Below are 72089 nucleotides of genomic sequence, written 5' to 3' on the forward strand. Positions count from 1 at the left end.
CCCACCCCATCAGTGGCAGCACTTGGGCCCTAGTTGCAAACAGGATGTTTTGATTTGCATCAATCACATTCAAAAATACCCCATAATTAACCGTCCCCAGGATGACACCGGGGTAGGTAGCAAAGTCTTTGCTGACCCATGACTTGTTCATCTTGGCTTCTTTTAAAAACAATGTAAGCAAGGGTTACTCCAAGCGGAGTCTCCCTTTTTTCCAAAAATTGGGCCACACAGACACCCACCCCATCAGTGGCAGCACTTGGGCCCTAGTTGCAAACAGGATGTTTTGATTTGCATCAAGCACATTCAAAAATACGCCATTCTTATCCGTCCCCAGGATGACACCGGGGTAGGTAGCAAAGTCTTTCCTGATCCCAGCTCTGTTCATCTTGGCTTCTTTTAAAAACACATCAAGCAAGGGTTACTCCAAGCGGAGTCTCCCTTTTTTTCCAAAAATTGGGCCACACAGACACCCACCCCATCAGTGGCAGCACTTGGGCCCTAGTTGCAAACAGGATGTTTTGATTTGCATCAAGCACATTCAAAAATACGCCATTCTTATCCGTCCCCAGGATGACACCGGGGTAGGTAGCAAAGTCTTTCCTGATCCCAGCTCTGTTCATCTTGGCTTCTTTTAAAAACACATCAAGCAAGGGTTACTCCAAGCGGAGTCTCCCTTTTTTTCCAAAAATTGGGCCACACAGACACCCACCCCATCAGTGGCAGCACTTGGGCCCTAGTTGCAAACAGGATGTTTTGATTTGCATCAAGCACATTCAAAAATACGCCATTCTTATCCGTCCCCAGGATGACACCGGGGTAGGTAGCAAAGTCTTTCCTGATCCCAGCTCTGTTCATCTTGGCTTCTTTTAAAAACACATCAAGCAAGGGTTACTCCAAGCGGAGTCTCCCTTTTTTTCCAAAAATTGGGCCACACAGACACCCACCCCATCAGTGGCAGCACTTGGGCCCTAGTTGCAAACAGGATGTTTTGATTTGCATCAAGCACATTCAAAAATACGCCATTCTTATCCGTCCCCAGGATGACACCGGGGTAGGTAGCAAAGTCTTTCCTGATCCCAGCTCTGTTCATCTTGGCTTCTTTTAAAAACACATCAAGCAAGGGTTACTCCAAGCGGAGTCTCCCTTTTTTTCCAAAAATTGGGCCACACAGACACCCACCCCATCAGTGGCAGCACTTGGGCCCTAGTTGCAAACAGGATGTTTTGATTTGCATCAATCACATTCAAAAATACCCCATAATTAACCGTCCCCAGGATGACACCGGGGTAGGTAGCAAAGTCTTTGCTGACCCATGACTTGTTCATCTTGGCTTCTTTTAAAAACAATGTAAGCAAGGGTTACTCCAAGCGGAGTCTCCCTTTTTTCCAAAAATTGGGCCACACAGACACCCACCCCATCAGTGGCAGCACTTGGGCCCTAGTTGTAAACAGGATGTTTTGATTTGCATCAAGCACATTCAAAAATACGCCATTCTTATCCGTCCCCAGGATGACACCGGGGTAGGTAGCAAAGTCTTTCCTGATCCCAGCTCTGTTCATCTTGGCTTCTTTTAAAAACACATCAAGCAAGGGTTACTCCAAGCGGAGTCTCCCTTTTTTTCCAAAAATTGGGCCACACAGACACCCACCCCATCAGTGGCAGCACTTGGGCCCTAGTTGCAAACAGGATGTTTTGATTTGCATCAAGCACATTCAAAAATACGCCATTCTTATCCGTCCCCAGGATGACACCGGGGTAGGTAGCAAAGTCTTTCCTGATCCCAGCTCTGTTCATCTTGGCTTCTTTTAAAAACACATCAAGCAAGGGTTACTCCAAGCGGAGTCTCCCTTTTTTTCCAAAAATTGGGCCACACAGACACCCACCCCATCAGTGGCAGCACTTGGGCCCTAGTTGCAAACAGGATGTTTTGATTTGCATCAAGCACATTCAAAAATACGCCATTCTTATCCGTCCCCAGGATGACACCGGGGTAGGTAGCAAAGTCTTTCCTGATCCCAGCTCTGTTCATCTTGGCTTCTTTTAAAAACACATCAAGCAAGGGTTACTCCAAGCGGAGTCTCCCTTTTTTTCCAAAAATTGGGCCACACAGACACCCACCCCATCAGTGGCAGCACTTGGGCCCTAGTTGCAAACAGGATGTTTTGATTTGCATCAAGCACATTCAAAAATACGCCATTCTTATCCGTCCCCAGGATGACACCGGGGTAGGTAGCAAAGTCTTTGCTGATCCCAGCTCTGTTCATCTTGGCTTCTTTTAAAAACACATCAAGCAAGGGTTACTCCAAGCGGAGTCTCCCTTTTTTTCCAAAAATTGGGCCACACAGACACCCACCCCATCAGTGGCAGCACTTGGGCCCTAGTTGCAAACAGGATGTTTTGATTTGCATCAAGCACATTCAAAAATACGCCATTCTTATCCGTCCCCAGGATGACACCGGGGTAGGTAGCAAAGTCTTTCCTGATCCCAGCTCTGTTCATCTTGGCTTCTTTTAAAAACACATCAAGCAAGGGTTACTCCAAGCGGAGTCTCCCTTTTTTTCCAAAAATTGGGCCACACAGACACCCACCCCATCAGTGGCAGCACTTGGGCCCTAGTTGCAAACAGGATGTTTTGATTTGCATCAAGCACATTCAAAAATACGCCATTCTTATCCGTCCCCAGGATGACACCGGGGTAGGTAGCAAAGTCTTTGCTGATCCCAGCTCTGTTCATCTTGGCTTCTTTTAAAAACACATCAAGCAAGGGTTACTCCAAGCGGAGTCTCCCTTTTTTTCCAAAAATTGGGCCACACAGACACCCACCCCATCAGTGGCAGCACTTGGGCCCTAGTTGCAAACAGGATGTTTTGATTTGCATCAAGCACATTCAAAAATACGCCATTCTTATCCGTCCCCAGGATGACACCGGGGTAGGTAGCAAAGTCTTTCCTGATCCCAGCTCTGTTCATCTTGGCTTCTTTTAAAAACACATCAAGCAAGGGTTACTCCAAGCGGAGTCTCCCTTTTTTTCCAAAAATTGGGCCACACAGACACCCACCCCATCAGTGGCAGCACTTGGGCCCTAGTTGCAAACAGGATGTTTTGATTTGCATCAAGCACATTCAAAAATACGCCATTCTTATCCGTCCCCAGGATGACACCGGGGTAGGTAGCAAAGTCTTTGCTGATCCCAGCTCTGTTCATCTTGGCTTCTTTTAAAAACACATTAAGCAAGGGTTACTCCAAGCGGAGTCTCCCTTTTTTTCCAAAAATTGGGCCACACAGACACCCACCCCATCAGTGGCAGCACTTGGGCCCTAGTTGCAAACAGGATGTTTTGATTTGCATCAAGCACATTCAAAAATACGCCATTCTTATCCGTCCCCAGGATGACACCGGGGTAGGTAGCAAAGTCTTTGCTGATCCCAGCTCTGTTCATCTTGGCTTCTTTTAAAAACACATCAAGCAAGGGTTACTCCAAGCGGAGTCTCCCTTTTTTTCCAAAAATTGGGCCACACAGACACCCACCCCATCAGTGGCAGCACTTGGGCCCTAGTTGCAAACAGGATGTTTTGATTTGCATCAAGCACATTCAAAAATACGCCATTCTTATCCGTCCCCAGGATGACACCGGGGTAGGTAGCAAAGTCTTTCCTGATCCCAGCTCTGTTCATCTTGGCTTCTTTTAAAAACACATCAAGCAAGGGTTACTCCAAGCGGAGTCTCCCTTTTTTTCCAAAAATTGGGCCACACAGACACCCACCCCATCAGTGGCAGCACTTGGGCCCTAGTTGCAAACAGGATGTTTTGATTTGCATCAAGCACATTCAAAAATACGCCATTCTTATCCGTCCCCAGGATGACACCGGGGTAGGTAGCAAAGTCTTTGCTGATCCCAGCTCTGTTCATCTTGGCTTCTTTTAAAAACACATCAAGCAAGGGTTACTCCAAGCGGAGTCTCCCTTTTTTTCCAAAAATTGGGCCACACAGACACCCACCCCATCAGTGGCAGCACTTGGGCCCTAGTTGCAAACAGGATGTTTTGATTTGCATCAAGCACATTCAAAAATACGCCATTCTTATCCGTCCCCAGGATGACACCGGGGTAGGTAGCAAAGTCTTTCCTGATCCCAGCTCTGTTCATCTTGGCTTCTTTTAAAAACACATCAAGCAAGGGTTACTCCAAGCGGAGTCTCCCTTTTTTTCCAAAAATTGGGCCACACAGACACCCACCCCATCAGTGGCAGCACTTGGGCCCTAGTTGCAAACAGGATGTTTTGATTTGCATCAAGCACATTCAAAAATACGCCATTCTTATCCGTCCCCAGGATGACACCGGGGTAGGTAGCAAAGTCTTTGCTGATCCCAGCTCTGTTCATCTTGGCTTCTTTTAAAAACACATCAAGCAAGGGTTACTCCAAGCGGAGTCTCCCTTTTTTTCCAAAAATTGGGCCACACAGACACCCACCCCATCAGTGGCAGCACTTGGGCCCTAGTTGCAAACAGGATGTTTTGATTTGCATCAAGCACATTCAAAAATACGCCATTCTTATCCGTCCCCAGGATGACACCGGGGTAGGTAGCAAAGTCTTTCCTGATCCCAGCTCTGTTCATCTTGGCTTCTTTTAAAAACACATCAAGCAAGGGTTACTCCAAGCGGAGTCTCCCTTTTTTTCCAAAAATTGGGCCACACAGACACCCACCCCATCAGTGGCAGCACTTGGGCCCTAGTTGCAAACAGGATGTTTTGATTTGCATCAAGCACATTCAAAAATACGCCATTCTTATCCGTCCCCAGGATGACACCGGGGTAGGTAGCAAAGTCTTTGCTGATCCCAGCTCTGTTCATCTTGGCTTCTTTTAAAAACACATCAAGCAAGGGTTACTCCAAGCGGAGTCTCCCTTTTTTTCCAAAAATTGGGCCACACAGACACCCACCCCATCAGTGGCAGCACTTGGGCCCTAGTTGCAAACAGGATGTTTTGATTTGCATCAAGCTCATTCAAAAATACGCCATTCTTATCCGTCCCCAGGATGACACCGGGGTAGGTAGCAAAGTCTTTCCTGATCCCAGCTCTGTTCATCTTGGCTTCTTTTAAAAACACATCAAGCAAGGGTTACTCCAAGCGGAGTCTCCCTTTTTTTCCAAAAATTGGGCCACACAGACACCCACCCCATCAGTGGCAGCACTTGGGCCCTAGTTGCAAACAGGATGTTTTGATTTGCATCAATCACATTCAAAAATACCCCATAATTAACCGTCCCCAGGATGACACCGGGGTAGGTAGCAAAGTCTTTGCTGACCCATGACTTGTTCATCTTGGCTTCTTTTAAAAACAATGTAAGCAAGGGTTACTCCAAGCGGAGTCTCCCTTTTTTCCAAAAATTGGGCCACACAGACACCCACCCCATCAGTGGCAGCACTTGGGCCCTAGTTGCAAACAGGATGTTTTGATTTGCATCAAGCACATTCAAAAATACGCCATTCTTATCCGTCCCCAGGATGACACCGGGGTAGGTAGCAAAGTCTTTGCTGATCCCAGCTCTGTTCATCTTGGCTTCTTTTAAAAACACATCAAGCAAGGGTTACTCCAAGCGGAGTCTCCCTTTTTTTCCAAAAATTGGGCCACACAGACACCCACCCCATCAGTGGCAGCACTTGGGCCCTAGTTGCAAACAGGATGTTTTGATTTGCATCAAGCACATTCAAAAATACGCCATTCTTATCCGTCCCCAGGATGACACCGGGGTAGGTAGCAAAGTCTTTGCTGATCCCAGCTCTGTTCATCTTGGCTTCTTTTAAAAACACATCAAGCAAGGGTTACTCCAAGCGGAGTCTCCCTTTTTTTCCAAAAATTGGGCCACACAGACACCCACCCCATCAGTGGCAGCACTTGGGCCCTAGTTGCAAACAGGATGTTTTGATTTGCATCAAGCACATTCAAAAATACGCCATTCTTATCCGTCCCCAGGATGACACCGGGGTAGGTAGCAAAGTCTTTCCTGATCCCAGCTCTGTTCATCTTGGCTTCTTTTAAAAACACATCAAGCAAGGGTTACTCCAAGCGGAGTCTCCCTTTTTTTCCAAAAATTGGGCCACACAGACACCCACCCCATCAGTGGCAGCACTTGGGCCCTAGTTGCAAACAGGATGTTTTGATTTGCATCAATCACATTCAAAAATACCCCATAATTAACCGTCCCCAGGATGACACCGGGGTAGGTAGCAAAGTCTTTGCTGACCCATGACTTGTTCATCTTGGCTTCTTTTAAAAACAATGTAAGCAAGGGTTACTCCAAGCGGAGTCTCCCTTTTTTTCCAAAAATTGGGCCACACAGACACCCACCCCATCAGTGGCAGCACTTGGGCCCTAGTTGCAAACAGGATGTTTTGATTTGCATCAAGCACATTCAAAAATACGCCATTCTTATCCGTCCCCAGGATGACACCGGGGTAGGTAGCAAAGTCTTTCCTGATCCCAGCTCTGTTCATCTTGGCTTCTTTTAAAAACACATCAAGCAAGGGTTACTCCAAGCGGAGTCTCCCTTTTTTTCCAAAAATTGGGCCACACAGACACCCACCCCATCAGTGGCAGCACTTGGGCCCTAGTTGCAAACAGGATGTTTTGATTTGCATCAAGCACATTCAAAAATACGCCATTCTTATCCGTCCCCAGGATGACACCGGGGTAGGTAGCAAAGTCTTTCCTGATCCCAGCTCTGTTCATCTTGGCTTCTTTTAAAAACACATCAAGCAAGGGTTACTCCAAGCGGAGTCTCCCTTTTTTTCCAAAAATTGGGCCACACAGACACCCACCCCATCAGTGGCAGCACTTGGGCCCTAGTTGCAAACAGGATGTTTTGATTTGCATCAAGCACATTCAAAAATACGCCATTCTTATCCGTCCCCAGGATGACACCGGGGTAGGTAGCAAAGTCTTTGCTGATCCCAGCTCTGTTCATCTTGGCTTCTTTTAAAAACACATCAAGCAAGGGTTACTCCAAGCGGAGTCTCCCTTTTTTTCCAAAAATTGGGCCACACAGACACCCACCCCATCAGTGGCAGCACTTGGGCCCTAGTTGCAAACAGGATGTTTTGATTTGCATCAAGCACATTCAAAAATACGCCATTCTTATCCGTCCCCAGGATGACACCGGGGTAGGTAGCAAAGTCTTTCCTGATCCCAGCTCTGTTCATCTTGGCTTCTTTTAAAAACACATCAAGCAAGGGTTACTCCAAGCGGAGTCTCCCTTTTTTTCCAAAAATTGGGCCACACAGACACCCACCCCATCAGTGGCAGCACTTGGGCCCTAGTTGCAAACAGGATGTTTTGATTTGCATCAATCACATTCAAAAATACCCCATAATTAACCGTCCCCAGGATGACACCGGGGTAGGTAGCAAAGTCTTTGCTGACCCATGACTTGTTCATCTTGGCTTCTTTTAAAAACAATGTAAGCAAGGGTTACTCCAAGCGGAGTCTCCCTTTTTTCCAAAAATTGGGCCACACAGACACCCACCCCATCAGTGGCAGCACTTGGGCCCTAGTTGCAAACAGGATGTTTTGATTTGCATCAAGCACATTCAAAAATAAGCCATTCTTATCCGTCCCCAGGATGACACCGGGGTAGGTAGCAAAGTCTTTGCTGATCCCAGCTCTGTTCATCTTGGCTTCTTTTAAAAACACATCAAGCAAGGGTTACTCCAAGCGGAGTCTCCCTTTTTTTCCAAAAATTGGGCCACACAGACACCCACCCCATCAGTGGCAGCACTTGGGCCCTAGTTGCAAACAGGATGTTTTGATTTGCATCAAGCACATTCAAAAATACGCCATTCTTATCCGTCCCCAGGATGACACCGGGGTAGGTAGCAAAGTCTTTGCTGATCCCAGCTCTGTTCATCTTGGCTTCTTTTAAAAACACATCAAGCAAGGGTTACTCCAAGCGGAGTCTCCCTTTTTTTCCAAAAATTGGGCCACACAGACACCCGCCCCATCAGTGGCAGCACTTGGGCCCTAGTTGCAAACAGGATGTTTTGATTTGCATCAAGCACATTCAAAAATACGCCATTCTTATCCGTCCCCAGGATGACACCGGGGTAGGTAGCAAAGTCTTTCCTGATCCCAGCTCTGTTCATCTTGGCTTCTTTTAAAAACACATCAAGCAAGGGTTACTCCAAGCGGAGTCTCCCTTTTTTTCCAAAAATTGGGCCACACAGACACCCACCCCATCAGTGGCAGCACTTGGGCCCTAGTTGCAAACAGGATGTTTTGATTTGCATCAAGCACATTCAAAAATACGCCATTCTTATCCGTCCCCAGGATGACACCGGGGTAGGTAGCAAAGTCTTTCCTGATCCCAGCTCTGTTCATCTTGGCTTCTTTTAAAAACACATCAAGCAAGGGTTACTCCAAGCGGAGTCTCCCTTTTTTTCCAAAAATTGGGCCACACAGACACCCACCCCATCAGTGGCAGCACTTGGGCCCTAGTTGCAAACAGGATGTTTTGATTTGCATCAAGCACATTCAAAAATACGCCATTCTTATCCGTCCCCAGGATGACACCGGGGTAGGTAGCAAAGTCTTTCCTGATCCCAGCTCTGTTCATCTTGGTTTCTTTTAAAAACACATCAAGCAAGGGTTACTCCAAGCGGAGTCTCCCTTTTTTTCCAAAAATTGGGCCACACAGACACCCACCCCATCAGTGGCAGCACTTGGGCCCTAGTTGCAAACAGGATGTTTTGATTTGCATCAAGCACATTCAAAAATACGCCATTCTTATCCGTCCCCAGGATGACTCCGGGGTAGGTAGCAAAGTCTTTGCTGATCCCAGCTCTGTTCATCTTGGCTTCTTTTAAAAACACATCAAGCAAGGGTTACTCCAAGCGGAGTCTCCCTTTTTTTCCAAAAATTGGGCCACGCAGACACCCACCCCATCAGTGGCAGCACTTGGGCCCTAGTTGCAAACAGGATGTTTTGATTTGCATCAAGCACATTCAAAAATACGCCATTCTTATCCGTCCCCAGGATGACACCGGGGTAGGTAGCAAAGTCTTTGCTGATCCCAGCTCTGTTCATCTTGGCTTCTTTTAAAAACACATCAAGCAAGGGTTACTCCAAGCGGAGTCTCCCTTTTTTTCCAAAAATTGGGCCACACAGACACCCACCCCATCAGTGGCAGCACTTGGGCCCTAGTTGCAAACAGGATGTTTTGATTTGCATCAAGCACATTCAAAAATACGCCATTCTTATCCGTCCCCAGGATGACACCGGGGTAGGTAGCAAAGTCTTTCCTGATCCCAGCTCTGTTCATCTTGGCTTCTTTTAAAAACACATCAAGCAAGGGTTACTCCAAGCGGAGTCTCCCTTTTTTTCCAAAAATTGGGCCACACAGACACCCACCCCATCAGTGGCAGCACTTGGGCCCTAGTTGCAAACAGGATGTTTTGATTTGCATCAAGCACATTCAAAAATACGCCATTCTTATCCGTCCCCAGGATGACACCGGGGTAGGTAGCAAAGTCTTTCCTGATCCCAGCTCTGTTCATCTTGGCTTCTTTTAAAAACACATCAAGCAAGGGTTACTCCAAGCGGAGTCTCCCTTTTTTCCAAAAATTGGGCCACACAGACACCCACCCCATCAGTGGCAGCACTTGGGCCCTAGTTGCAAACAGGATGTTTTGATTTGCATCAAGCACATTCCAAATCCACAAGCATTTACTCTCCTCAGGATGACACAGGGGTAGTAAATTCCTTCTGGATCCATGACTTGTTCATTTTGATGAACGTCAGTCTGTCCACATTGTCACTGGACAGACGCGTGCGCTTATCTGTCAGCACACACCCAGCAGCACTGAATACACGTTCAGAGACAACGCTGGCAGCTGGACACGACAAAATCTCCAAGGCGTAACTGGAGAGCTCTGGCCATTTTTCTATGTTTGAAGCCCAAAAGGAGCAAGGCTCCAGTTGCACAGTCATGGCATCGATGTTCATTTGGAGATACTCCTGTATCATCCTCTCCAGCTGTTGAGTATGTGTCAGACTTGTTGTCTCTGGTGGCCTTGCAAAAGAGGGTCTAAAAAAATTATGAAAAGATTCCATAAAATTGCTGTTACCGGCACCAGATACGGTCCTACTGGTACGGGTAGACTGGTGAAGATGACGAGACCGTCCCATGTTTGTCAAGTTACAACTGGGAGATTCCCTCCCTGCACCTGCACGGTTGTTTGGTGGAAAAGTCGAGCTAAGATCGAGTAACAGCTTCTGCTGATACTCCTGAATACATGCGTCCCTTTCTATGGCTGGAATTATGTCACAAAATTTGGACTTGTACCGGGGATCTAATAGTGTGGCAATCCAGTAGTCATCATCACTTCTAATTTTGACAATACGACTGTCATGTTGGAGGTAGTGCAACAAAAAGGCACTCATGTGTCTTGCGCAGCCATGCGGACCAAGTCCACGCTGTGTTTGTGGCATAGAGGTGCTACCCGTTCTTTCTTCCTCTGACATCTCCCCCCAACCTCTTTCAACTGAAATTTGACCAAGGTCTCCCTCATCCGCTGAGTCTTCCATGTCCATGGACAGTTCGTCCTCCATTTCTTCATGTTCTCCTGCACCTTGCTCAACATTTCGCCTGCTACTATGCGCCCTTGTCGATCCCTGTTCCCCATGGTCCCATGCCTGCTGCGTTGGTGATGATGAACGTCTGGACCTTGGTGATGTTGTTGTCCCTTGCACATATGAATCCTCCTGTAGTTCCTCCCCTTCATGTTGTCCCACCCCCTGACTCCGAATAGTGTTTAGCGTGTGCTCCAGCATGTAAATGACTGGAATCGTCATGCTGATAATGGCATTGTCAGAGCTAAACATATTCGTCGCCATGTCGAAACTGTGCAGAAGGGTGCATAGGTCCTTGATCTGAGACCACTCCATCAGGGTGATCTGCCCCACCTCTGCATCTCGTTGGCCCAGGCTATACGTCATGACGTATTGCACCAGGGCTCTGCGGTGCTGCCACAGTCGCTGTAACATGTGGAGAGTTGAATTCCAGCGTGTCGCCACATCGCATTTCAGGCGATGAACCGGCAGGCCGAAAGACTTCTGTAGCGATGCAAGTCGCTCAGCTGTGGCGCTTGAACGCCAGAAGTGAGCAGACAGTTTTCGTGCCCTGTTCAGAAGGCCATCTAGGCCGGGATAGTGTGTTAAAAATTGCTGCACGACAAGGTTCAACACGTGAGCCATACAAGGTACGTGTGTCACCTTGCCCAGGCGAAGGGCCGCACCCAGGTTTGCAGCATTGTCGCACACGGCCTTACCAGGCTGCAGGTTGAGTGGAGACAACCATTTATTAAACTCGGACCGCAGAGCTGACCACAACTCCTCAGCTGTGTGACTCTTATTACCAAGACATGTCAAGCTAAAGACCGCCTGATGCCGTTGCGCTCGGCTGCCAGCATAGTAATGAGGCGTGCGTGATTCCTTCTGCGCAGTGAGAACGCTGGTGGCCTGACCAGGCAGGCTTGGGGCGGAGGTGGAGGACCCAGATGAGGTGGAGGATGCAGAAGCTGTGGCGGAACTTGGACAGACAGAGGATTGACACACAAGTCGTGGGGACGGCAAGACTTGTGCAGCAGACCCTTCACCATCTATCACCATAGTTACCCAGTGCCCAGTCAGCGACATGTAACGTCCCTGTCCATGCTTACTGGTCCAAGTATCGGTGGTGAAATGCACCCGTTCACACACAGAGTTTCTCAAGGAAGCGGTGATGTTGTGTGCGACATGCTGGTGTAGCGCGGGCACACCTTTCTTAGAGAAGTAGTGGCGACTAGGCATCTGGTACTGGGGCACAGCGACAGACATAAGGTCTCTAAAATCCTGTGTGTCCACTAGGCGGAAAGGCAGCATTTCGGTAGCCAACAGCTTACAGAGGGATAGAGTCAACCTCTTAGCTTTGTCATGGGTCGGAGGAAGTGGCCTTTTATTTGACCACATCTGAGGGACAGAGATCTGGCTGCTGTGTGTAGACGGTGTTGAGTAGGGTGTCCCTGGAAAAATGCAGGTTTGTGAGGAAAGTGCAGGCGGAGACATGATGTTGCCTTCATCCAACGTTGGTGCTATCGATGTCTGAGAGAGCTGTACACACTCACTTGTTTCCCCTTCCAAACCAACTGACGACCTTACAAGCAAACTGCCTGTTGCGGTTACAGTGGTGGAAGTTTTGCGTGGAAAAACAGGTGTGACAGCTGTCCCCACAGTCCTAGAAGATGAAGAGCGCGCGGATGCACTGGAAGGGGCGGGCGGTGGATGGTTCGCTCCGCTAGCCGGCATTGCAGCACGGTGAGCTTCCCACCGGGACTTATGATATTTATTCATGTGACGATTCATGGAAGAAGTTGTCAAACTGCTGAGGTTTTGACCTCTACTAACAGAATCATGACAAATGTTACATATCACATGAGTTGGGCGATCTTTTTCGATGTGAAAAAAGGCCCAGGCTAGGCAAGGCTTAGAGGCCATGCGACCTGTTGATCCACCCCGAATAATGATCATAGGCAGAGTGGTGGCTGAGGATGCAGTTGTAGACGTGCTACCAGTGCTCCGACTCTGTCCAGGAAGGCGCAAGGTAACTTCGTCGTCGGTTGCATCCTCCTCCACCGCCTCTGTTGACCTCCTCGAGTGCCTGACTGGGGGTTGACAGTAGGTGGGATCTAGAACGTCATCATCAATTGTTGTGTTCGCACTCCCCTCCCCCTCAGACCGAGCCTCTTCTTGCCCTGACCGAATATTTAAGTTGTCATCCCAATCGGGTATCTGCGTCTCATCTTCATCAGTATGTTCCTCATTGTCTATAACCACAGGTGTTACAGTTTGTGACAAAGGGTCAACATTATGCTCAGAAACTTGGTCCTCACGGCCTGAATCTGAGTCACAAAGGTTCTGGGCATCACTGCAGACCATTTCCTGTTCTGTACTCACTGTAGCTTGGGAGCAGACCTCTGATTCCCAGGCTATAGTGTGACTGAACAGCTCTGCAGACTCAGCCATCTCAGTTCCACCATACTGTGCAGGGCTGATGGAGACTTCAGAGCTGGGAGAAATCAAGTGTGATTGGGATGACAACTCAGAGGAATGGTGTTTTTTGGATGCGGTACTTGAAGTGGCTGAGAGGGCACTTGTTGGACCACTTGAGATCCATTCAAGCATTTTCCTTTTTTGCCCATCATCTACCTTTGTTCCTCTTGTTCGTGTCCGTAAAAAAGGGAGCACATCGGATTGTCCACAATAAGTAGTAGACATCTTACTTTTGCTAGTAGATGGTCTATCTTCAGCAGATGATAATGGAGCTTTGGCACCTTCCCCACTGACAAAACCTTTTTTGCCTTTTCCACCACGCCTCTTCCCCTTTCCACCAGCATCTGTCATTTTGCCACTCATGTTGATTGCGACAAGATTGTGGACTGAAAATGTGGTAGTAAAAATTGAGAGGTGGTGAAGATTGCAGTGGTGGTCTAGCTTTATTAACAGCAGAATAATAAAGAATAAATATCCCTGACAATGTAACTTAGTTATAATTCGTTGGAGTGTGCAACGCAGGCAGACGTGCTGCAAATGTCTTGGCACTAGTGGGACTATAGCAAAGTCCAATAGCCACGTATAGGATGCCACTAGGTACACTGAGTGTGTGCTAGTATAATGGCTTAGTTATAATTAGTTGGAGTGTGCAACGCAGGCAGACGTGCTGCAAATGTCTTGGCACTAGTGGGACTATAGCAAAGTCCAATAGCCACGTATAGGATGCCACTAGGTACACTGAGTGTGTGCTAGTATAATGGCTTAGTTATAATTAGTTGGAGTGTGCAACGCAGGCAGACGTGCTGCAAATGTCTTGGCACTAGTGGGACTATAGCAAAGTCCAATAGCCACGTATAGGATGCCACTAGGTTCACTGAGTGTGTGCTAGTATAATGGCTTAGTTATAATTAGTTGGACTGTGCAACGCAGGCAGATGCGCTCTGCAAATGTCTTGGCACTAGTAGGACTATAGCAAAGTCCAATAGCCACGTATAGGATGCCACTAGGTACACTGAGTGTTTGCTAGTAAAATTGCTTAGTTTAAAAAAGTTGTAGTGTGCAATGCAGGCAGACGTGCTCTGCAAATGTCTTTGCACTAGTGGGACTATAGCAAAGTCCAATAGCCACGTATAGGATGCCACTAGGTACACTGAGTGTGTGCTAGTATAATGGCTTAGTTATAATTAGTTGGAGTGTGCAACGCAGGCAGACGTGCTGCAAATGTCTTGGCACTAGTGGGACTATAGCAAATTCCAATAGCCACGTATAGGATGCCACTAGGTACACTGAGTGTGTGCTAGTATAATGGCTTAGTTATAATTAGTTGGAGTGTGCAACGCAGGCAGACGTGCTGCAAATGTCTTGGCACTAGTGGGACTATAGCAAAGTCCAATAGCCACGTATAGGATGCCACTAGGTACACTGAGTGTGTGCTAGTATAATGGCTTAGTTATAATTAGTTGGAGTGTGCAACGCAGGCAGACGTGCTGCAAATGTCTTGGCACTAGTGGGACTATAGCAAAGTCCAATAGCCACGTATAGGATGCCACTAGGTTCACTGAGTGTGTGCTAGTATAATGGCTTAGTTATAATTAGATGGAGTGTGCAACGCAGGCAGATGCGCTCTGCAAATGTCTTGGCACTAGTAGGACTATAGCAAAGTCCAATAGCCACGTATAGGATGCCACTAGGTACACTGAGTGTTTGCTAGTAAAATTGCTTAGTTTAAAAAAGTTGTAGTGTGCAATGCAGGCAGACGTGCTCTGCAAATGTCTTTGCACTAGTGGGACTATAGCAAAGTCCAATAGCCACGTATAGGATGCCACTAGGTACACTGAGTGTGTGCTAGTATAATGGCTTAGTTATAATTAGTTGGAGTGTGCAACGCAGGCAGACGTGCTGCAAATGTCTTGGCACTAGTGGGACTATAGCAAAGTCCAATAGCCACGTATAGGATGCCACTAGGTACACTGAGTGTGTGCTAGTATAATGGCTTAGTTATAATTAGTTGGAGTGTGCAACGCAGGCAGACGTGCTGCAAATGTCTTGGCACTAGTGGGACTATAGCAAAGTCCAATAGCCACGTATAGGATGCCACTAGGTACACTGAGTGTGTGCTAGTATAATGGCTTAGTTATAATTAGTTGGAGTGTGCAACGCAGGCAGATGCGCTCTGCAAATGTCTTGGCACTAGTGGGACTATAGCAAAGTCCAATAGCCACGTATAGGATGCCACTAGGTACACTGAGTGTTTGCTAGTAAAATTGCTTAGTTTAAAAAAGTTGTAGTGTGCAATGCAGGCAGACGTGCTCTGCAAATGTCTTTGCACTAGTGGGACTATAGCAAAGTCCAATAGCCACGTATAGGATGCCACTAGGTACACTGAGTGTTTGCTAGTAAAATTGCTTAGTTTAAAAAACTTGGAGTGTGCAATGCAGGCAGATGTGCTCTGCTAATGTCTTTGCACTAGTGGGACTATAGCAAAGTCCAATAGCCACGTATAGGATGCCACTAGGTACACTGAGTGTGTGCTAGTATAATGGCTTAGTTATAATTCGTTGGAGTGTGCAACGCAGGCAGACGTGCTGCAAATGTCTTGGCACTAGTGGGACTATAGCAAAGTCCAATAGCCACGTATAGGATGCCACTAGGTACACTGAGTATGTGCTAGTATAATGGCTTAGTTATAATTAGTTGGAGTGTGCAACGCAGGCAGACGTGCTGCAAATGTCTTGGCACTAGTGGGACTATAGCAAAGTCCAATAGCCACGTATAGGATGCCACTAGGTACACTGAGTGTGTGCTAGTATAATGGCTTAGTTATAATTAGTTGGAGTGTGCAACGCAGGCAGATGCGCTCTGCAAATGTCTTGGCACTAGTGGGACTATAGCAAAGTCCAATAGCCACGTATAGGATGCCACTAGGTACACTGAGTGTTTGCTAGTAAAATTGCTTAGTTTAAAAAAGTTGTAGTGTGCAATGCAGGCAGACGTGCTCTGCAAATGTCTTTGCACTAGTGGGACTATAGCAAAGTCCAATAGCCACGTATAGGATGCCACTAGGTACACTGAGTGTTTGCTAGTAAAATTGCTTAGTTTAAAAAACTTGGAGTGTGCAATGCAGGCAGATGTGCTCTGCTAATGTCTTTGCACTAGTGGGACTATAGCAAAGTCCAATAGCCACGTATAGGATGCCACTAGGTACACTGAGTGTGTGCTAGTATAATGGCTTAGTTATAATTCGTTGGAGTGTGCAACGCAGGCAGACGTGCTGCAAATGTCTTGGCACTAGTGGGACTATAGCAAAGTCCAATAGCCACGTATAGGATGCCACTAGGTACACTGAGTGTGTGCTAGTATAATGGCTTAGTTAGAATTAGTTGGAGTGTGCAACGCAGGCAGACGTGCTGCAAATGTCTTGGCACTAGTGGGACTATAGCAAAGTCCAATAGCCACGTATAGGATGCCACTAGGTACACTGAGTGTGTGCTAGTATATTGGCTTAGTTATAATTAGTTGGAGTGTGCAACGCAGGCAGACGTGCTGCAAATGTCTTGGCACTAGTGGGACTATAGCAAAGTCCAATAGCCACGTATAGGATGCCACTAGGTTCACTGAGTGTGTGCTAGTATGATGGCTTAGTTATTATTAGTTGGAATGTGCAACGCAGGCAGATGCGCTCTGCAAATGTCTTGGTACTAGTAGGACTATAGCAAAGTCCAATAGCCACGTATAGGATGCCACTAAAAAACACTTAGTGTGTGCAAGTATAATGGCTTAGTTATAATTAGTTGGAGTGTGCAACGCAGGCAGATGCGCTCTGCAAATGTCTTGGCACTAGTGGGACTATAGCAAAGTCCAATAGCCACGTATAGGATGCCACTAGGTACACTGAGTGTTTGCTAGTAAAATTGCTTAGTTTAAAAAAGTTGTAGTGTGCAATGCAGGCAGACGTGCTCTGCAAATGTCTTTGCACTAGTGGGACTATAGCAAAGTCCAATAGCCACGTATAGGATGCCACTAGGTACACTGAGTGTGTGCTAGTATATTGGCTTAGTTATAATTAGTTGGAGTGTGCAATGCAGGCAGACGTGCTGCAAATGTCTTGGCACTAGTGGGACTATAGCAAAGTCCAATAGCCACGTATAGGATGCCACTAGGTTCACTGAGTGTGTGCTAGTATGATGACTTAGTTATTATTAGTTGGAGTGTGCAACGCAGGCAGATGCGCTCTGCAAATGTCTTGGCACTAGTAGGACTATAGCAAAGTCCAATAGCCACGTATAGGATGCCACTAAAAAACACTTAGTGTGTGCAAGTATAATGGCTTAGTTATAATTAGTTGGAGTGTGCAACGCAGGCAGATGCGCTCTGCAAATGTCTTTGCACTAGTGGGACTATAGCAAAGTCCAATAGCCACGTATAGGATTCCACTAGGTACACTGAGTGTTTGCTAGTAAAATTGCTTAGTTTAAAAAACTTGGAGTGTGCAATGCAGGCAGATGTGCTCTGCTAATGTCTTTGCACTAGTGGGACTATAGCAAAGTCCAATAGCCACGTATAGGATGCCACTAGGTACACTGAGTGTGTGCTAGTATAATGGCTTAGTTATAATTCGTTGGAGTGTGCAACGCAGGCAGATGCGCTCTGCAAATGTCTTGGCACTAGTGGGACTATAGCAAAGTCCAATAGCCACGTATAGGATGCCACTAGGTACACTGAGTGTTTGCTAGTAAAATTGCTTAGTTTAAAAAAGTTGTAGTGTGCAATGCAGGCAGACGTGCTCTGCAAATGTCTTTGCACTAGTGGGACTATAGCAAAGTCCAATAGCCACGTATAGGATGCCACTAGGTACACTGAATGTTTGCTAGTATAATGGCTTACTTAGAATGAGTTGGAGTGTGCAGAGGACAAGAGGGTACAGTGGCAGGATTGTGGTGCTCTGGGTAGAGGAATGGAAGCCTGCCTTTCTATTCCCTCCTAATGGTGAAATGCAGGGAGGAAATCCCTGAACTGGGCTACACAGACGCTGTTGCTGTTTGCAGGACCTGTCACTTATGGCTCTCTGACCCTGCCGGTACGAGCCCTTAAAAGGACTGCTAGAATGTGCTCTCCCTAAGCTGTCTAACGCTGTGTATGCAGCGCATACAGCTGTATCGGCTATAGGACTCAGGAGGACGGAGCTGCGACACTGATGTCTGACACCAAAGACGCAGAAGGCAGATAATGGCGTTCGTGAAGAAAATGTCCGGTTTTATAATGCAGGGACATGTGACATGCAGATCCTATCACACATGCCGTTGCTTCTCTGGCTCAAAGTCCACTTAGGTGTGTGTGTGTCTGTGATTGGCTGACATGCTGGCCCGCCCCACAAGACGCGCGCGCTTAGGGAAGGAAGACACGAAAAAAAAAAAAAAATGGCGATCGCCATTATAGAAACAGCAGTGATCTGAAGGCGCTGTTCACGCACACTATACACTGAAATGTGATAATAGTTTGATTCACAGAGTGACTTACACTATTACAGCAGAAACCAAGCTAGGATTTAGCTGCTTTTTGGCTGCTAGAACCGTTCTCGAACGTTTCTAGAACTATCGAGCTTTTGCAAAAAGCTCGAGTTCTAGTTCGATCTAGAACATGCCCCAAAATCACTCGAGCCGCGAACTGGAGAACCACGAACCACGAACCGCGCTCAACTCTAATTCTGACATTGTTTTTTCGTGACATATTGTCCTTCATGATAGTTATAAATTTAGAACGATATTTTTTGCTTTTATTTGTGAAAAAATCGGAAATTTGATGAAAATTTTGAAAATTTTGCAATTTTCAAACTTTTAATTTTTATGCCCTTAACCCAGAGAGGTATGTCCCACAAAACAGTTAATAAATAACATTTCCCACATGTCTACTTTACATTAGCGCAATTTCTAAAACAAAATGTTTTGGGGTTAGGAAGTTAGAAGGGGTCAAAGTTCATCTGCAATTTCCCATTTTTTCAACAAAATTCACAAAACCATTTTTTTAGGGACCACATCACATTTGAAGTGACTTTGAGAGGCCTGGGTGACAGAAAATACCCAAAAGTGACACCATTCTCAAAACAGCACCCCTCAAAGTACTCAAAACCACATCCAAGAAGTTTATTAACCCTTCAGGTGCTTCACAGGAACTAAAGAAAAGTGGAATGAAAAAAAGCAAAAAATAAAATTTTACCTAAAATGTTGCTCTACCCCAAATTTATTCACTTTTAGAAGAAATAACACAACAAAATGAACCCCAAAACTTGTTACTCACTTTCTTATGAACGCGCCAATACCCCACATGTGGTCAGAAACCTTTGTTTGGACAAATGGGAGGGCTCGGAACAGAAGGAGCAATATTTGAATTTTGGAAAGCAAATTTGGCTGAAATAGATTGCGGGCACCATGTTGCATTTACATGTTCGCTAAGGTACCTAAACAGCAGAAACCCCTAACAAGTGACACCATTTTGGAAACTAGACCCCTTAAGGCTTCTATCTAGGGGTATAGTGAGCATTTTGGATCCACAGGTACTTCACAGATTTTGATAACGTTACGTTGTCACATTGAAAATTTTCATTTTTTTCTCAAAAATGTTGCTTTAGCATCAATTTTTTCACTTTTTCAAGAGGTAATTCCAAAAATTTGACCCCAATGTTTGTTACCCACTTTTTTTATGAGCGCGGTGATACCTCACTTGTGGTCTGAAACCTTTGTTTGGAGAAATGGGAGGGCTTGGAACGGAAGGAGCAATATTTGAATTTTGGAAAAGAAATTTGGCTGAAAAAGATTGCGGGCACCATGTCGCATTTGGAGGACCCCTAAGGTACGTAAACAGCAAAAAAACACCACAAGTGACCCCATATTGGAAACTAGGCCCCTCAAGGAATTTATCTAGATGTTTGGTGAGTACCCTGAACCCCCAGGAGCTTTACAGAAGTTTATAACGTTGAGCCATGAAAATAAAAAAATAAAATTTTACCACAAAATTGTTACTTCAACCAGGTAGCTTTTTTTTTCACAAGGGTAACAGGAAAAAAATCACCATGAAATTTATTGCGCAATTTCTCCTGAGTTTGTTGATATCTTGTATGTGGTGGAAATCAACTGTTTGGGCACACTACAGGGCTCAGAAGAGAAGGAGTGCAATTTGACTGCAAACTTGGCTGGAATCAATAGCGGACGCCATGTTGCATTAGGAGAGCCCCTGAGGTGCCTAAGCAGTGGAGGTCCACCACAAGTGACCCCATTCTGGAAATAAGACCCCTCAAGGCTTTAATCTAGGTGTATATTGAGCATTTTGAATCCACGAATACTTCACAGAATTTGATAAGCTTAGGTTGCCATATTGAAATTTTCATTTTTTTCACAAAAATGTTGATTTAGCGACACATTTTTCACTTTTTCAAGAGGCAACAACAAAACATGTACCCCACAGGTTGTTATCTAATTTCTTGTGATCGCAGGGATACCCCATATGTGGCCAAAATCCTCTGTTTGGATATATGGGAGGGCTTGGAATGGAAGGAGCACCATTTGAATTTTGGAAAAGTTGAAGTAAATTGCGCGCACCATGTCACATTAGCAGGGCCCCTTGGGCACCTATACATCAGAAACCCCCCACAAGTGACCTCATTTTGGAAACTGGACCCCTCAAGGATTTTATTCAGGAGTATAGTAAGCATTTTGAATCCACAGGTACTTCACAAAAATGTTGCTGTAGCAACAAATTTCTCACTGTTAAGGGGGCTTTACACGCTGCGACATCGCTAATGCGGAGTCGTTAGGGTCACGGAATTGGTGACGCACATCCGGCTGCATTAGCAATGCCGTTGCGTGTGACACCGATGAGCGATTTTGCATCGTTGCAAAAACGTGCAAAATCGCTCATCGGTGGCATGGGGGTCCATTCTCGATTATCGTTACTGCAGCAGTAACGATGTACTTCGTCGCTCCTGCGGCAGCACACATCGCTATGTGTGACGCCGCAGGAATGAGGAACCTCTCCTTACCTGCCTCCCGGCCGCTATGAGGAAGGAAGGAGGTGGGCGGGATGTTCCGGCCACTCATCTCCGCCCCTCCGCTTCTATTGGGCGGCCGCTCAGTGACGTCACTGTGACGCCACACGGACCGCCCCCTTAGAAAGGAGGCGGTTCGCCGGTCACAGCGACGTCGCCGGGCAGGTAAGTATGTGTGACGCGTCTGCGCGATGTTGTGCGGCACGGGCAGCGATTTGCCCGTGTCGCACAACAGATGGGGGCGGGTACCCACGCTAGCGATATCGGGACCGATATCGCAGCGTGTAAAGTAGCCTTTAGGCTATGTGGCCATGATCCAGCGACACGGCGTCTAGTACCCAGTGTCAGCCTCCTGCAGAAATGTGAGTGTTGTCCACGGGAGAACGCAGCTGCCCATGCCCACGATTTGGGTTCAGGCTGCTGTGGACTTTAGTTCTATTCTACCTGCAAAGAACACTCATCTCCGCTGCATAAATTGACATGCTGAGGCTCGGGAAGCTGCGCCACAGGTCGATTTATGCTGCGGAGAAAAGAAACACAGTGGGCACGGGATTTCTAAAAATCCTGCCACTGTGCTTCTACTGCACAACGCAGCGTTATGGACGCAGGGAAAACACTCTGCGCCCAAAACGTTGCAAACCCTGATTGTGGGCACACAGCGTAAAATGCTACAATGGATGAATGGATAGATGTCAAACATATATAACGTCCCACGCCCTGCATATTCTAAGCTGGCGCCCTTTAGTGCCTTTCATGTGACACTAAAGGATGCCTAGCCTTGTATTTAGCCCAAAAAAAAAAAAAAGAATTAAAATAAATGACGTGGGGTCCCCCCTATTTTTGATAGCCAGCTAGGGTAAAGCAGACAGCTGTAGCCTGCAAACCACAGCTGACAGCTTCATCTTGTCTGGTGATCAATTTGGAGGGCTCCCCAAGCTGTTTTCTTTTTTAATTATTTATAAATAAATAATTAAAAAAACAAAACAAACGTGGGGTCCCCCCAAATTAGATCACCAGCCAAGGTGAAGCTGACAGCTGGGGTCTGGTATTCTCAGGATGGGAAGAGCCATGGTTATTGGACTCTTCCCAGCCTAAAAATAGCAGGCCGCAGCCGCCCCAGAAGTGGCGCATCCATTAGATGCGCCAATTCTGGCGCTTCGCCCCAGCTCATCCCGCGCCCTGGTGCGTTGGCTAACGGGGTAATGAATGGGGTTGATACCAGGTGTGTAATGTCACCTGGCATCAAGCCCAGCAATTAGTTATGTCACGGCGTCTATCAGATACCCGACATAACTAATTGACAGTAATAAAAAAAAAAATTGACAACAAAAAAAAATTTATTTGAAAAAACACTCCCCAAAACATTCCCTGATTAGCCAATTTATTGAAAAGAAAAAAAAATCCACTATAATCCACTTGGACGTCCCACGTCGACTCTGGACCTTCTAGAATATGGGGGACACGTTCAGGGAACGTATCCCCCATTTTCTAGTAGGGCAGACCCTCCATTTGAGGAGAGTGGGTGCAAAGAATCTGCACCCACTCTCCCCGGGTCACAGCTGCAGTGTGCCGAGCAGCAGCAGCCAGCGTCCTGAACACAGGAAGCTGACAGCCGCGCTCTGCACATGTGACCGGCGTCTGCTGAGAAGGAGCCGGAGGAGGGGGCCGCGGGGGATCAGGGCTCCGACAGGTATGTAGGACACCGGGGAACACCAGGGTGGGGTAGGGGGGGACCCGGCGGGGCCTGGGGAGCAGGTTTCTGTCGCATGTGTTATGGCACATACGACAGAAACCATAGGAACAGTGTAAATGCGGCAGGCGCGCTGCTGTGCTCGGCGGTGCGCGCGGCCATCTTGGATTTTCGGGAGGGGGTTGGGGGTCGGGGGGGGGCACTTTGGGGATACCGAGGGGACCGGAGGGAACCGGGAAAAAGATTTATCTCCCATCTGGCATGTTTGATCATGCCAGATGGGAGATAAATCATTTTTTACCGGCGCGGTCATTTACTATAACTTGATGATCGGTATACGGTGTATACCGGTCATCACGTGACTGGGGACCGAATCATGATCTCCAGGGTCTCAACTACCCCCGGCAGCTGAGACCCCGGAAATTTTCTGACTCTGGGGGGCGCTAGACCCTTTTTTCCGACCGCCGTTAAAAAGCGGCGGATCGGAAAAAGTACCCTAATATGCCGCCGTTAAAAGGCGTATCGGCGGTCGTAAAGGGGTTAATTATGTTTTTATTTTTAACACGTGAGTTAGAAATCTTCTACTTAAATAGTTAACACTCACGTTTGTTGTGTATGTGTGTCGCCCTGGGCAAGCCAGGGGACACAGGTCACACACCACCACACCCTACATCCCAGGTAGGAACAACAAAGCTAACCAAAAATCCTTGTTGCCTTCCTCCAGAGGCTGATGATTCACACCAGGGGGTGGAGCCAGACGGTTGATGTCCGCCCACCTAGGAGATCACAGCTCTGTATGCAGGAAGTACCAGGCAGTCCAGTGAGGGACATGAGAGAGTAAAGAGCAGATTAGCCCAGGCAGGGCTTGAGTGCAGTCGAGTCAGCTCAGGGAGGAGCAGGAGTGAGGAGCTAAGTAGAGGAGTTAAGAAAGTGAAAGTGAAAGTAGAAAAGTGGAAAAGAAGGAAGGAAAGCCTGAAGGGTCCAGCTGTGTGTAGAGCCAGGTCAGCAAGGTCAGCAACGGCGGTGACTGTCTGGAGGGGGACCGTTTGGAAGTTCCTGGAAGGACCCCGTTGGCTGTGTGCCCGGCGGTCTTGAGCAGTGTTCCGAAGGACAGTCAGCACCAGGGCAGGGGCCTCTCGGACCCCGGCAAGGCTAGGAGTCGCTAAATTTGCCGAATCCGTCAGTGAAGGGGACGTAGATCCCCCAACAATCAAGTCCCGATTGAAGGCAACAGCCCAGCCAGTATAGAAGAGACACCGCCACCGCCAAGGCACCCGTTTCTTAGGGCCAGCGCCTGCGGGCAAAGAGTAGAGCTCCCCCGGTCCAGCTTGAAGCCAGGGAGCGGGATACCGGTGGGGACCCATCGCAACCAACCAGTACATCAAGGTGCCAGGAAAAGGGACATCACCGTCACCTACCGGGAGAGCAAGTGCAGCCATCCGTGGGACTGTCTATCCAGCCGTTTGGTTTACCGTAAAAACTGTGTCACGTCTCAGGCTGAGTGAGTACCACAGTGCCGCAAGGCACAGCGCTGCCCCCGCGTCCCTGCGCCCACCAGGCCCTGCACCTCCCTCACCATCACCGGGCCCCGGGATCACCAACCCCTACCCACGGAGGGGCAACACAACACCTGGCTGCTCCGCATCACCATCCCCGGGAGCCCCGTATAGAGCAGCGGTGGTGAAATCACCACAACCGTGGGTGGCGTCACGGACAATAATCATCCCCACACCCAACAAACCCCCTTTCACTCACGGGCGAGGAGTGTCGCTCGAGAAACCCCGGGATCCGGCCCACAGCTCGAGCCACCACTGAGCAGCTGCCGGACCCGAGCAGAAGGGGTGAGCGTAGTGTGCTGACACCCTCCTCCCCGCCCGCGACAACTTGGCGTCACGAACAGGATCTTACCGCTCTGCCGTCTGGTAGAGGTGCGCCTTGTTACCGCCGGAGGGATCCGGCAGAAAAATTTCAGAAGCCGCCATCTTTGGCGCGAAAAGTTCCCGCTCAAGCGTCTTCTCGAGCAGTAGAGGCGCGAAGGCCAAAACCCCGCCCCGAAAGAGGAGGGGCCGGAAAGAGCTAAGGGGGACGAAAACAAGATGTCTGCGCCCGACGGAGCCGCTGGAGGAGCGGTGGTCGCGGCCGCAGCGGCACCCGCGGATGGGAATGGGCCTGCCCAAGTCCCGGCTGTACCGGCGGGAGGTGCCGCGGCCCCCGCGCTCGCTCAGGTCATGCCGGTCTCCTTGCCCTATGCGCCAGGAGCTGCCTGGCTACCGCAGTATGATGGGAAAGATGGAATTGCAGCTGTATATTGCTCAGGCCAAAAGACTACTACTACTCCAGCAGGATACAGCTAAACCCCCACTAGGTGGAGGCAACACAGGTGCAGGTGGAGCCATTCACACTCACTTCCAAATATGGAGGAGGTGATGGCTGGATGGTAAAACTGCACACTGGTGGCTTGCATAGAGCACTGTTCACACTAGCAGACGCACAGTCACAAACCCGCAGCCTATTAGGTGACGCCCATACTATTAGATCAGGCGGGCTGCCAAGCCGTACCCCCACTGCGCGCTACGTAGGGACAGAAACTCTGATAGCAAGGCCTAACAAAAAGGGGCCTGGCTGTATTCTGTACAAAAATGTTTTTGAGGTTTTTTGTTAGCGTTATGGCCATAAGCCATATTTTCTTTTTTGCTTTTTTATATTATATATAGTGTAGGGACCTACAAGAATGAGGTTCCCGTGACGAGGGTTGTAGGCTTACGTCTTATGGCCATAACGCTAACAAAAAACCTCAAAAACTTTTTTGTACAGGATACAGCCAGGCCCCTTTTTGTTAGGCCTTGCTATCAGAGTTTCTGTCCCTACGTAGCGCGCAGTGGGGGTACAGCTTGGCAGCCCGCCTGATCTAATAGTATGGGCGTCACCTAATAGGCTGCGGGTTTGTGACTGTGCGTCTGCTAGTGTGAACAGTTCTCTATGCAAGCCACCAGTGTGCAGTTTTACCATCCAGCCATCACCTCCTCCATATTTGGAAGTGAGTGTGAATGGCTCCACCTGCACCTGTGTTGCCTCCACCTAGTGGGGGTTTAGCTGTAACCTGCTGGAGTAGTAGTAGTCTTTTGGCCTGAGCAATATACAGCTGCAATTCCATCTTGCTGTAAGTAATGATATTTTCTTTTTGCTTTTTTATATTATATATAGTGTAGGGACCTACAAGAATGAGGTTCCCGTGACGAGGGTTGTAGGCTTACGTCTTATGGCCATAACGCTAACAAAAAACCTCAAAAACTTTTTTGTACAGGATACAGCCAGGCCCCTTTTTGTTAGGCCTTGCTATCAGAGTTTCTGTCCCTACGTAGCGCGCAGTGGGGGTACGGCTTGGCAGCCCGCCTGATCTAATAGTATGGGCGTCACCTAATAGGCTGCGGGTTTGTGACTGTGCGTCTGCTAGTGTGAACAGTGCTCTATGCAAGCCACCAGTGTGCAGTTTTACCATCCAGCCATCACCTCCTCCATATTTGGAAGTGAGTGTGAATGGCTCCACCTGCACCTGTGTTGCCTCCACCTAGTGGGGGTTTAGCTGTATCCTGCTGGAGTAGTAGTAGTCTTTTGGCCTGAGCAATATACAGCTGCAATTCCATCTTGCTGTAAGTAATGATATTTTCTTTTTTGCTTTTTTATAGTATGATGGGAAACCGGATGCCCTACAGGCCTTCCGGAAAAAGCTTAACACGTTGCTAGAGCTGTACCCCCTGACTGATAAGCAACGTGCAGCGATAGTGCTAGGCCAGCTAACCGGTGCGGCGGAGCAGGAAGCGGAGACCTGGGCCGAGGGGGACTGGCTCTCTGTAGCCACCATCTTTGAGAAGCTACAGACTGCCTTCGAGACCCGGACTGAAGCTGAGCTGAGGATGCAGTTTTACCAGTGCCGGCAACGAGCTGGGGATAGCATTCGGAACTATGCTCTATGTTTGCAGACCGCCCTCCGCACGCTGAAGCGGGTGAACTCTATTAATGAGGCGGATAGCAACAAGATGTTAGTGGAGCAATTTGCGCAGGGGATGAGGTCCCCTGAGGATCGTAAACAACTCCGGCTGTGGGCCCTGGAACACCCTGATGTGGACTTTGCTGTGTTAAAGGAGCGGGCTATCAAAGCACTACAGCCCCCAGCTGCCGAAGTTCTGGAGCCCGTCCCGTGGCCCGTCGAGACAGCTACCGTTGTGGCGGCCTCAGCCAAACCAACCTCCCTAATACCTGCAGCCTCGAGCAGCACAGTAGAAGAGCTGGCAGCCCAGATCCGTCGCATGGACGGAGACCTTGCCAAAATCCTTGCTGCACTGCAACCTCTGACCAGATCTCAGCCTCCAGCACAGATACAGCTTGCTGACAGTCCCGAGGATGTTCCCTGGATGCAGCGGAGAAGTGCTAACAACCCGCGGAGCAGACCTCCAATCTGCTACAAGTGCCGTAAGCCGGGCCATTACTTCCGACAGTGCCCGTTAAACGAGCAACCCCTGGGGCCCCGGGCCAATCCTCAGGAGTAGAACATCGTGGCCCCCCGGACTGGCGAGACCGATATATCGGGGCCCGCCCCATCATCCCCGTGGCTGTGGACGGTATACCAGTGATGGCTCTCTTGGACACTGGATCACAGGTAACTACCATACCGTACACGTTGTACCAGCGGTATTGGGCCATAGACGAGCTGGCGCCCCCAGACAATAGTATAACGTTGATTGCCGCTAATGGACTCCCATTGACCCAGGTGGGGTATAAACAAGTGGCTATGACAGTGGGGCAAGCTGAACTGCAACACCAGGGCATGATTGTGATCATGAATGAACCCAGTGATAATAACCCGAAAATAGTGCTGGGAACCAATGTGATGGAGCACTGCATGGCTGATGTGTTGACCCTATTGCAACAGCTAGCCGCCACAGCGGCAGGGAGCCGGCAGAGGGCTGTGCAGCGTGAAATCCGAGCCCTGATGTACCGCCAGCATGTAAGCTCAACAGGAGGGGAGATTGGTGGAGTGAGAGTGATGGATGTTGCTCCATTGACTGTGCCGTGCCCCCTAGGAGTGAGATGATGATCTGGTGTAGGGCAGCAGTAGGGCCTCAGGGGCGTGACTACCCTGCAATGATGGAGCCCATGCCTTCCGAGCACTGGCCCACTGTAATGGCCGCCCGAGGGGTGGTGGATGTGAAGAAAGGGAGAGTGCCTGTGAGAGTGTTGAACTGTGGGGAGGAAGAAGTCAGGCTCCCCCGGTATGCCACCATTGCCAAGCTGCTCACCCTGGACCCTCACACTATCCATGAAGCCAGTCCATCCACACTCCCACCTACCACCAGCACTCCCCCACCCCAGGGGGACACAAAGGAGTGGCACCAACAGCTACATGTAGGCACTGATGATACCCCTACACATCACAGGGCAGGGGTACACAGGGTGGTGCAGGAGTACGAACAGGTTTTCAGTAAGCACCCCCTAGACTTTGGGCAGATCAAGGGGGTCCAACACCACATCCCCACAGGTGAACATCCCCCTATCAAAGAGAGGTATAGACCTATTCCCCCTGCACATTACCAGTGTGCCAAAGATATGTTGAGGAATATGAAGGAGGCAGGGGTTATTCGGGACAGCTGTAGTCCCTGGGCCGCTCCGTTGGTACTGGTTAAGAAGAAGGATGGTACCATGCGGATGTGTGTGGACTACCGGAAGATCAACCAGATAACCCATAAAGATGCCTACCCATTACCTCGTATTGAAGAGTCTTTGGCTGCACTGAGAACTGCAAACTACTTCTCGACCCTTGACCTCACCAGCGGATACTGGCAAGTGGCCGTGGCCCCAGAGGACCGGGAGAAGACCGCCTTCACCACCCCGATGGGGCTCTGCGAATTCAATAGCATGCCGTTTGGGCTGTGCAATGCCCCCGGGACCTTCCAACGGTTGATGGAGTGCTGTCTGGGACATTTAAACTTCGAGACCGTCCTGCTGTATTTGGATGATGTAATTGTTTATTCCCAGACGTATGAAGCCCATCTGGAGCACCTGGCCGAGGTGTTCGCATCCCTTGCCAAGTACGGGATGAAGTTGAAGCCCTCAAAATGCCACCTGCTGAAACCCAGGGTGCAGTATCTAGGGCATGTGGTGAGTGCGGATGGTGTCGCCCCCGACCCTGAGAAGATCACTGCCATCCAGAGCTGGCCGAGACCAACTACAGTGAGGGAAGTAAGGCAGTTTCTGGGTCTGGTGGGGTACTATCGGCGCTTTATAAAGGGGTACACGAAGATGGCTGCCCCCATGCAAGATCTCCTCGTGGGACAGACCAAAGGTGGTAGACCCATTGGAGCCCCACTGTCGTGGGAGGACAAGCATGAGGAGTCCTTTTGCCAGTTGAAGGCGGCCTTGACCGGAGAAGAGGTCCTGGCGTACCCTGACTATGGGCGCCCATTCATCCTCCACACGGACGCCAGTAACGTGGGGCTAGGAGCGGTCCTATCCCAGGTCCAGGATGGAAAGGAGAAGGCGATTGCCTACGCCAGCCGAAAACTCCGGCCGACCGAAAGGAACCCTGAGAACTATAGCTCCTTCAAGCTCGAGCTATTGGCGTTGGTGTGGGCTATCACAGAGCGGTTCCGTCACTACTTGGCGGCAGCAAAATTCACCGCGTTTACGGACAACAATCCGCTGACTCACCTGAACACGGCCAAGTTGGGCGCGCTGGAGCAGCGGTGGGTAGCCCGGCTAACCAACTATGATTTCACCATAAAGTACCGAGCTGGTCGTGTCAACATAAATGCCGATGGACTCTCCCGGATGCCCCATTTGTCAGAAGAGGGGTGCGAGGATGACGACCTCGAGGAGATCGAGTTGCCTGCGTTTCACCAGCCGCCTACTGAGAGGGTACAAGTATGTCAGCAAAGGGTGGATCTGGACCCGCGGCCCAGTCAAGAGTGGCAGGACACCCAGGACCAAGCGCCGGCTGTCCGCCTTGTCAAGACTCTGGTGGAACAAGGTGCTATGGGAATAGACCCTGCCGCTCCAGCCGAAGCCCAACGCTTGTGGAAAGAACAGAAACGGCTTTACCTACACCAAGGGAGGCTGTACCGTGAGCTGATCAACCCGAAGACCCATGAGAAAATATGCCAGTTAGTCGTTCCTCAAGCTGATGTCGCTACTGTCCTGCGGGCATACCATGATGGTGCTGGCCACTTCGGGTGGAAGAAGCAGGAGATGCTGTTGAGGGAGCGGTTCTATTGGAGTGGGATGCGTGAATCGGTGGAAGCCTGGTGCCGAGAGTGTGGTCTTTGTACGCTGAGGAGAAAGGACGAGACTAGCCAGAGGGCACCGTTACATCCCATAGTCACCCATCAGCCGCTGGAGCTGGTCGCCCTAGACCATGTCAAGCTCACCCCTAGCCGAAGTGGGTACACCTACGCATTGACCATGGTAGACCACTACTCAAGATTTATGGTGGTAGTCCCCGTTAAGGACCTGACTGGTCGAACCGCTGCTCGAGCGTTCCAGGCTTATTTTTGCCGACCCCATGGGTACCCCGAGAAGGTGCTGACTGACCAAGGCCCAGCTTTTGAAGCAGAAGTATTTCACGAATTCTGCCAGTTGTACGGCTGCAAGAAGATCCGGACCACTCCGTACCACGCCCAAACCAACGGCATGTGCGAGAAAATGAACCACTTGGTCCTGGGGCTCCTCAAGACGCTACCGCTGGAAGAACGGAACATGTGGCCGGAAAAGTTGCCCGACTTGGTCGACATGTACAATAATATCCCGTCCAGCTCGACGAAGTGCACCCCAGCGTATCTGATGAGGGCTCGGCCTGGCCGCCTGCCGGTGGATCTGGAGATGGGGTTGGAGGCCCCGGAAGCACTCCCTTCAACGGCAGAGTGGGAAAGCCGGAGGAGGGCACAGTACCGGCAAATCCGGGAGTATGTGGAGAAAAACCTCAGTCGAAGTCGAGAACAGCAAGAGCACCGGTTCAATCAGAAGGCGCCCGCAGGTCCTTTCCAGCCAGGAGATGTGGTGCTGAAACGGAAGAGAAAAGCCCACAAGCTGGATGATCAGTGGGAGCAGGTCCCTTACGTCATACAACCCACAGAATGGGGAGATGGGAAGACCTACCAGATCAGTCGTGACCAAGGGGGCACCCTGGCCACAGTTTCCCGGGACCATCTAAAAAAATGCCCCCCAGCGTTGAAGGCAGAGGCTGAAGTACCGGTTCCTCCACCAGTGGAGAAGGCAGCAGAGGTAATCCACACTGTAATGGGTGACTTCCCAGCAAACTGGCCTACACAGAACGGCGCGGTGATACTTCCAGTGATACTGTTCCCACAACCCGTGGATGAAGAAGTAGTGGAAGCGGTTAACCGTGAGCCAGAACCAGTGCCAGTGCCCAGGGATGAACCTGTACCCAACCCCCTACACCTCCGCCTGCTCCACACTATAGCAGGGAGGAGGAACCGATTGTTCCCTCTACCCCACTGTCTAGCTACACTGACACCGGGCCCCGAAGGTCCACCCGTTCCAACCTAGGTAGACCCCCACTTAGGTACAGGGAGACCGTTCTATGAGTAAAAGGGGTCCGCAAATGTGAAGGAGTGGTTGTTAGTTTGAAAAGTTTAAAAGTTTTGAAAAATGATGAAAAGTAATAATGACCGAAGTTTCACCTGATTGTGTGATTTACAACCGGCTGGAGCCGGCACCGTTGTCCCCGTGGGGACCGTTTAAAAAGTTATGCATGGGAACTATACATGGACAAGCCCGTGAACTTGCAGGGCAACCACAAACGTTAAGTGGCTTGTAAATATGTTGTTTACCGTTACCGTTTTCCGCAGTGCCGCCTCCGGAGAGGCAGGTTGGAGGGAGGGCCCTGAGCAGAGCAGGCTGGGGCCCAGCCACCAAAGGAACCGGTGGCCACCCTCTGGAGGGAAGGACAGATCCCGCTCGGGTACCGTGTGCTGGACTGTGGGTCAAGGGGTGCTGCCTGGGTTTTAGGGGCAGCATCAGGGCCAGGTTGCTTGGGTGGGAGAGAGCGGAAACCGTAACCGTAAACCGTATGCAACGTTTAAGAATATGTGCCTCCCGTCTTGGGAAGAGTTATTATTAAACATGTAAATATGTTATATTTTTATGTTATCTTTTTCAGAAAAATAAAACCGGTGTTGGACGGCAGCCCGCGGACGGTCTGCATTTTGCTAAGGGGGAATGTGTCGCCCTGGGCAAGCCAGGGGACACAGGTCACACACCACCACACCCTACATCCCAGGTAGGAACAACAAAGCTAACCAAAAATCCTTGTTGCCTTCCTCCAGAGGCTGATGATTCACACCAGGGGGTGGAGCCAGGCGGTTGGTGTCCGCCCACCTAGGAGATCACAGCTCTGTATGCAGGAAGTACCAGGCAGTCCAGTGAGGGACATGAGAGAGTAAAGAGCAGATTAGCCCAGGCAGGGCTTGAGTGCAGTCGAGTCAGCTCAGGGAGGAGCAGGAGTGAGGAGCTAAGTAGAGGAGTTAAGAAAGTGAAAGTGAAAGTAGAAAAGTGGAAAAGAAGGAAGGAAAGCCTGAAGGGTCCAGCTGTGTGTAGGGCCAGGTCAGCAAGGTCAGCAACGGCGGTGACTGTCTGGAGGGGGACCGTTTGGAAGTTCCTGGAAGGACCCCGTTGGCTGTGTGCCCGGCGGTCTGGAGCAGTGTTCCGAAGGACAGTCAGCACCAGGGCAGGGGCCTCTCGGACCCCGGCAAGGCTAGGAGTCGCCAAATTTGCCGAATCCGTCAGTGAAGGGGACGTAGATCCCCCAACAACCAAGTCCCGATTGAAGGCAACAGCCCAGGCACCCGTTTCTTAGGGCTAGCGCCTGCGGGCAAAGAGTAGAGCTCCCCCGGTCCAGCTTGAAGCCGGGGAGCGGGTTACCGGTGGGGATCCATCGCAACCAACCAGTACATCAAGGTGCCAGGAAAAGGGACATCACCGTCACCTACCGGGAGAGCAAGTGCAGCCGTCCGTGGGACCGTCTATCCAGCCGTTTGGTTTACCGTAAAAACTGTGTCACGTCTCAGGCTGAGTGAGTACCACAGTGCCGCAAGGCACAGCGCTGCCCCCGCGTCCCTGCGCCCACCAGGCCCTGCACCTCCCTCACCATCACCGGGCCCCGGGATCACCAACCCCTACCCACGGAGGGGCAACACAACACCTGGCTGCTCTGCATCACCATCCCCGGGAGCCCCGTATAGAGCAGCGGTGGTGAAATCACCACAACCGTGGGTGGCGTCACGGACAATAATCATCCCCACACCCAACAAACCCCCTTTCACTCACGGGCGAGGAGTGTCGCTCGAGAAACCCCGGGATCCGGCCCACAGCTCGAGCCACCACTGAGCAGCTGCCGGACCCGAGCAGAAGGGGTGAGCGTAGTGTGCCGACACCCTCCTCCCCGCCCGCGACATATGGACCCGTGAAAGCACCCCTAGAGGTGCGAAACGGTACCGTCGTCCTCGTGCTCCCCTCCCTCCATTCCCTCATGTCTGTTTCACCTGTCAGCATCGGAAAATAAAATAGTCTTGAGATACCACAGAGTGCTGCCCTTCTTCTTCTTTTTCTATGAAACAAACAGACTGAGATTGCAGGCCTTCATTTTTACAACCAGTACCACACCATATGTGAGCAGTCATTCCCACCCATCTCTTCGACTGCTTGTAAACCCGGCCCTGTGATACCCTATTAAGGCTATGTGCACACTAGAAATGAGAAGTTTCTCAAGAAACGTCTGGGAGTGAAAGATTTCCGGACCTCCGGAAAAAATCCGCACCAAATCCGCATGCGGATTTGCCGCGGATTTGCCGCGGAATAGCCGCGGAAATGCTGCGGAATTGCCGCGATTTTTGCAGGCTGTACTGCCGAAATCCGCAGGGTACCTGCGGAAATAATGGACATGTTCATTTTCTCAAGAAAGTTTCTCGAGAAATTCTTCTCGCGGAAATTTCTTGAGAAAAATCCGCACCAGTGCGCACAGCTTTTTTTTTTTACCATAGAATTTGCTGGGAAATGTCTGCACAAAGATTGCAGACATTTCTCAAGAAATTTCCGCGGCAAATCCGCGGGTAAATCCGCGGGTAAAATGCTCTAGTGCGCACATAGCCTTACTCTCTCAGCATCTAACACACTGAAGCCTGCCATTGGGCTTACAAGGCTATCAACTTTGATGATAAATTCATCCCTTCCTGGACTATTCCAGTGAACGTCTTACATACCCTTCCACTGCCCAAAGCTGGGAGACTTGGCACCTTCTGAAAATAAACAATGGAGCCACGATAGAGCATCTGAATTGCCATGCACCTTTTCTGATCTTTGTTCCACATGGAAAATAGTTTTTGAGAGCTAAAAACCATTCTGCCCTTTATTCTCCCTTATCCACTTGAGTGGGGTGTTGTCTGAAACTAGCCTCAACTGTCAGCCTAAAAGGTAATACAATAACTTGTCAACCACCCACTTAAGGCCAAGCACTCCTCCATTATAGAATAGTCATGTTTGTTGACCAAAAGGTTCCTACTCAGGTAGAGTATTGGGTGTTCTTCTCCATTTACCTCCTGAGACAAAACAGTTCCTTGTCCGACCTCTGAGGCGTCCGTCTAAACCAAAAATTTCTACTTGAAGAGAAGCTAGCTTTAATTCTTGATAAGATCCTGAAGTTTCACTTGGCCATAGCCAACTTTGTACCTTTTAAAGAGGTCAATCCGGAGTGTGGCAATCATGGCTAAGTTTGGGATGAACTGTCTGTAGTACCCCCAATCCCAAGAAACGCCCTCACTTTCTTTTTCTAGAGCAGTTTCGGCCAACATAGATTTAAAACAACAATGAAGGTCCAGAATGGATATATAATATATATATAATTGTACCCCCTTATTTACTAAAATGGCAATATCTAGAATGGTGTCAGGCCCTAACATGAATCTTTCAGAAGAAAATGACTATAACCAGCAAAGGCACACCCTAGAAGTGGCCAAACAGCTTAGGAAACCTTCCCATCCAGAGACTTGTTTTGAAGCTTTCTATTGGGGTCTTGGGTTCAAGGACAACACCTGCAGTGAGTTTGTATGTTCTCATCAATGTTTATATTTGTTTCTTCTGGGTTCTCAAGTTATATCCCACACCCCAAAGGCATACTGATAGGGAAATTTGATTGTGAGCCCAAATGGAGATAATGATTTATTTTGCTTTGCTAATATAGCCCCAGCATATTCTACAGTGCGCTTTACATACATTATTATCACTGGTTCCTATTGGGGAGCACACGCTACATTCCCTATCAATATGTCTTTGGAATGTGGAAGGAGATCAGAGAACCCGGGGGAACCCATACAAACACAAGAAGAACATACATGCTCCTTGTAGTTTTATGTCCTCGGACTGGTAGGATTAAGGCCATGTGCGCACATTGCATTTTTTTCTGTGTTTTGGCTGCGTTTACAACTGCACTGGGTCACTGACAAAATTCATGCGTTGTGCTTCCCCAGCAAAGTCTATGAGAATCATGCAAAATCTGTGTGCACGATGCTTTTTGAAACGCAGCGTTTTGATTGTCAAAAATTTGACAAAATCTCTGCATTTAGAAAAGCAGCATGTCAATTCTTTTGTCTGTTTTGGCAGCGTTCTACACCCATTGAAATCAATGAGTTATAGAAAAATGCTGCCAAAATGTTAAGCAGTGCGTTTGCACTGCATTTTTGTTGCGATCCGCATGTTTTTTTGACATAACAAAGGCAGGTCTTTCGGTCTCTCTCTCTGTCGGTCGGTCTGTCAGTCGGTCTCTCTCTCTCTATGTCTCTATCTCTCTCTCTGTCCATGTCCTTCTCTTCCTCCCACCCCCCTCTCATACTCACCGATCCACGATCACCGGCGTGGCGCTGCACGGCATTCACATTATGGCGGCTTTTCCTCTTTTGAAAATGCCGGCCTCTCATTAATCCATCCCGTATTCCCTGCTTCCCCCGCCCACCGGTGCCTATGATTGGTTGGAGTCAGACACGCCCCCACGCTGAGTGACAGCTGTCTCACTGCAACCAATCACAGCTGCCGGTTGGCGTGTCTATATCGAGCAGTTAAAAAAATAAATAAATAATTTAAAAAAACGATGTTCGGTCCCCCCCAATTTGGATACCAGCCAGGGTAAAGCCACATGGCTGAAGGCTGGTATTCTCAGGATGGGGAGCTCCACGTTATGGGGAGCCCCCCAGCCTAACAATATCAGCCAGCAGCCGCCCGGAATTGCCACATCCATTAGATTCGACAGTCCCGGGACTCTACCCGACTCATCCCAAATTGCCCTGTTGCGGTGGCAAACAGGATAATAAGGAGTAAATGGCAGCAGCCCATAGCTGCCACTAAGTCCTAGGTTAATCATGGCAGGCGTCTCCCCAAGATACCTTCCATGATTATCATGTACGTTAAAGAAAATTAAAACACACATCCAAAAAATCCTTTATTTGTAATGAAAGACAAAAAAACACCCTCTTTCACCACTTTATTAACCCCTCAAAAACACCTCCAGGTCCGACGTAATCCACGCAAGGTCCCACGACGCTTTCAGCTATGCTACATTGGAAGCTGACAGGAGCGGCAGTAGAACACTGCCGCTCCTGTGAGCTCCATGCAGCAGCTGAAGTGAGTCGCGTGATCAGCTGTGCTGTCATTCAGGTTACTCGCGGCCAACTCTCTCAGGTGGAGGACTGCAGCTGTGGCCGTGAGTAACCTGAGTGAAAGCACAGCTGATCGCACGGCTCACTGCAGTCACTCAGGGGATTTGCGATCACAGGTGAGTCCTTCACGTGTGACCGCAAATCAAGCCGCAGCACACGCACAGAGCCGCACGATCACAATGAAGTCGGGTGAAGTTCATCCGAGTTCATTCTGATCGCGCGACTCTGTCTCGCAGCCAGCCATGCTCTTTTTGACAGTGCGGTCTCACTCGTCTCTGCTGCAAGTCTATGGGGATACTGCAGAGCCAAGTGGGACCGCACTGTCAAAAATGTGCATTCTGCAGGAATGTGTGCACGTTGCGTTCTGCCGAATGCATCTCAGAATGTAGCTTTTTCGGCTGCGTTCTGAGACACACTTGTAGTGACTTACACACTGCAGAATAGAACACAACGTGCGCACATAGCCTTAAACCCAGGACCGCAGCACTCCAAGAATGCTAACCACTGAGACACCATGACGATAGTGTCTGTAAAGCACTGTAGAATATGATGGTGCTATATAAGCAATGCATAATATATAAATAGTAATAACAAATAAATTTGTACATCCTCCTCTGGCTCATGTGAATCCAAAGATGTCACTCAAGGGGGCTAAGATATATGGAAAAAACAGGTGGCAAAATGCGCTGAGCACCTTTGTAGGGTTTGAACAGTTATTTTTTTGCTGACAGACTCCCTTTATACACTGGTAAAGAAGGAATGAACATAAAAAAGCGATTACAAAGCGGATAATATAATTAAAATAGCTAATCTGCACGTTCTCTTTCAGTATAACTTTCCTCTTTTACCAGTAGTGTGCCACAAAAAATAATAATGCAGCAAGTGTCACCCATGAATGATTGCTTTCTGGCGGCTTAATTAATTGAGTAGCTGAATGTGGCGCTCAATATTTAGGCAACGGAACAAAGTGTTATTCATAGGAAGACAGTGGAACCTGGCCTGGGTGCCTTAAATATGCCAAGGCAATGAGGTTGGCATTATTATATCCAAACACAGACTTTGTTTGAAAAACAAACATGTCTCATGATCTAAACAATGGGCAAAGTTTATAATGATTACTATATATAAAAATGGTTTAGTCCAGAAACATAATCTATTTAACCCAAAGACGCCACAAATCCTATCACCAACACCCAGCTTTTATATGTAGCTATAATCCCTGCCATGCTTAAGAGGACATGTAATTAAACTTGTTGGACATTGCTGGAATTATGCCTTTTGACTACTGACGTGCCAACAATGACACATTCGGTCATTAAAGAGTTAATCAAGATCACCGAAGGGACATATTTTCAAGGTTATCTGGGGTTTGGCACATTTGTAAGTTGTTATAATGTCAAGATTTGTATGCAAACAAGAACAGACAGGAAATGTCATTGTCAGTAATTATTTTTATGACCATTAATTATTTTCTCTCGCAAAACTATCCTCTCACTGCCCTGCTTATCGGCGTACACCGACTGCTAAGTACCACAGCTGCCTTGTCAATGGTTTATTGTCTGGTATTGCTTCCTATTTTCTATCTACAGACTGAATTGCATTAGTACACAGGGTTCTCTTATTAAAAAGCTAGATTTTCTATCTTTATTATTCACTAGCTGTAGTACCCGACATTGCCCAGGATAGTAACTGTCTTTCTGTTTCTCTCCCAGTTTCTGTCTGTCTCTTTCTGTCTCTCTTTCCCTGTGTCTGTCTCTTTCACAACCTGTCTCTCTATCTCTTTCCCTGTCTGTCTCTTTCTCTGTCTATTTCCCTGTATGTCTCTTTCCCTGTCTTTCCCTGTCTGTCTCTTTCTGTGTCTGTCTGTTTCTTTTTGTGTTTCTTTGTCTGTCTCTTTGTCTGTCTCTTTGTCTGTCACTTTGTCTGTCACTTTGTCTGTCACTTTGTCTGTCACTTTGTCTGTCTCTGTCTGTCTCTCTTTCCCTGTCTGTCTCTTTTTATGACTGACTGTCTGCCTGTCTCTGTATGTCTGTATCTTTCCCTGTCTGTCACTTGCCCCGTCTGTCCCTTTGCCTGTCTGTCTCTTTGCCTGTCTGTCTCTTTGCCCGTCTGTCTCTTTGCCCGTCTGTCTCTTTGCCTCAATCTCTATCTGTCTGTCACTCTGTCTCTTTCCCTGTCTTTCTCTGTGTGTCTGTCTGTGTCTATGTCTCTGTGTCTATCTCTGTCTGTCTCTGTATCAATCTCTCTGACTCTCTCTATCTCTGTGTCTGTCTGTGTGTGTATGTCTGTCTCTCTATCTCTTTCCCCGTCTTTCCCTTTCCCCGTTTTTCCCTTTCCCCGTCTGTCCCTTTGCCTATCTGTCCCTTTGCCCATCTGTCCCTTTGCCCATCTGTCTCTTTGAAGCTCTGTCTGTTTCCCAGGTCTGTCTGTTTCCCAGGTCTGTCTCTTTCGTAGGTCTGTCTCTTTTCCAGGTCTGTCTCTTCCCCGTCTGTCTCTTTCCCCATCTCTCTTTGTCTGTCTGTTTCTTTTGCTGCCTGTCATTTTCCCTGTCTGCTTGTCTCTATCTCTGTGTTTCTCTCCAGGTCTATCGCTTTCCCTGTCTGTCTCTTTCCCCATCGGTCTGTGTCTGTCTCTCTGTCTGCTCTTTTTCTGCCTGTCACTTTCCCTATCTGCCTGTCTCTGTCTGTCTCCATCTCTGTGTCTCTTTCTCCGTCTGTCTCTTACCCTGTCTGTCTCTTTCCCTGTCTGTCTCTTTCCCCATCTGTCTCTGTGTCTCTCTGTCTATCTGTCTCTCTGTTTCATTGTCTGTCTCTCTCTGTCTCCTTCCCTGTCTGTTAAGGAATAACGTTTGGAACTCCATTCTATGTCTGAACTGGGTGCAAAAAACCTAAAAAACATCACTATGGGGAGATAAGGTATGCACACCAGTGACTATGGAAGGGGAATACATGGAATAGCAGAAACTGCTGTGTGAATACTGACATGAAAAATTCAATAGCTATTTGTAAGAATGAAATGTGAAAAATGGAACCTGCATTACTGCCATGAATATATGAATAAAGAGAAATTTAGCTACTGAATTGATCAATGCAGAAGAGCCCCAACACTACGCCAAAGTATTTCTCTACGTTGGGGTCCCTAGCTTGTGTGTGTCCTCTCATGCAGTTAAAAAACTTACCGTGTATGGGACGCTGAGACCCAGGCTATATATACGATGTGGATTGGCAATAGGTGTGTATGGGGAGGGTTCACAAACGAAAAACTACTAACATTAAGGAATAACGTTTGGAACTCCATTCTATGTCTGAACTGGGTGCAAAAAACCTAAAAAACATCACTATGGGGAGATAAGGTATGCACACCAGTGACTATGGAAGGGGAATACATGGAATAGCAGAAACTGCTGTGTGAATACTGACATGAAAAATTCAATAGCTATTTGTAAGATGGGGCTCTTCTGCATTGATCAATTCAGTAGCTAAATTTCTCTTTATTCATATATTCATGGCAGTAATGCAGGTTCCATTTTTCACATTTCATTCTTACAAATAGCTATTGAATTTTTCATGTCAGTATTCACACAGCAGTTTCTGCTATTCCATGTATTCCCCTTCCATAGTCACTGGTGTGCATACCTTATCTCCCCATAGTGATGTTTTTTAGGTTTTTTGCACCCAGTTCAGACATAGCGTGGGGTTAATTTTTCCAGTCAAAACATAGTCTATGACGTTCCCTGAGTCACATGAGGCGTCAGTGCAAAGTTTTGTGATTGTAAATGTGATGGTGCGGATTCCTTTCGCGGACATACACACACCAACACACACGCACACACACACCCACACACACGCACACACACCCACACACACACACATACACTCAGCTGTATTTATTAGACTAGCTGTAGTACCCGGGCATTGCCCGGGATAGTAACTGTCTCTCTGGCTCTCTTCCAGTCTCTGTCTGTGTGTCGCTATCTGTCTCTCTGTCTGTGTCTTTCTTTGTCTGTCTGTGTCTATGTCTCTGTCTGTGTGTTTCTATCTCTCTGTCTGTATTTGTACCAATCTATCTGTCTCCATCTCTGTGTCTGTCTGTCTCTCTCTATCTCTGTGTCTGTCTCTATGTGTGTTTCTGTCTGTATCTCTCTTTCCCCATCTGTCTCTTTCCAGGTCTGTCTCTTTCCAGGTCTATCTCTTTCCAGGTCTGTCTCTGTCCCCGTCTGTCTCTTTGCCCCGTCTGTCTCTTTGCCCCGTCTGTCTCTTTGTCCATCTGTGTCTTTGTCCATCTGTCTCTTTCAGGGATTTCTCTTTCTAGGGCTGTCTCTTTCCAAGGCTGTCTCTTTGCCCATCTGTCTTTTTGCCAATCTGTCTCTTTGCACGGCTGTCTCTTTCCAGGGCTGTCTCTTTCCCTGTCTGTTTCTTTCCAGGTCTGTCTCTTTCCCCGTCTGTCTCTTTCCCCATCTGTCTCTTTGTCCATCTGTCTCTTTGTCCGTCTGTCTCTTTCAAGGGCTGTCTCTTTTCAGGGTGTTCTCTTTCCAGGTCTGTCTCTGTTCAGGTCTGTCTCTTTCCCCGTCTGTCTCTTTCCCCGTCTGTCTCTTTGTCTGTCTGTCTCTTTGTCCGTCTGTCTCTTTCCAGGGCTGTCTCTTTCCAGGGCTGTCTCTTTGCCCATCTGTCTCCTTGCCCATCTGTCTCTTTGCCTGGCTGTCTCTTTCCAGGGATGTCTCTTTCCCTGTCTGTCTCTTTGTCAATCTATCTCTTTGTCCGTCTGTCTCTTTGTCCATCTGTCTCTTTCCAGGGCTGTCTCTTTCCAGGGCTGTTTCTTTCCAGGTATGTCTGTTTCCCGGTCTGTCTCTTTCCAGGGCTGTCTCTTTCCAGGGCTGTCTCTTTCTGGGCATTGCCCTGAATAGTAACTGTCTCTCTGTCTCTCTTCCAGTCTCTGTCTGTGTGTCGCTGTCTGACTCTCTGTCTGTGTCTTTCTTTGTCTGTCTGTGTCTCTGTCTGTCTGTTTCTATCTCTCTGTCTGTATTTGTATCAATCTATCTGTCTCCATCTCTGTTTCTGTCTGTCTCTCTCTATCTTTGTGTCTGTCTCTATGTGTATGTCTGTTTGTATCTCTCTTTCCCCGTCTGTCTCTTTCCCCGTCTGTCTTTGTCTGTCTCTTTCCTGGTCAGTCTCTTTCCAGGTCTGTCTCTTTCCAGGTTTGTATCTTTCCCCGTCTGTCTCTTTGCCCCGTCTGTCTCTTTGTCTGTCTGTCTCTTTCCAGGGCTTCCTCTTTCCAGGACTGTCTCTTTCCAGGGCTGTCTCTTTGCCCATTTGGCTTTTTGCCTATCTATCTCTTTTCCCAGCTGTCTCTTTCCCTGTCTGTCTCTTTCCCTGTCTGTCTCTTTCCACATCTGTCTCTTTCCCCGTCTGTCTCTTTCCCTGTCTGTCTCTTTGTCCATCTGTCTCTTTGTCCATCTGTCTCTTTCCAGGTCTGTTTCTTTCCAGGGCTGTCTCTTTTCCAGGTCTGTCTCTTCCCCGTCTGTCTCTTTCCCCGTCTGTCTCTTTGTCCGTCTGTCTCTTTATCCGTCTGTCTCTTTCCAGGGCTGTCTCTTTCCAGGGCTGTCTCTTTGCTGAGCTGTCTCTTTCCAGGGCTGTCTCTTTCCAGGGCTGTAACTTCCCTGGTCAGTCTCTTTGCGCATCTGTCACTTTGCCCGTTTGTCGCTTTGCCCTTCTGTCTCTTTCCAGGGCTGCCTCTTTCCCCGTCTGTCTCTTTTCCCGTCTGTCTCTTGCCAGGGCTGTCTCTTTCTAGGTCTGTCTCTTTCCAGGTCTGTCTCTTTCCCTGTCTGTCTCTTTCTGTCTCTCTCTATCTGTCTCCCCACCGACATCGTGTTACCTCACACATAAGCTTCTTATACTAACAGTTTATTTTGTTCCTATAGCAACTACTGACAGTTGCTATTATTAGCCTGTAGCTCCCACCCCAATTCAGTTTAATGGAGGCAGGATTTTGGAGAGTAAGGGGGGCTTTGCACGCTGCGACATCGCTAGCCGATTGTAGCGAGGCCGAGCGCGATAGTCCCCGCCCCCGTCGCAGATGCGATATCTTGTGATAGCTGCCGTAGCGAACATTATTGCTACGGCAGCTTCACACTCACTTACCTGCCCTGTGAGGTCGCTCTGGCTGGCGACCCGCCCCCTTCCTAAGGGGGCGGGTCGTGCGGCATCACAGCGACATCACACGGCAGGCGGCCAATAGAAGTGGAGGGGAGGAGATGAGCGGGATGTGAACATCCCGCCCACCTCCTTCCTTCCTCATTGCAGGCAGGACGCAGGTAAGGAGATGTTCCTTGCTCCTGCGGCTTCATACACAGCGTGATGTGTGCTGCCGCAGGAACGAGGAACATCGTACCTGTCACTGCAGCAAAATTCTGGAAATGACTGACACTACACAGATCATCGATTTACAACGCTTTTGCGATTGTTTATCGGTGCATCTAGGTTGCAACTTCGTTACTGGCGCCGGATGTGCGTCACTTTCGATTTGACCCCGACAATATCGCAGTAGCGATGTCGCAACGTGCAAAGCCCCCCTAACTGTAAAGCACGGAGTTAAATTTTCCCGTCAAAACATAGTCTATGACATTGCCTGGGTCACATGGGGCGTCTGTGCAAAATGTTGTGATTGTAAATTCGACGGTGCAGATTCCTTTAGCATACACATACACACATACACTCAGCTTTATATATTAGATTGCTTTCTCCCATATAATAGCAGTTAGGAATCTGTTAGCTGCCCTATCCCCTGAGAACTGCCACCAAATCTTTATTGAACCCTATATCTACTTTCTAATAAGACCCTTTTTGTGCAGTACAGAGAAAATAGCACCAATGGAGGTTAAAAGTACACAAGAATACAGTGGTATACGATCACCTTTTGTGTTAGTAACAGACAGAACCACTGTAATAGCATGGAAAAACGTGCTGAAGTTGGAGAAGGGGTCAGTCTTTGCTGCCGTGTATAGGAACGAAAATTGAGCCAAAGATTCTTGAAATGTGATTTTATATCAAAGCGTCTCAGAGTACGAAGGGCTGCTGATAAGTCTTTGGCTTTGTGATCTTTTTTTGTTTCTATGGTAACGAATGTTACATCACATGAAAGCCTTATGCGTCTAATATATGTTTTCAAAATTTTGTTTTTGTTGTTTATGGCAACAGTGTTCTAAGCATGCGGGAAAACAAAATCTCTAATGTACTATTTACAGAAGCTGAGAGCACAGGAGGGATAAAATTCTTGTCTCTGCAAGGAAAGTCCACAACGTATATTCATGGTGATATGTCGTAGACATTGGGGGATCAATGTCCTTCATATTCCACAGGTAAGAACTGGGTTGCCAAATTAAAACTGGCCACTTCAGCACCAATGATGATGAACGTCCTGGACGACCGACAGTGGTTGTTCTTCTGGAGATCGTCGATGCTGTGCACAGTCTCATACTGGAGAATCGACAAATTTCAGCTAATTCAATAGCAGACATCATGGGATTTCCCGTGAAGGTTCTTGGACATTATCCATGAACATGAGGAAGCTATCTGCAAAATGAGTCCCCAAATGTTTGACAACAGATCAGAGAAACATGTGAGTGAAAACTTCTCAGTCCATTTGTCAGCGTTACCAGACTGATAAGAACTTCCTGGATCAATTGATCACTATGGATGAGACCTGGATTTATTTGTATGACGCTGAAAACAAGAAGCAGTCAAGAGATTGGAGGCACAGTGGTTCTCCTCATCCAAAGAAGTTCAGGGTGCAAAAATCAGCCACTAAAGTGATGGTGTCAGTGTTCTGGGATAAGGAGGGCGTGCTGCTAGTTGACTACCTTCAAAAGGGTTCCACCATCAATGCAAGGTATTACATTGAATTTTTGGACCAATTAAAGACAGCTCTGAAGGCCAAAAAGATTGCAAAGCAATCTTGTTCCTGCAAGACAACGCCTCCGCTCAAACTGCACAAGTGACCACGGCAAAACTGGCAGACCCTCGTATAACGCACTCCTTCATCAGGATTATAGTAATCTACTGATTTGTCTTGATGAAGTAGAGTGTTCAACTCTGAAACATGTTGACATTAAATCACATTTCCAGGACCTTTGGCTCAATTTTCATTCCGATGCACAGCAGCGACGATTAACTTCTTCAACTTCAAGAAGTCCCTTTTTGTGGCTTATCGATTGTTGGATCAGCATTAAATCAATTTTAAAACTGCACTTGATATATGCTAAATGTTGGGTGTTCATTGGGAGCATTGATTTTTCTAGTAAAATTCTCCCAGTAATCATGTTTTCACATTCTTGTTGGCATGAGTGACATGATTTGCAAGTGAAATCTCTCTGCCAGCATGCACATGTTTTGCGTCCCTGACAATGTGGAGTGAAGTTGGGTGTGTAAGTGGCACACTGCGCATGCTAAGGGAGGCAGCAGTGAACCATATTCAGCCAGTCGCAGAGGTCTTACAGCTCTATATACCACCAATGAAGTCAGTGGGTTGAGTTTTTCATAGTTGGCATATGAGGGTCGAAAGGCCAACATTTTGTCGTTTTTCTGGTGATTGTGTTGTGATTGCTGAATCCAGCATCAAACCTTTCCCCAGGGCATTCATTGCACTTTGGCAAGGAGGCCAAACATGAAATGCATAATTTGTAAAGATCCACTAGTGATATTGCTTTTGTAAGTTATATCGCTCATACCTACATGGGCGTGATAAGATGAGAAGTGTGGAAATCAACACCTCCACAACTAGTCTTTCATTCAGTAATTAGCATGTAGAACGCATATTTTTAAGATTGATCTAATAGGCATTCAAAAATCCATAAGCCACAAAAAGGGTTTTTTAGCAAGTAGATCTAGGGTTCAATAAGGACATGTCTGGCGTTTTGGGGGGCTGGGGCAGATGACACATTCCCTTTAAGTTAATGTTCATGATGGGTGATATGTAATCATGTAGCCTTAGGGGTACTTTGCACACTACGACATCGCAGCTGCGATGTCGGTGGGGTCAAATCGAAAGTGACGCACATCCGGCGTCGCTGTCAATATCGTAGTGTGTAAATCCTTTTTGATCCGATTAACGAGCGCAAAATCGTCGTAATCGTATCATCAGTGTAGTGTCCGACATTTTCATAATTCCGCTGCAGCGATGGTACGATTTTGTTCCTCATTCCCCTGCGGCAGCACACATCGCTGTGTGAGAAGCCGCAGGAGCGAGGAACATCAGCTTACCTGCGTCACTGTGGCTCATGCCGGGTATGCGGAAGGACGGAGGTGGGCGGGATGTTTACGCTTCTATTGGCCGCTTGCCGACTGTGACTGTCACTGTGACGCCGCACGACCCGCCCCCTTAGGAAGGAGGCGGGTCGCCGGTCAGAGCAACATCGCAGGGCAGGTGAGTGCATGTGAAGCTGGCGTAGCGATAATGTTCGGTACGGCAGCTATCACAAGATATCGCTGCTGCGACTGGGGTGGGGACTATCGCGCTCGGCATCGCAAGCATCGGCTTGCGATGTCGTAGTGTGCAAAGTACCCCTTAAGCTTCATTCACAGATGAATTTTTGTAAAACAGCAAAAATTCTGCAATTTTACTACTCCACAATCTTTGTACTGCAGTATTAGGGTTTAATCATAGCATCTGATGGCACAGATTTAGTATGTGGTCCACAGGCTGATTATGTTTTTTAAGTGTTTTAAAATGTTTTGGATGTTTTATGAAGTCTACATTCAAACCATTAACAAAGATTGATATTGTTTCACATATGGGATGTGCATTATTTTTTTCTCTTTTTGTGTGTAGGCTTTTTTTAAGGTTTAGCATAAAAAGAGATGAGCCAGGAAAATCCTGCTCCAAATTTACCAAAATGGCACATGCTGTGTGATAGAATTCGATACCTTGATAGGTATGGTAGACATTTGAATAAGCATGTTAGAATCACAGTGAGTTTTGGGTGCTCATGACCCTGTTACCAATTTACGAATTATCCTTCCTTGGATAGCTATCAAATATCGAGAACATCCCACAAGATCTGCCATCTTGGAGATCCACTGGTTGTGATTAGAGATAAGCGAAGAATGTTAATGGTGTGTAAAGGTATCATCACTAGAGATGACGGAACCCAAGGTTTGTTGTCTGGTGTTCGTACCAAACAAAGACTGTACAAATAAAACAGTTCAAGTTCGGAGTTTGGGTGCTTTATGTATGTAACAACTCTCGCGAGCAACGCTATGCTGAAGTACGTTTGGTGCTCAGTCTAGTGCAAACTTCTTTCAGTGTTTGATTGGCTCGCACTGGGGTAAAAACAGAATTATCAGATGTAGTGTGCACCCCTCCCCCTGAAAATGGAAAAGTCCCGCTCATCTGCCCCCGGACGTTATCTGTTTATGGCTAGCTGCATATAGGTGGAGACTTGAACCGTGCATTTAAAGACATCCATTGGGATTCATGTCAAGTCCGGGATCCAAACAGATTTTTTCAAATGTCTGACTGCACCCACCACACCAAATTTCCTCGAGTTCTCTCATCTCTAGTTTTGATGTATAGCAATCACAATTTGTCCTGTGTTTAAATTGCTTTACTAGGAGGTGAGGTCACAGGAATGAGCTTTTTGGGTGATTCAGACACAAGTTATTCATAATTTGTGTATTCTGAATGTGAAAGGATTATGAAGAAGTAAATAAAAGCAGATGTTCACTTGCTCTGTTTGTATGGACGGTATAACCGTCCAATAGTTTTATCTAGTGGGCCAAGAAATTAAGTTCCTCATCGGTTGTTTATGACCTTGGAGCTCTGTGGTCTATGTTGCTTTGTTCACTGCTAGTATTTTTTTCATATGTTGTCTTTAGTCCGTTGAGTATTTAAGCTTCAAAGTTAACAATGCTACTCTTGGGGGCTCTGCGGTATAGCAACCATTCAGAGTCACGTCCTTCATAGTGAGACATACTAAGAGTATGATCTAAGACGATCAAAGGAACATTTGGAATTCAGTCTCTAGTTATTGGTACATTAGCAGGGAACTGGTGACCAAGAGTATGTTTAGAGCCAGGAATCTATAATTTACCATCATGGGCCTTGCTATTGGGCTCATTGTATGTTTATTGCTGTAGGGATGTCTTTGATTTCTACACTACTATGTTTTTGTCTATCTCCTTTCCCTCTACTACAGGAAATGGCAGGAGGGAGACATGATTACATGAGTTCAGATAAAGAATTGTGGGATTAGCTTAGGCCTGAGGACAGGTAAGTATCATGGTGACAGTTTCTGACCTCAATGGGTGTTTCATTTAAGTTACAGCTGCGGGCATTTAGATTTTTATATGGATGCTGCTGCTTTTGCCACATTTTTTGAGGACCTTTGGGTGCCACATTATGACTTTTGGCAACAAAAGTATTAAAAAAGTTGATATCAGAAGAAATTTTTTTTTTTAACTTTGCACCAAACTCATGAATCACGCCATTTTGATGAATTCGGCGTCAAAAATGGCAACTAATACCAAAACAGAAAAAAAGGAAAGTGACTTAAAAAAATGCAAGTTATGAATCTTGGCTTTTGTTCCATAAAATGCACCAAAATTTTACCTCAAATTTCTGGTACAAAGTAAGCTAACTGGTAGGTGGTTATTAGGGATGATTGAATACCTCAAATATTCGGCTACGCCCATATTCGACTAATAGGTCGCCGCTATTCGACTATTTGCGAATATTCGATGTGCAATGTAAGGCGGGCTTTGCACGCTGCGACATCGGTAACAATGTGTTACCCATGCTGCAGCGATAGTCCCGCCCCCGTCGCACGTGCGATATCTAGTGAAAGCTGCCGTAGCGATTATTATCGCTACGGCAGTTTCACACGCACATACCTGCCGTGCGACGTCCCTCTGGCCAGCGACCCGCCTCCTTCCTAAGGGGGCGGGTCGTGCGGCGTCACAGCGACGTCACACGGCAGGCGGCCAATAGAAGCGGAGGGGCGGAGATGAGCAGGATGTAAACATCCCGCCCACCTCCGTCCTTCTCATTGCAGCCGGCGGCAGGTAAGGTGAAGTTCCTCGCTCCTGCGGCTTCATACACAGCGATGTGTGCTGCCGCGTGAGCGAGGAACAACATAGTACCTGTCGCTGCACCGGCATTATGGAAATGTCGGAGGCTGCAGCGATGATACGATAACGACGCTTTTGCGCTCGTTCATCGTATCAAAAAGGATTTGCACGTTGCGATATCGACTGCGACGCCGGATGTGCGTCACTTTCGATTTGACCCCATCGACATCGCACGTGCAATGTCACAACGTGCAAAGCCGCCCTAAGTCTATGGGAAACCCGAATAGTTGCCGAATAGCAACTATTCGGGCTTCCCATAGATTACATTGCGCATCGAATATTTGCATAGTGGCGACCTATTTGTCGAATATTCGCAAAGCTGAATATTGCCGAATATTTGTGTTATTCGATCATCCCTAGTGGCTATCAAAACTTAAAGGAATTACAACCAAGGGGTCATCAGACAAACCCTGGAATTTACTAAGCCTTAGGCTATGTTCACACACTGCATCTTTTACTGCATTTTTGGTGCATTCTTGAGGTCACAAAGATGCACCTAAATGCATGCATTTCCTTCCTCCAAAGTCTTTGAGATTTCAATTTTGCTGTATACACTGGGCATCTTTTTTTGTCTGCATCTTGGCTGCATTTTTGAAGATGTACCATGTCAATTCTTTTTGCATTTTGCCAGCGTTTTTGAGCCCTTCCAGTCAATAAATTTAATTTAAAAAAAGCATTGGGAAAATGCGGTAAAAACTCGTCAAACATGAGCCAAAAACACAAGCGTTTTTTTGGGCCATAAACGCTGCATCTTTGTGGTTCAGAAAAGATGCAACATAGCCTCAGTTGTAAAAAAAATGTGAGTGGGTAGAGGGTGTAATATTCTTGTCTGTATGATTGGAGGAAGCCAATGATACAAACCAATAAATAATTAAAAAGAAACCGACATGCAATCTCCCCAATTTTCATAGTCAACCAAGATAAAACCAGCTGGGGGCTGGTATTCTGAGGCTGGAGAGACTCAACCTAAAAATATCAGCCTCCAGCCACCCAGAATTGCCGCATCCATTAGATGTGACAAGCCCGGTGCTTTACCGGCTCTCTCCTAATACCCTGAAGCGGTGGCAATCGGGTTAATAAGGGGTTTATAACAGAGCACAACTGCTACTAAACCCTAGATTAATGATGGCAGGCGTCTATGACACCAGTATCATTAATTTGTAAATGACAGTAAACAAACACAAATACCAAAAAAATCCATTATTTGGAATGAAATACAAAAACCCACCCTCATTCACCACTTTATTAACCCCAACACAGCCTACAGGTCCAAAGTAATCCACACTAGGTCCCACGACGATTCAGTTCTGCAACAACTGAATATCACAATGAATGGCCATAGAGTAGCATGGCTGCCCGCTGTGAGTGCAGAGAATGAATGAGCCATGATGAGCGGTGACTGGATGCAGGGAGACGAGTCACACAGGCTGGGGGCACATCTGACTGCAACCAATCATAGACGCTAGGCTAGCCAGTGAGCAGGGACAACCATGAATATGAAATGAGTGGCACAGGGAGGCCACAGGAGCAGCGTAAAGCAGCGCGGGAGTACAGCTGGGCAAAGCCTGGGTAAGTATAAAGAGCTCACTTCATTCTTATTTTCTTTATTTTTCCTTTATTTTTTTATTTTCTCGAGTGCTGGATCAGAATCATACACCCGGAATCCTGAGTACGGGTCGTGCACCCAGGCAACTGTGAAACTGCGCGGAACCGTACTTTTTCACTCTGGGTCCGTTCAGCCATAATATATAGTATATAGATATACTATATGCAGCCTTTTTAGAATGTAAAAGAGGTCGAATGAAGGTCAAAACATAGAAGAATTTGAATGTGTTGACTGAAGCTCAATTAATCTCCACTCAGATATGGTCTTCTTATCACACATTGTTTAGAGCACACTGAATTGTCTGTGATCATTACTTATTCTAGGGCAAACATGATTTAGCTTTTTGACAGCTTTAAGGTCCAGTCACACTAAGCAACTTACCAGCGATCCCAACGATAGGGATCGCTGGTAAGTTGCTAGGAGGTTGCTGGTGAGATGTCACACTGCGACGCTCCAGCGATCCCACCAGCAACCTGACCTGGCAGGGATCGCTGGAGCGTGGCTACACGAGTTGCTGGTGAGCTCACCAGCAACCAGTGAGCAGCCCCCAGCGCCGCGTGGAAGATGCTGCGCTTGGTAACTAAGGTAAATATCGGGTAACCAACCCGATATTTACCTTGGTTACCAGCTCATGCAGCTACACGTGCAGAGAGCAGGGAGCAGCGCACACTGAGCGCTGGCTCCCTGCTCTCCTAGTACAGCACACATCGGGTTAATTACCCGATGTGTGCTGCAGCTAAATGTGCACAGAGCAGGGAGCAGCGCACAATGCTTAGCGCTGGCTCCCTGCTTTCCTAGCTACAGCACACATCGGGTTAATTAACCCGATGTGTCCTGCAGCTAAATGTGCACAAAGCAGGAGCCGGCACTGTCAGTGAGAGCGGCGGAGGCTGGTAACAAAGGTAAATATCGGGTAACCAAGGACAGGGCTTCTTGGTTACCCGATGTTTACTGTGGTTACCAGCCTCCGCAGAAGCCGGCTCCTGCTGCCTGCACATTTAGTTGTTGCTGTCTCGCTGTCACACACAGCGATCTGTGCTTCACAGCGGGACAGCAACAACTAAAAAATGGCCCAGGACATTCAGCAACAACCAACGACCTCACAGCAGGGGCCAGGTTGTTGCTGGATGTCACACACAGCAACATCGCTAGCAACGTCACAAAAGTTGTTCGTTACCAGCGATGTTGCTAGCGATGTTGCTTAGTGTGACGGGGCCTTTAATGGTGATGATCTGATATGAATTTCTTATACAGCATTTGCATTTCCAGGCCTCCCGATATAACCAAGTCCAGTCTGTTCTGAAATTGCTTTCATAATGTTTTCATCACCTAATTGTATCCCGCTCAGCCAGGTTCACTCACTGTTCATTTAGCATTACTTTCCATTCTAGCTATAATTCCAGGTCCACACTGATGCATTTATGTTAATCTAAAACTTTATTCTTACTTAATTTATCCAACACCTGATGCTGTATTCTTCGTTACTGTAGCAAACATTATTAGCATTAGCATAACCTTGATTCTTCACCTGATTGGTCTCTATGCATAATGCAGATTCTTGGAAAGATACATTACTCATTGTCAGTGTCTTGAAAATAAAGCATACCCCTTAAGCTGGGTTCACACATAGCGACAGCGATAACGACATCGCTGTTACGTCACCAAGTCGCTGTTATGATCGCTGCTTAGCTGTCAAACACAGCAGAAGCAGCGATCATAACGTCGCTGTGCTACATGTGCAGAGAGCAGGGAGCCGCGCTTAGCGCTGGCTCCTTGCTCTCCTAGGTACAGTACACATCGGGTTAATTAACCCGATGTGTGCTGCAACTACATGTCACAGTGCAGAGAGCAGGGAGCCGCGCGCACTGCTTAGCGCTGGCTCCTTGCTCTCCTTGCTACAGTATACATCGGGTTAATTACCCGATGCGTACTGCAGGCACATGTCACAGTGCAGGAGCCGGCGCTGGCAGCAAGAGCGGAGGCTGGTAACGAAGGTAAATATCGGGTAACCAGGGAAAGGTCTTCCCTTGGTTACCCGATGTTTACGCTGGTTACAGCTTACCGCAGCTGCCAGTGCCGGCTCCTGCTCGCTTCATTTCGTCGCTCTCTCGCTGTCACACACAGCGATGTGTGTGTCACAGCGGGAGAGTGACGACCAAAAAATGAAGCTGGACATTCAGCAACGACCGGCGACCTCACAGCAGGGGCCAGGTCGTTGCTGGATGTCACACACAGCGACAGCGACGGGACGTCGCTGCAACGTCACAGAAAATGGTGACGTAGCAGCGACGTCGTTGTCGTTGTCGCTGTGTGTGACACCAGCTTTAGTGTATATATATATATATATATATATATATATCACACACATATATATATATATATACTGTATATATATATATATATATATAATATATATATATATATCTATATATATAATTGCCTTATTCTGTCTGTCTGTCTGTCTGTCATGCTCCGAAATTGTGTCCTTACGGTGACACAAAGCTGATTGGCCGCTGGGCTCGCCATGGCCCCGCCCCCCCACATGGATTGGCCTCTCACCCCGGCTCTCTGCAGGCCCCGCCCCCCTCACGCAATGCACGCTCGCTCTGGCCCAACTGACACGGAGCTCCGATTCCCAGGTGAGTACACACACACACATCAGATCACACTCACTCTCACACACACCTCACACATCACATCCACACACTCACAACATCCTGGGATATCGCTTGCTTCTACATCGGCTCCGTCACGATCCCAGCAGCGCCAGACATAACCTTGCGATGCTGGGATCTTGACGGAGGCCGTGAACGCTGTTAACCATTATACACATCGGGTAACTAAGGTCCCTTGGTTACCCGATGTGTATCATAGTTACCAGTGTACACCGGCTCACACTCACTCTCACACACACCTCACACACACATCACATCGCATCCACATACTCACAGCATCCGGAGATATCGCTTGCTTCTCGGCCTCGATACTGTTCTGTGACCTTCCAGGACCTGCCGGAGGATCACATAGCCAGAAGCATGTGGTATCTCCGGATGTTGTGAGTATGAGCGTGGATGTGCGATATCGTCAGTGTGTGTGTGCGTGAGTGTATGCGATCGGGTGTGTGTGAGTGTATGCGATCGTGTGTGTGTGTGTGGGTGTGTGTGGGTGTGTATGCGATCGGGTGTGTGTGTGTGGGTGTGTGTGGGTGTGTATGCGATCGGATCTGTGAGTGTCGGCAGAGGAGCATGGCGTGCTGGAGGAGGCTGGGAGGAGAGAGGCTGATCCTGGGGAAGGCTGGGATGGGGAGGCTGATGCTGGAGACGGAGAGGCTGATGCTGGAGACAGAGAGGCTGATGCTGGGGACAGAGAGGCTGATGCTGGGATGAGAGAGGCTGATGCTGGGGACAGAGAGGCTGATGCTGGAGACAGAGAGGCTGATGCTGGAGACAGAGAGGCTGATGCTGCGGACAGAGAGGCTGATGCTGGAGACAGAGAGGCTGATGCTGGGGACAGAGAGGCTGATGCTGGGGACAGAGAGGCTGATGCTGGGATGAGAGAGGCTGATGCTGGGGACAGAGAGGCTGATGCTGGAGACAGAGAGGCTGATGCTGGAGACAGAGAGGCTGATGCTGGGGACAGAGAGGCTGATGCTGGGGACAGAGAGGCTGATGCTGGGGACAGAGAGGCTGATGCTGGGGACAGAGAGGCTGATGCTGGGGACAGAGAGGCTGATGCTGGAGACAGAGAGGCTGATGCTGGAGACAGAGAGGCTGATGCTGGGGACAGAGAGGCTGATGCTGGGGACAGAGAGGCTGATGCTGGCGACAGAGAGGCTGATGCTGGGGACAGAGAGGCTGATGCTGGCGCAGCATGGCGGATGGAGCACGTTTGGGAGTGCGCAGCATGGCGGATGGAGCACGTTTGGGAGTGCGCAGCATGGCGGATGGAGCACGTTTGGGAGTGCGCAGCATGGCGGATGGAGCACGTTTGGGAGTGCGCAGCATGGCGGATGGAGCACGTTTGGGAGTGCGCAGCATGGCGGATGGAGCACGTTTGGGAGTGCGCAGCATGGCGGCTGGAGCACGTTTGGGAGTGCGCAGCATGGCGGATGGAGCACGTTTGGGAGTGCGCAGCATGGGGTATGCAGCACGATGGGGAGTGCGGAGTATGGCGGATGGAGCACGTTTGGGAGTGTGCAGCATGGCGGATGGACCACGTTTGGGAGTGCGCAGCATGGCAGATGGAGCACGTTTGGGAGTGCGCAGCATGGGAGATGGAGCACGTTTGGGAGTGCGCAGCATGGGGGATGGAGCACGATGGGGAGTGCGCAGCATGGCGGATGGAGCACGTTTGGGAGTGCGCAGCATGGCGAATGGAGCACGTTTGGGAGTGCGCAGCATGGCGAATGGAGCACGTTTGGGAGTGCGCAGGATGGGAGATGGAGCACGATGGGGGGTGCGCAGCATGGGGGATGGAGCACGTTTGGGAGTGCGCAGCATGGCGGATGGAGCACGTTTGGGAGTGCGCAGCATGGGGGATGCAGCACGATGGGGAGTGCGGAGTATGGCGGATGGAGCACGTTTGGGAGTGCGCAGCATAGCGGATGGACCACGTTTGAGAGTGCGCAGCATGGCGGATGGAGCACGTTTGGGAGTGCGCAGCATGGGAGATGGAGCACGATGGGGGGTGCGCAGCATAGGGGACGGAGCACGATGGGGAGTGCGCTGCATGGGGGATGGAGCACGATGGGGAGTGCGGAGTATGGCGGATGGAACACGTTTGGGAGTGCGCAGCATGGCGGATAGAGCACGTTTGGGAGTGCGCAGCATGGCGGATGGAGCACGTTTGGGAGTGCGCAGCATGGGAGATGGAGCACGATGGGGAGTGCGCAGCATGGCGGATGGAGCACGTTTGGGAGTGCGCAGCATGGGGGATGGAGCACGATGGGGAGTGTGCAGCATGGCGGAAGGAGCACGTTTGGGAGTGCGCAGCATGGCGGATGGAGCACGTTTGGGAGTGCGCAGCATGGGGGATGGAGCACGATGGGGAGTGCGCAGCATGGCGGAAGGAGCACGTTTGGGAGTGCGCAGCATGGCGGATGGAGCACGTTTGTGAGTGCGCAGCATGGCGGATGGAGCACGTTTGGGAGTGCGCAGCATGGCGGATGGAGCACGTTTGAGAGTGCGCAGCATGGCGGATGGAGCACGTTTGGGAGTGCGCAGGATGGGAGATGGAGCACGATGGGGGGTGCGCAGCATGGGGGATGGAGCACAATGGGGAGTGCGCTGCATGGGGGATGGAGCACGATGGGAAGTGCACACCTCCCCCCAACACACACACACACGCGCGCGCACTGCACAACACACCACACACACACACTGGGTATCACAAACAACTGCCCTACACAGACACCCACACACACAGACAACGCTGCACACACAAATATACGCACATACCGCACAACACACACATTGCACAAAACATACCTCCTCCCAAAACACACCACACACACACAAACCGCGCAACACACACACAACGCTACAGACACACAGCGCTCCACAAACAACGCAACACACAAACAACACCGCTCTCACCCCCCATCACACCCAGACAACATCCAGAACATGTACAGCGCCCTACACAAACACTTGGTAACTACACACAACAACATCTATATATATATATATATATATAACAAAAATCATACATGAACTACACAATACGTAAATTCTAGAATACCCGATGCGTAGAATCGGGCCACCTTCTAGTATATATATATATATATATATATATATATATATATAAAGTTAGGTCCAGAAATATTTGGACAGTGACACAAGTTTTGTTATTTTAGCTGTTTACAAAAACATGTTCAGAAATACAATTATATATAATATGGGCTGAAAGTGCACACTCCCAGCTACAATATGAGAGTTTTCACATCCAAATCGGAGAGAGGGTTTAGGAATCATAGCTCTGTAATGCATAGCCTCCTCTTTTTCAAGGGACCAAAAGTAATTGGACAAGGGACTCTAAGGGCTGCAATTAACTCTGAAGGCGTCTCCCTCGTTAACCTGTAATCAATGAAGTAGTTAAAAGGTCTGGGGTTGATTACAGGTGTGTGATTTTGCATTTGGAAGCTGTTGCTGTGACCAGACAACATGCGGTCTAAGGAACTCTCAATTGAGGTGAAGCAGAACATCATGAGGCATAAAAAAAAGAAAAAATCCATCAGAGAGATAGCAGACATGCTTGGAGTAGCAAAATCAACAGTCGGGTACATTCTGAGAAAAAAGGAATTGACTGGTGAGCTTGGGAACTCAAAAAGGCCTGGGCGTCCACGGATGACAACAGTGGTGGATGATCGACGCATACTTTCTTTGGTGAAGAAGAACCCGTTCACAACATCAACTGAAGTCCAGAACACTCTCAGTGAAGTAGGTGTATCTGTCTCTAAGTCAACAGTAAAGAGAAGACTCCATGAAAGTAAATACAAAGGGTTCACATCTAGATGCAAACCATTCATCAATTCCAAAAATAGACAGGCCAGAGTTAAATTTGCTGAAAAACACCTCATGAAGCCAGCTCAGTTCTGGAAAAGTATTCTATGGACAGATGAGACAAAGATCAACCTGTACCAGAATGATGGGAAGAAAAAAGTTTGTAGAAGAAAGGGAACGGCACATGATCCAAGGCACACCACATCCTCTGTAAAACATGGTGGAGGCAACGTGATGGCATGGGCATGCATGGCTTTCAATGGCACTGGGTCACCTGTGTTTATTGATGACATAACAACAGACAAAAGTAGCCGGATGAATTCTGAAGTGTACCGGGATATACTTTCAGCCCAGATTCAGCCAAATGCCGCAAAGTTGATCGGACGGCGCTTCATAGTACAGATGGACAATGACTTCAAGCATACAGCCAAAGCTACCCAGGAGTTCATGAGTGCAAAAAAGTGGAACATTCTGCAATGGCCAAGTCAATCACCAGATCTTAACCCAATTGAGCATGCATTTCACTTGCTCAAATCCAGACTTAAGACGGAAAGACCCACAAACAAGCAAGACCTGAATGCTGCGGCTGTAAAGGCCTGGCAAAGCATTAGGAAGGAGGAAACCCAGCGTTTGGTGATGTCCATGGGTTCCAGACTTAAGGCAGTGATTGCCTCCAAAGGATTCGCAACAAAATATTGAAAATAAAAATATTTTGTTTGGGTTTGGTTTATTTGTCCAATTACTTTTGACCTCCTAAAATGTGGAGTATTTGTAAAGAAATGTGTACAATTCCTACAATTTCTATCAGATATTTTTGTTCAAACCTTCAAATTAAACGTTACAATCTGCACTTGAATTCTATTGTAAAGGTTTCATTTCAAATCCAATATGGTGGCATGCAGAGCCCAACTCGCGAAAATTGTGTCACTGTCCAAATATTTCTGGACCTAACTGTATATATATATATATATATTGTAAGGATGCAATGTGGTAGATGGCCGGTATGTGTCACAGAGGGGGAAATCCTCTGTGATCTGAACCTGGAATGTTTCTCTGGGACTTGTAGTTCCATGAGGATTGTTGTACACATTCAGGGCTGGGTTCATGGGATGGTCAGAAGTGATGGGCGGGACTGACCATCCACATACCTCCCATACGTAGGTATGTCTCATGGGATTTAATGGAGCTGTCGTTTGTCACATGATCTCCGTGTGCTGGTGGGAGCCATCTTGGTTGGAGCACATATGCAGGAGATCCTGTGCATACAGAGCTAGTGAGGGCTCTGAAATGTCAGGGAGCTGCAGAATCCACTGAGGCTGTGAGGAATTGGAACGTGTACAAGGGCCGGGATGGTGAACCCAGTGTGAGAGTCTCCCTGGACTGGATGGAGGCAGACTGACAGCCTGCAAACCTACTGGCAGGTAACACCCCACAAAGGTGGACTTTACTGGCTGATGCCAGAGAATGAACTGTATGAACAATCAGCAGTTTAAACAGACAGTGAGACATTGTCCTGCGGGAAAGTGGCTGTGGCCCATTACACTGCGTGGTTTATGAGGATGTGAATAAATCACCGAGATTCTTTAAGTGACAAAGTGCTTGTGTGTGTCTTGATCCCGCTGCCAGACGTGTGCCCCAAGACGTTCAGGGCCCAGGTCGTCACATTATGGTGGAGAACGCGGGCATATGGCCTGGTTGCTAGGGGCAACACAGCCTGGTTGCTAAGGGCAACGGCCTAGGACATATTCTTGTGGATACGGACTGCTTGCTGTGGATCGGCGGGTCCACGAAAAAAAAAAAATTTTGAAGCGGTTTGCGGTGGATTGGCGGGTCCACGAAAACCGACGGCGCACTCAAGCAGCTTGCGGTGGATCGGCGGGTCCACGAAGTTCCGGGAAAGCTGAGCGACCATGAGTGGAGCCGCAAGCCTGGACGTTATGGAGGAGCTGTACCAGTTCCTTGTGTGTGGACAGCAGGAGCTGTCAGTGCGCAGAGATGTGGCAGCAGTGGACCAGTTTGTGAGTTCCCTTCTGGGGCCAGTACGGGCACAGGGTACCCAGGGAGATAAAGGGGAACGGTGTGAACTGGGATCTAAGGACACTGCAAGGAAGCCACAGAAAGCCCATAAAGGGGTGGTTGCCCATAAGGGGGTGGAGTCCCATAAAGGGGTGGTTGCCCATAAGGGGGTGGAGTCCCATAAAGGGGTGGTTGCCCATAAGGGGGTGGAGTCCCATAAAGGGGTGGTTGCCCATAAGGGGATGGAGTCCAATAGAGGGGTGGATGCCCAAAAGGGGGAGGAGTCCCAGAAAGCGGTGGTCCCCCAAAATGGTGCAGAGCATCCCAAATCCAAGGGTGAAGTGGCGCAGATGGACTGTAGCCAGGGACAACAGTGTTCATGCCACAAGTGTCCGGTTTGCGGTATAGACCACCCATCCGACGAGAAGCCACGTCTGTGTTCCGTGGAAGTGGATGGGGAATCTGTAACAGGGGTCGTAGACTCAAGGAGCTTGGTGACCCTGGTGAGGGCCACTTCTGATGTCAACTTGATTCCTGGAAGGAAGATCCACGTCGGCTGCACCCACAATAATGAGACAGAATACCCAGTATCCAGCGTGGCCATTAAGACAGCCAGGGACAGTGGTTCTCATGATGTTGGTGTAGTCTCAGATTTACTGCACCCAATTATTATAGGTTGGGACTCTAAATTATTTGTGCACTTGTGGAAGCAGGGGGACGTATCCGGTTGCTTGTGTAAGAGCCAGAACAGCCCAAAGGAAACCCTACGACATTGGGAGGTGAAACGGGGTCCTGGTTGTGGAGTTATGTGTGGTAAGGAGGAGATAGTACCTTCTAAAATTGACTGTCCTAAGTTAGGGGTGACCAAAGAAAATGGACGGACCCAACTTAGTGACATAGGGACTAAGGGAATAACCAATAGTGTGACCGTTAAAAACGGGGTAGCTCCAGAAAGGGAGGCAGATATCTGGTTAAGTGGGGACATGATAGTCCAGGACGCCAGGGGGAGTGACGATGACTCCAGAATGGACACTGACTCTTATAAAAGGACAAGAGAGTGCAGTGAGGTACAGACAATTGAGAAGGGTAAAACCTCCTCCAGACGCCGGAGACGTAATAAGCGCCAAAAGCTCGTGCAAGGTATACCGTCTGAGGGTGCAGAGAAAGTGAAGTACCTGGTCGAGGAAAACACGTTGCCAGTAGCAACTGCTAAGGTAGAGTCAGACAGCGATGTCCTACACAAGAAAGAGGTATCAGAAACTGAACTGACACATTGTAACGACAGACATCAGCAGGGTGAAATGTCAAAAAATGAGCCAACCAAAGCAGTAATGGTGGTGTCTCCTATAGATTCCAATCATGAAGCAGAAGGTCTGTCGGACGAGAGCACTGTAGGAGGTGAAATCCTAGAGGGTAATACAGGACAAGGAATCCTGGAGAAAGTTGGTGAAGTACAAATCCATAGAGGTCATGGTGAGCAGACCGGTAAATTACCCAGTGTTGGGGTGATGAAGGGTGAAAACGGGGCTAAAGGTCTAAGAGGAACAGAGTACCACGCTGAAGGGTGTGACACCCTTTCAGAAAAAAAGAGGACTGAATGTGACACTGCAGAGACCCGCAAGGAAGTTGAAGGTAACGCAGTGAAGACCCAAGAGACAGCTGGTGCTGCAAAAGTGAAAAGAGTCTCTGATGAGGTGAAGTCTGGACCAGAGGTCTTATCAGGAACTGATAGCCTGAGTGACCTGCCTGGTAAGACCAAGATGGAAGACATAGAGATGGTCTTGGTTAAGAACAATAGCAAACCCAAAGGCTCTGAGGCTGGAGCTGAACCGGAAGAGTGTGTAACTCAAGAGGTGGAGCCGTGCATGAGAGAAAAAGATAGATGCAAGAGACCAAAGGAATGGTCTAATTTCCTTGAAGGTCAAGAAACCTGTCCATTCTTTAAGTGCATGGTAGATGTGCCCGAAGACCTAAGAAAAGCCTGTGCCCATAAGTCGATGCATGAGACGTTTAAGAAGACTGTAGGGGCCTGTGAAGTGTACTTTGCCCCAGAGACTTGTCAGTTGGTGGTGTGCTCTGCCAGTAATGTCACAAAGAAGCGAGTGGCTATCCTGAGTGACATGCACCTGCAGTGTCTTCGCACGAAATGGCTCATCTCGACACAGATGGAAGAAGACACCAGACGCTTGGAGTGTATGAAGCGGCTCACTGCAGAATTTCAGGAAGTTGTCGTGGTGAAGAAATCATTAATTGGGCTCGCATTAAGAGCGCTGAAAAGTAACATTCAGCAAGCCAGGAAGGTTCCAGGTATTACAGCGATTGAATTAGAAGAGCACAGTGGAACATTCCAAATCTATGGGAAAACTGAAGAAGCAGTGAAAACAGCTCGAAGGCTGTTGGACTTTGTGGAAGAGGTCACACAAGTGCCCAGAGAACTTGTCAAGAAACTGATTGGCAGAAATGGAAGAGTCATGCAGGAGATGGTTGATACATCCGGTGTGACGAGAGTAAGACTTAAGGTTTATCATAAAGCCAGGATACCCTGTGAAGTTGGTGTGGTTCCATGTGTCATGGCGGGAACAAAGGAGTGTGTTGAAAACGTACGAGTTCTCCTAGAATACCGCCTGGGATACCTGGAAGAACTAAAGCAAATGGATCTTGAAAGACAGAAGATTGCAGAGACACTTTGTCAAGTGAGTTTGAGGTCACAACCGCTTTCGGGCCAGGGCCCAGAGAAGAAGTGTGGTCCACCTGATGAACGTGTTGCCTTCACTGGCAAGGGAAGTAGGTCCTGTAGGGAAAGGAGCCTAGGTCATAGAAGACCTACGTATAAATCAGGCTATGGCACAGACTCTGAAGGGTCCAAGCCCTCTAAAACAAAATCTAAAAGAACAGATGGAGGGAGTGACTGGTCCATAGCCAAAAGTGGTGGTGGGCAAAGGCGGAGATGGAAAGGTGACCTAAGACGTCATGAGAGAAGAGGCCATAGTAGATTCGCAAACAGAGAGTGTGCAGGGTCTAGTTGTGGGAGATCTCCTGTCGGCTCGGTTGTGAGGTACCTGGACAAGAGCCCCTCTAGTGGACTGGTTAGCGCAGAGTCAGGCCGCACGGTAGTTTTGACTGATGGGGTGTCTCACTACCACACTGACCGTTGGAGACAGTTATGGAACGATATGTCGGACCGGCGGACGTGTCTGAGAAGAGGGTTCACTGAGGAGGGTTTGGTGACAGTGGCAGATGGTCGGTCAGGAGCAGAAACTCAAAGTTTTCGTAGAGGGCCCATTCGACTGGTAGGGTATGGTTTCCCTAATGCCCTGTCTCAGGGTCACTGTAGGTTGTCGAGTGTTCCACCCTACAAGTTGGAACAGAGGGGGGGGATATGTAAGGATGCAATGTGGTAGATGGCCGGTATGTGTCACAGAGGGGGAAATCCTCTGTGATCTGAACCTGGAATGTTTCTCTGGGACTTGTAGTTCCATGAGGATTGTTGTACACATTCAGGGCTGGGTTCATGGGATGGTCAGAAGTGATGGGCGGGACTGACCATCCACATACTTCCCATACGTAGGTATGTCTCATGGGATTTAATGGAGCTGTCGTTTGTCACATGATCTCCGTGTGCTGGTGGGAGCCATCTTGGTTGGAGCACATGTGCAGGAGATCCTGTGCATACAGAGCTAGTGAGGGCTCTGAAATGTCAGGGAGCTGCAGAATCCACTGAGGCTGTGAGGAATTGGAACGTGTACAAGGGCCGGGATGGTGAACCCAGTGTGAGAGTCTCCCTGGACTGGATGGAGGCAGACTGACAGCCTGCAAACCTACTGGCAGGTAACACCCCACAAAGGTGGACTTTACTGGCTGATGCCAGAGAATGAACTGTATGAACAATCAGCAGTTTAAACAGACAGTGAGACATTGTCCTGCGGGAAAGTGGCTGTGGCCCATTACACTGCGTGGTTTATGAGGATGTGAATAAATCACCGAGATTCTTTAAGTGACAAAGTGCTTGTGTGTGTCTTGATCCCGCTGCCAGACGTGTGCCCCAAGACGTTCAGGGCCCAGGTCGTCACAATATATATATATATATATATACTAGCTGTACTACCCGGCTTCGCCCGGGTTAATAAATAGAATGTATTAACAAAAATTTATTCTGCACACAATATCCGCTGCCCAGGATAGTAACTGTCTCTCTGTTTCTCTCCCATTCTCTGTCTGTCTCCTCCTCTGTATATATCTCTCTTTCTCTCTCTCTCTCTATCTCTTTGTCTGTCTGTCTCTTTCCCTGTCTGTCTCTGACTGTCTCTGTCTTTTTCTCCGTCTGTCTCAATCTCTTTCCCTGTCTGTCTATCTATCTCTTTCCCTGTCTGTCTATCTATCTCTGTCACTTTCACTGTCTGTTTCTTTCCCTGTCTGTCTCTGTCCCTCTCTTTCCATGTCTGCCTCTTTTCCTGTCTGTCTCTTTCCCTGTGTCGTTCTCTTTGTCTGTCTCTCTACCTGTCTTTGTCTGTCTCTTTCCCTGTCTGTCTCTTTCCCTGTGTCTTTCTCTTTGTCTGTCTCTCTACCTGTCTTTGTCTGTCTCTTTCCCTGTCTGTCTGTTTCCCTGTGTCTGTCTCTGTCTCTTTGTCTGTGTCTGTCTCTTTACCTGTCTGTGTCTCTCTTAAGCTGTCTCTCTTTCCCTCTCTGTCTCTTTCCCTGTCAGTCTGTCTCTTTGTCTGTGTCTGTCTCTTTGTGTCTGCCTCTTTCCCTGTCTGTGTCTGTCTCTTTCCCTGGCTGCATTGTGACACGCCAACATTCCATATAAGGGCGTGGCTGCGCATTCTTCTGAAGTTCTGGCTGCACTGTGGCTCCCAGCTCCATTCGCTTTAATGCAGGCAGGTTTTTTGGCGAATAACTGTAAAGCGCGAGGTTAAAATTTCCTCTCAAAACATAGCCTATGACGCTCTCGGGGTCCATACGTGTGAGTGTGCAAAATTTTGTGGCTGTAGCTGCGACATTGCGGATGCCAATCCCGGACATACACACACACACACACACACACACACACACACACACATTCAGCTTTATATATTATATATGTATATATATAATTACTGTATATATATACATATATATATATCTATATATATACTGTATATATATATAATATATACTAGCTGTACTACCCGGCTTCGCCCGGGTTAATAACTGTTGTTAACAAAATAGAATGTATTAACAAAAATTTATTCTACACACAAAAAACACAAAACAAATAGATAGAAATGTAATTATTAAAAGTCAAAAACTAAGCTAAAAGAAGCATTTCACAACATATATTTCATCACCACAAATATTCCACACAGATTTAACTAAATTGGCCAAGTAATGTGCTCCGTCTGTCTCTTTCCAGATCTGTCTCTTTCCCCGTCTGTCTGTCTGTCTCTTTCCCTGTCCATCTGTCTCTTTCCCAGTCCGTCTGTCTCTTTCCCTGCCCGTCTGTCTCTTTCCCCATCTGCCTGTCTATCTGTCTTTCTTTGTCTGTCTCTATCTCTCTGTTTCTTTCCCCATCTGTCTCTTTCCAGGTCTGTCTCTTTCCCAGGTCTGTCTCTTTCCCAGGTCTGTCTCCCCGTCTCTGTCTGTGTCTTTTCCTGTCTGTCTCTTTCCCTGTCTGCCTGTCTTTGCCTGTCTCTATTTCTCTGTCTCTTTCCCCGTCTGTCTCTATCAAGGTCTGTGTCTTTCCCCATCTATCTTTGTCTCTCTGGCTGTCTCCTCCTTCCCTGTCTGCCTGTCTCTTGCCGCACGGCAAGTCGCATGGCGATTTTGGATGATTTGTGACCCTTTTCTTTATTTTTAAACTTCTCAAATAAAGCATGAAGATTTTTATTCATCCATATTGGTGCTGAGTCCCACTCATTTTCTATTACCGTTTACTCTGAAGCTGGACCTGCCTGTCCGCAGGACTACGTGCATCAACCGCAGACTGGAGGACCTTACATAGGTGAGCTGAATACCTTTTTTCTCTACTCTGCCTGTCTCTGTCCCTGTCTGCTTGTCTGTCTGTCTCTTTCCCTATCTGTCTCTTTCCAGGTCTGTCTTTTTCACCGTCTGTCTCTGTCTGTCTCTTTCACCGTTTGTCTCTGTCTGTCTCTTTCCCTGTCTGTCTCTATCTCTCTGTCTCTTTCCCTGTCTGTCTGTCTGTCTCTCTCTCTGTCTGTCTCTATCTGTCTCTCTCTATCCGTCTCCCCACCGACAACTAATTACCTCACATATAAGCTTCTTATACTATGAATGTCTTTTGTTCCTATAGCAACCACTCACAGTTTCTACTAATAACCTGTAGTTCCAGGCTCCATTTACTTTAATGAAGGCATGTTTTTTTGGAGAGTAACTGTAAAGCGCGGGGTTACATTTTCCTGTCAAAACATATTCTACGACGTTCCTTGGGTCACATGAGGTGTCTGTGCAAAATTTTGTGATTGTAAATGCGAAGGTGCGGATACATTTTTCGTTTCACTTTTTCCCTATTATGTAGATAGGGGCCAAATTGATTGGTAAATTGGAACGCATGGGGTTAAAATTTCGCCTCACAACATAACCTATGACGCTCTCGGGGTCCAGACGTGTGAGTGTGCAAAATTTCGTGATTGTAAATGCGACGGTGCGGATATACTTTTCATTTCACTTTTTCCAGACTTTTTGCAGATGCCAATCCCGGACATATACACACACACACACACACACACACACACACACTTGCGAAAATATTCGGCCCCCTTGAATTTTTCAACCTTTTCCCACTTTTCAGGTTTCAAACGTAAAGATAAAAAAAAAATAATTTTATAGTGAAGCATCAACAACAAGTGAGACACAATTGTGAAGGTGAACAATATTTATTGCTTATTTTAAATTTTTGTAAAAAAAAAATAAAAAACTGAAAATTGGGACGTGCAATATTATTCGATCCCTATACTTTCTGTGCAGCAAACTCACTCCAGAAGTTCATTGTGGATCTCTGAATGATACAATGTTGTCCTAAATGACTGATGATGATAAATATAATCCACCTTTGCGTAATCAAAGCTCTGTGATAGTCTCAGTATTCTGTTTAAAGCGCAGATAGCATCATGAAGACCAAGGAACACAACAGGCAGGTCCGTGATACTGTTGTGGAGAAGTTTAAAGATGGATTTGGTTGCAAAAATATGTCATTATTTTTTCATCTTTGAGACCTTTACTGGCCAGCCATGCTGTGGAGTAGTTGGATGCATGTGATGGAGCATTGTCCTGCATGAAAATGATATTTTTCTTGAACAATACTAACTTCTTTCTGTACCACTGCTTGAAGAAGTTGTCTTCCAGAAACTAGCAGTAGGTCTGGGAGTTGAGCTTCACTCCATCCTCAACCCGAAAAGGTCCCACAAGTTCATCTTTGATGATACCAGCCCATACCAGTACCCTACCTCCACCTTGCTGGCGTCTGAGTCGGAGTGGAGCTCTCTACCCTTTACTGATTCAGCCTCTGGCCCATCTATCTGGCCCATCAAGAGTCACTCTCTTGTCATCAGTCATCAGTCATCAGTCCATAAAACCTTTGAAAAATCAGTCTTAAAATATTTCTTGGCCCAGTATTGATGCTTTATCTTATGTTTCTTGTTCAAAGGTGGTCGTTTTTCAGCCTTCCTTACCTTGGTCATGTCCCTAAGTATGGCACGCCTTGTGGTTTTTGAAACTCCAGTAACATTGCAGCTCTGAAATATGGCCAAACTGGTGGCAAATGGCATCTTGGCAGCTTCACGCTTGATTTTCCTCAATTCATGGGCAGTTATTTTTCACCTTTTTTGCCCAACATACTTCTTGCGATCCTGTTGGCTATTTGCCATGAAACACTTCATTGTTCGGTGATAACCCTTCAAAAGTTTGGCAAGTTCAAGACTGCTGCATCCCTCTGCAAGACATCTCACAATTTTGTACTTTTCAGAGTCCAGCAAATCTCTCTTCTGACCCATTTTACCAAAGGAAAGGAAGTTGCCTAATAATTAAGCACACTTAATATAGTGTGTTGATGTCATTACACCACACCCCTCCTCATTACAGAGATGCACATCACCTGATTTACTTAATTGGTAGTTGGCTTTCAAGACTATACAGCTTGGAGTAGGACAACATGTATAAAAAGTATCATGTGATCAAAATACCCACTTGCCTAATAATTCTGCACACAGTGTAGTGTGTCTGCATGTGTCTGAGTGTGTGAGCAGTTAAGGCCATCACATTCTGTGCAAGGGTATGGCAGGAATCATGTATTTAAGAAGCAGTGGTGGCAATATTACTGTGTGCGTAGCTGTGGGAGCATTATAATGTGTGGGTTCATCATATTGGGGAGGAGGCATAACTGGGTGCATGATACTGTAGGGGGCTGTCGGGCATTATACTATGTAGGGGAACTGTTGGGGGTCACTATGGAGGCTTCATGTTGCGAGAAGGGGGTCTCTGTTGAGGCCTCCTAATGTGTTTATGGGTACTGTGTAATCAAAGGACTGCATGTGCGTTAATCTGTGAGATGAAGATTTAGCTGTTTAGAAAGTATTAATCTGCTATCTGCTGCAGTGAGGTGAGCAGTAATGTGAGTATAAGGATTTTTTCAATGTTTAGCCTTTATGGTTCAAAAAATTTGTGGATAGCAGCTACCATTTTGCTGAATCAGTGCTGGACGGAATTACAAAAAATCCACATTATGGCGAATGTGAACTTAAGGAAAAATTGTGTAGAATTCAGTTCCAAATGAACATATCCACTCATCTTTAATATTAACCAATATTATTATAGTTATATAGATAAATACAGTACAAGCTTTTTATTTTAAGTATGTGACGCCCTGGCAAAACCAGGGTGTCACAGACCTACAGAAATCCAGCAAAGTGCAGGTTATTCTCCTCCTTGGTAACCTGATCCCACACCAGTGCGGCAGGACAGACACCCCCCCCAGTGTAAGAGCTAAACAGAGCAGGAGGGGAGGGGCTGGGGGGAGAGTGAGTTTGGAGTGTGAAGAGAGCAGACCAGGGGAGGATAGCTCCTGGCTGCTGTAAGGAAGGGAAGTGTGAGGAAGGCTGCGGAGGTAGCCGGGGCAGGGTGGTGGCCCACCGGTACCCAGGGAAGACCCGGATCACGGCAGGGGAGTGGGCTCCCCGTTCCCGACTGAGGAGAGAGAGTGGAAAACAAGAGAGGAGAAAGAGACATCTGGCTGCAGGGCAAGAACAGGGGTCTGCTGCACCGTGAGTGGGATCCAAACACCATCCGTACTGAAGGCTGCGGACACCGGCAATTCCTAGTTTACCAGTGACTTTGTGTGAAATACTTGTGAGTACGCCCGTGCCCTCAGGCACCGCACCACAGCACTGTGCCCTGCTCCCTGCTTATCCCCCATCGGGCCCCGGGACACACCGCCCCTACCCACGGAGGGGTCAACACCTTAAGCTGCTCCCCGCCATCGCTCCCGAGATCCCCCGTCACCAGCAGCGGTGGTGCCCACCATCACCACAACCCGTGGGTGGCGTCACGGACAATCCCCTTTTTCAATAACCCCTTTTTACAGTGGAGCCTGGGATCACAGACCGGGTTACGCCACCGTGATACTTACTGAAGTGACCCTTGGCCCGGATCTGAGTACCCCTATCCCCAGGGCGACACAAGTACATTTCAGATTTTTGAGTAATATTTTTTCAATATCAGAGGAGCACACAACCTTAAAACACTGCTGGCCCCAGCTCCTCTGTAATGACTCTTTTGACCTATGCAATGAATATAAACACATACAGAGCCAGCGTGGAGGATTATGACGCTGGCACAATTGGGCATTGACTAGTTGAGAATCAAAAAACAATTACTTAGCAATTATTCATAGAAGCTGTTGATCAGAAAAGGAATTGTTCTGTACAATAAGGAAATTATTATTGTCATTATTAATTAATAGCTGTCAAAATATATTCATTCAAAATACACTGAGGGACTAAGCATTATTCAATTTTAATACAAGAAGTATAGAAAATAATAATATATGCTCAATATAAATTGTGACCAAAAAAAGCTACTTTGTGATTTACATGTATGATATTGATACTTTATTAAAAAATAGATATTTCTACTATTTAACATATTATGACATCATGTTACTGCTACAGGGCCCTCGTAAAGACGGGCACATGCCTGGTTGGTCTTTTTTGCTTTTGGTAATAATAAGCTGTGCAGAACCTTCTCCAGAGGAGCTACATTGTTATTAAGCAAAGCGTGGGAATTGGCACAAGGATTGTGGAAAAGGTATATATGGGAAAACAAACACCAAGCTCATTGTGCGGGATGTAAAAACCTGGCACCAAGACATTTTTTATGTATTGCTTATTTAGAGAAAGATAGGAGACTGTTTCTTCCAACTTGGACAGGACATTTCTGATGACGTCTAACAGTAGCTTGCTGATTGCAGCAATGACGTGACTTTCAGAAAGAGGAATAGAGAAGACCAGCCAAAAGCAATGGCACTAATTTGGAGGAACAGCAATGTTGTTGAAGGTTTTTTTTTTAATTTTAGGACCCCCATGCGCCTATTTTTAAAATAACAAACTGTTGGATAACTCCATTTTGTTATGGACTCCCCTGGTGAGGCGGATTCACTAAGCCATATGTCTGGTGTGCAGAATGGCCAGCATTCATGGTGTTGTTGGCCTTAATTAACAATATGTGGATTAGCAGAATGGCAAAAAAACAAGCTGAGAAGGTAGAACACATGAAACAGTAATGACTACACACAGAAATATAGAAGTAAATGCAGTCTGATATATTCGAGTAAGACAATGGTAATAGCAGTAATGTATGAAAACTGGGACTGGGACTTGTAGCAAGGAAATTGATATCTGCAAGAAAGCAGTGACTTGTACGTAAACTGGACACTTGCTGGCAGACATGTATTAACTTGGTTACATAGGCCAGGTGTAAACAGGCCAGAAAATAATTGTGAAGATTTGGTAACTTGCATTCTGAGCTTTAGGTGTCCACAACTCATAGCAAGCTGGACTAATTTTGGAAATAGTACTCCTGCAGTAAGGGAGATAAGTGTAGCAGAGGTGGACGATAAGAAGATTTGACTGGAACTGAGCCATGTAAAGCAGAAGCAAAACAACAGAGTTACTTTTGGCAATTGTGAACAATTCTGCTTAATACCCAAACACTTGACCTTTGCCTGAGTCTTCCTTAAAAGGCCTAGGGTTATGATGTCAGAGGAATTTGCCAGGTTCCAATAGAAGAAGGGCGCAAAGCTTAGCACTGGAACCAGAATAGGTAACACTTTAAAATTACTATCTCAAAAGGAGACTGTGAAAGTCCACCTTAGGGTATGGTTCTACTCGCATATAACTTCAGATGTGAGAGCATCGGAAATTATATGCTAATGACCCTCTGCTGTGGGTGTCAACCGAGGGTCATGCGACTGTGATGCAATTTTATGATTGCATCACAAATGCGGAAAAGAGGGAGGAGCACTTTCTCCCCATCTGCTCCACTGTCTGTCCCTGCATATATCGCACTGCCCTCGGATTATATGTGAGTGCAGTTCGATGTTTCACACACTCTCATAGACTTGTATGGGGGTGCGTGAGTTGAGACTCGATGCCAAACGCAACATGCTGCGATTCATTCTGCATGCCAATGTGGCGCCCTGGGGTCTCGGTTGCCACAGGGAACTGCATTTGATTTGAGGTGCTATGCTGGTCCAGGTAAGAGGGGGGGGTTAATCCCTGATGTCTGGAGCATTACACAATATCCTGTGTTTATATTGTGGTGCCCCTGACCTGGTCAGGCACCACAGAGTACTGCACCCATGCTGGGTGAGTGCAAACAGGTAATCCCAAAGGCGGAGTAGGGTGTGTACGCACAAACACATTGTAACTAGGTCTCACACACGCATTAGAGGGGACCCCTGGGCAGACCCAGGAGGGGGTGTAGCCTCCATATCTCAGCTAGTGGTGTGATAGAGAAGCTGGAAATGAGTTGTTGCAGTGGCAGTCAAGAGAACAGGACCTGGAGGTAGCCGAGTCTGAAGTGCAGACACAGGAGAGCAAACACACTAGTCAGACCCTGCACGTGTAGTGGCTGTTGACGGGGGAGTACATTGCCACACAGTCAGTCTGAAAGACACCTGAAGAGAGAGAGCCGTAAGGAGTCGAGTACGAGGACTCCTGGTAATGAAGCACGCATGGGGAACAGACACCCTAGAGCCAGACATCCATTTAGTGGTCTGCTAAATCCTGCAGGTGGTGGAACTAGAGGTTCCACACCAACCAACACAGAGTCCAAGCATCAGCAGTATCGAGCGTGCCCATAAGGAGGATCGAGCCTGCAGCTATCCACCTTGGTCCACGCTGGCAGTAAACGGGCTAGAAAGGGGATAAAAGACAGATGCGACTTCCCTGGATGAATCCCACGGCACTTTAAGTCAGGGGTAGTCCGAAACAAGAAGTGCTAGGAAGGCGCGTCAGCAGTCATACCTATACCAGCCTAAAGGATACCTGGTTCTCTCTGGTCTATCTCAGTATCGCCCGAGTCATCTCACAAAACCAGCTGAACATGAGTAAATAAGTTAAAAGACATTTCTGGACTGAGACTGAGTTCTTCTGGGACCTGTTGTTCCACACACATACACCTGAGCCCCTGGGGCCAGCCTCACTCTCGGGAGGCCACACCATCCAACTGCAGATATCATCAGCCCCAGACGCTTGTTAAACTGCAGTGGCGGTCACCCATTACTCTAACCGCAAAACCGAGAGTGGCGTCATGACTTAGAAGTAAACAACCTGATATACCTGTTGCCAGAGGTGTCCCTAAAGAGGAGTCCCCGCAGTGTCCCAGAGGGACCGCTGCAGCACTGCGGTGGGCGACTCAATATCAAGTTAGACAAGCAGGAGACCAGGTGCATTTACACTGAAATCAGGGCAGAGGTGGTTACCAGGTCAGTGGAGAACTTCCCGGGCAGAGTGAGTCATCCCAAGGGTGGGGGCACTAGGAGCAAAGAGTAAAGCAGACAGAAAATGACTTCACTTCAGCCGGAGACAGAGAACCAACAACAGGACCCTGGGGGGTCTGTGACCCAGCTCCCCTCAGGGGCGACTGACCAGGCTGAACGGTCAGTCAGAGACACAGAAAGAGAGAGAAAGTGCCTGGATATCATGGACTCGTAGAAGCTGGCAGACTGGAGGGAACTGGAACCGGGTGGACCGGGAATAGCTGCAGACCGTCAAGTGAGCCTGTGAGACTGAGGAGGACACGGCAGCCAAGGTCGAAGCTTACTGAACCTTTCTCTTG

Source organism: Anomaloglossus baeobatrachus, chromosome 4 (assembly GCF_048569485.1).
Source record: "Anomaloglossus baeobatrachus isolate aAnoBae1 chromosome 4, aAnoBae1.hap1, whole genome shotgun sequence".
NCBI classification, from domain to species: Eukaryota; Metazoa; Chordata; class Amphibia; order Anura; family Aromobatidae; genus Anomaloglossus; species Anomaloglossus baeobatrachus.